We start from the raw sequence: 53,970 nt of genomic DNA, 5'->3' as shown, positions 1-53,970 counted from the left end.
TGAGAATGACTGAGCTAAGTTCCTGTGGGACTTCAAGATCCAGACTGACAGACTGTTCGATCGTTCATCGTGTTGATCGACAAACAGCAGAAGAATGATAGATGATAGATGATAGATGTGGCGATCCCAAGCAACAACAACAGCAAGAAGAAGGAATACGAGAAGCTTGAGAAATACCAAGGGCTGAAAGAGGAGCTAGAAAAGCTGTGGAAAGTAAGAGCAACAGTTATGCCAGTGGTAACCGGAGCACTGGGGGCTGTGACCCCCAAACTGGGAGAGTGGCTTCAGCAGATTCGAGGTAAAACATCAGAGGACTCTGTCCAGAAGAGTGCAGTTCTAAGAACAGCTAAGATACTGCGGGGAGGGATATATAAATAATAATTGATCTTTAGATGCATCGCCATGCGGACTTGGACAATTATGAATCGATTAACAAATGTCAATAATCGATTATCTAGAGGTTAATTGATTATCTAGAGGTAAATGACAGAATGAACGGAAGTGCAGCTCAGAACTGTCAGGTGATCACAGCGGAGACGGGTGGTTCTCCCTGTTTAGCACAGACAGGCAGCTGTTGAGTGAGTGACTGCTGCTACTAAAATTTCACATGATCAATAAAGTCAGGTGACGGTGAAAACGAGAGGAAAGGAGAGGAAAACATGAGCGCTACGTTTCAGTTTGGCTGTAAATGTACAGTGTAGGTCACAGCGTGCCCGTTTACGAAAGACTAGAAAGGCAGTTAGCACTAGCAAACATTTCCTCTCCAGACTGCAGTCTGGAAGCTGAGCAGGATGTTATTTGGCTACAGTAAAGTTGGTTTGTTGTCATCCACATATCGAGTACACAAATGAACAAAATGCTGTTTCTCAAGGCCCATGGTGCTCAATACAAGATTACAAGACAAGACACAAACAGACAAAAAAGGAACAGATACATTAAGGTGGAGTGAATGTGGTTTGGCTGGAGCATTGTAAATTGCGAAGAACACATATCTGACCCGATACTAAAAACAGCAGCCTCATAATAAAAATAGCTCATAAATAGTAGAGGTCAGTGATAACTCTGTAATAATGTAATAATGCTATGCAGTGTTCGCTACATTTATATAAAGTAACATTAAATAGCTGCATTTCATTACTACCTACTACTTTGGATTGTTGAACAGTGAGAAAATACATCTGTATCCTATTCGTTTTACAATTGCATCATAGCCATAATCGTAATGAGGTACCTAGAAATTCAAAGTGTTGACCTGATAATCGTAATCAGATCGAATCATGAGACCAGTGAAGGTGCACACCCTAATATATATCAATGTATGATTAGTATTTAAAACATTAATACCAACAATAAATTTATTCATTTTATTTAGCTATAACCTCCTGGACTTTAAGAGCTCTTTGTTTCAGCAGGTTTTCTGCTAATGTTCAAAACCTTCTGCACATTTAGAATCTCTCCCACATCTCTGTGTTCTCTGACATGTTGGGAAATAAAAGTCACAATCCGATGAAAATAAAGTCATAATATTTTAACAATTTCTACCTGCTCCTCTGCTGTGCATTAGTTATAGCTCTGCTGATTTGGAAGTCAGACCATCTGACAGACATGGATAGTTTGGTATTGTACTGGCACACGCTGATTATGTGAGTCCGGAGTTGGCCTGCACAGTGCAACTAAAACACTAGTGATGCCAATTTCAGTCGCACTACTGCACAAAACCAATGGTGGAAGCTTTTTTTTTTTTTCAATTTCCACAATGAGCAAATTACTGTATAGTGATATAGCTAATGAGCAAGCTGGTTTAATGCTAGCATGACAAAATGTTAGCATTTTCCTTATCACGTTTGTCATCAGGGTCTTTTCTCCTTTTATTGTCCCAGATGTATATTTTCTTCAGTTTACTGCTCATCTACACGCAACTACCCTACCCATCAGCTCCAACTCATTCTCATCAGGGTGCATCAATTACAGATGCTTTCAGACAGCGTGACAAAGCAGTTGGCTGCAACTTTTTTTGTGGGTGCAAGTTCGGCTCTGGATTTTAAAGTCATGAGACGCAGGTGACGTCCATGCTGGTATCTGTACCTTGTGTCTGGGGTAGCCAACCACGGACAAGAAGTTGGCGCGGGGGGCGTCATCTCCAGCAAAGCCGGCCCTGCACAGGCCGGAGCCGTTGTCGACAACAAGGGCAGGGATCTCGTCTTCCATTTCTGAAAGGAAACATGTAGATTAATGAGCAACATGGTGTTTATTTCTCTCCCATGACAAACCCTAAACAGCTACGCTCTTCTTAAACACTCCACCCATTGTTTTATCTCTTGTTCTTTGTAGTAGGCTACTACTTTGTTTAAGTTGCTAGATATTGCTATTCATGTTGTTGCTGTCATTAATGATACCATTATCAGCTATTTAATATTGTCCTGCTCTCTAAACAGTTTGTTAATAATATGTTAGAACTGATTAGAATTTAGATCAGCAAATAAGTCTGGCATCGGGCCAAATTTTTTTCAAGTCATTAGCTGCCAGGCTATTTATAATCTGTCCTGTACGGTGTGCTTTTTTAGCTCTGTCAGTCGTGCACTGGACTTCCGTTGGAGTTTGTGTGTTCAATCCCCACTTGCTGCTAGTCTTATTTTTCTCCCTTTTCAACAAATTGATTATGAAGAGATCATTCTACATGTCCACAATTAAGCATGTGCAGGAGTGTGGTCCACATCAACCAAGGGATGCTTATTTTCATTTCCCCAGTATCTCCATGTGGAGGAAATTCAATTCTATTCTATTCTGTGGTTTCTGTTGGATGTTCATTTCCCTCTGAGACAAAACTGAAACTACTCTCACTTTGTGCACATATTTTAATGTGTTTCCCTCCCTGCAGCACACACTGGAATGTGGTTTGTCGGGCATGTCACTTTAATTGTTCCACCTGATCAACTTTACTCTTTTTACTGTTTGACATTAAGCCCCATCGTGTCAGGATATTTCAAGTTCAGGCAGAACAGCAAAAACTCCTGCTTAGTAAACCCTGCAAACTCTAGGCTGTCACTCTTGTATCATGTATTTAAAAAGTTTTCATATTTGGTCTGCACCCTTTTTAATTACCATGTGAGACCGGTCCAGTTTACAGCAGCATCCAGTCTGTGAGAAACAAATTATTCAAGTTATGACAATTAGGTGAGTTGCCGAATGGAGCAGCTCCTCCCTCAGAACATTATATTGCTCAGTCAGTGCACCAGCAAACAAAACAGAAAACATTCAACAAGGTGGATGGTGGGCCAGAAACTGGACTTTCACCCGATGCAAACAATGTTACTTAATTTCCTTAATTTATGTAATATAAGTGACATAAGTAATGTTAGAACCATGATTTCTTTTTCCTAAACATAACCAAGAAGATTTGCCGCTGCAAGTTAAAAAGCGACACCACATAGACCATTTAGCATCTTTCAGGATGTTTAACCTTTGCAAAACCAAAAACTAACCATAAATACTTAAGAGGACATTATGCTGTTTTGTTCATCCAGTTGGACCCTTTCCCTAAATTTCAAAGGGCTGAAGAAATGTTTTATGCATTTCTAAAGCAAAAAAAGCTCAATCATCCTGTCGTCACCTGCCTGTAACACACATGAAGTGATAAAGTGTTAAGTCAACCCAGTAAACCTCAGTAAACCTCTGTCCTTTATCAATACTCAACTGTAACATTTTGCTTTGTGAAATATTTCAGATAAAACAACTAATAAACTGTCAGAAACTACAGCTGGCTCACCTGATGTAGGTGACAGGTGCAGGTGTTTCTCTACCTGAGATGTGCTTGGTGAATGCAGCTTCAGGAGCCAAACTGCACTGCTTTTATTTGTGTTCGTGGGAGTGCTGGTGTCCATAAAAAGGTAAAGTTCTCTGGGCTGCCACTCTCATTGGCAAGATGAAGTTGTATAAGATTGTGTCCTGATGAGCTAGAGAAGGCATCTGTCACACATGCATGCAGGTTTCAAAACCTGTTTCAAAACAGCCCCTTCAGGTGTTGTCTGAAGCTGTAATTACTATGTCAGTTAATTGGACCAGGGCCATGGAGGTGCCTTTCACAAAATCCATATTGATAGTCATATAGAAACCTATCCTTTAAATATCTCATATCTGCTCTAGTAGTATTTTGAAAAATGGAAAATATAACTTTCTCTGGACCAAACTAAAAGATATTGATTAACAAATATCATCGCTGGTAAAAGAGAGATTTAAGTTGTGCACAGTGGAGTTTTTGCATTAGACTGCTTTGTAGCAGTGGTGGAGGAAGTATCCAGAATCTTTACTTAAGTAAAAGTACTGCCACCACACTTTGCAAAGTACTCTCTTACAAGTTAAAGTAGGCTACTGCATTTAAAATGTAATGTTTTGATGCTTATTCTACATTTATTGAGACATTTAATTAGGGTTTTTTTTTATATAGCGCAAATTTACAACAACAGTTATCTCATTGTGCCATGAGCCAGACATTAAATTTTTTTTAATAAGGTAAGGTTACTGGTCATCCAGATCTACTTTACCAAAAACGGTGGGAAACTGTTTTACAAAATGTGCAGTATTGTGTTAGATGTCTAATTGAAATGTCCTTTACGGAATGATGAACATGTGGTACTAAGCATATAAAATAAAATGCACATAAGGTGCTGTTGAAAAACTATATGTTTAATGCTGTAGACATAGATGATGATGAGTTATATAACTAATTAAAAAAAGTCAAAGTTGACTCAAATGTATAAAGCTATATATATTATTAACTATTAAAGGAACCCTCTAGTTAACATATGTCTCACGGTAACTAGGCATACAGCTCATAGCCCGCGTGTCTTAAATAAGTCCTCCATTTTAGTTTAACAGAGAGCCAGTTTGCCCACTTAACCCTTCGTTGTGTTAATGTTTGCATTGTCAAGGGCAGACCAACAGAAATGCAATATTGTAAAATATGTACACATGCACTTTATCAGCTACCTGTCTGGTGAACTTTTATCTCTGAAACAATAATAATTATCAAAATACTTTTTTAAAGTGTGTTGTTTTTAATCAAATGTGTGGAGGAGGAGCTGATCTAATCTAACATTAGTATAGTGTTTTCAATGATAGTTTTAAATTGTGTTTGTGTAATAAAGAGAGACATCCTGCACACAGACATAATGTTCCACCACTTTGATGTGAATCTTCCTCGGCTCAGTCTGTCAACGTTTCATTCAGATTTTCTGATGAAAGATAGTCACGGTCATCATTTTAGGTATGAGGAAGAACTTATTAACTAGACATGCTTTCCAGGCCTCACCCACTGAAGCTATTTCACAGATTAAATATGAAGATAATAGATGTAAGAGATGAACTCCACATCAAAGAAATATCAATGTTAAAGAGGTGGTATTCTGCTTTTTGGCTTTTTCCCTTCTCCTTTATTGAGTTATATATCTTTTTTGTGCATGTAACAGGTTTGCAAAGTGAAAAAGCCCAAAGTCCAGCCCAAAGGGAGTTCCCATCTCCCACAGAAAGCTCTGCTCTGAACCGCTTGAATACAGCTCGTTTGTAGTCCAGCCCTTCACTTCCTTTACTGTGTGTGGCGTCACTATGACCAGCTACGTACTATCTCTGATTTGCGCTATGGAAGCATTTTTCGGCAAAGGCAGCAAAGATCGTCAGAACACCGGCAACAGTTCAACGTTTAGTCCTGATGGTAAGATGTGGAACAATGATGTTGTGGACTTGAGAGTTTCTTATACCATCTGCTAGGTTACGGTTGCAGTTTGAAGCTGGGGGTGTTGGCACATAGATAAGATGCTTGCCTTTGGTGTGGGAGACCTGCGTTCAATTCCCACTGTGAGACATCCGCCCTGAGCAAGACACTTAACCCCTCGTTGCTCCATAGGTGTGCGACCTCTGACATATATAGCAATTGTAAGTCGCTTTAGATGAAAGTGTCATCTAAGTATGTAAATGAAGTGGCTTTTATTTTGATCACATTACCATTTTTCTTACGACCCGCCCTTCTCTACTTCTACTTGCTAGTAGTCCATACCTGGGAACTGCACATGTGCAACTCCCAACAAAGATTTTGTACAATTAAAATGCATCACTCTGTAGCTCAAGAGCGCAGCGTACAACACACAGGTGAAAAGAGGAGCTGCAGCAATGTGCAGTATGAGAAAAATAAAAGCAAATAAAATTAAACCATGTAAACCTGTTCTGGTACGACCCCTAAATAAGATTTTTAACCTGAAAATGAGTATAATACCACCTCTTTCAAATATTTTAAGGTCTAAATTAATTTCATACTAATTATGTGAATTAACTAATTAAAATGTGGTTAGAAAAATCTTATTTTACATGTAAAAAATATTAGATATTTGGTTTATTTGTAACACCCAAGTAATGAGCTCACTGAAAAATATCATGGACCCATTTATGTCAACTTACTTTTTTTTAAATTTCAAATAGCTCAAAAACAACATTGAGACAACTAGAACATTTGAGTTACAGGTGAAACTCGAAAAAATTAGAATATTGTGCTAAATGTGAGATATTTCAAGCCTTTATTTGATATAATTTTGATGATTATTGCGTACAGCTTATGAAAACCCCAAATTCAAAATCTCAGAAAATTAGAATATTGTGAATAGGCTCAAAGTGTCCCACTCTTATCAGCTAATTAATCCAAAACACCTGCAAAGGGTTCCTGAGCCTTTAATTGGTCTCTCAGTCTGGTTTAATGGAAGAAGACTGCTGACCTGACAGTTATGCAGAAAACCATCATCGACACCCTCCACAAGGAGGGAAAGCCTCAAAAGGTAATTGCAAAAGAAGTTGGATGTTCAAAAAGTGCTGTATCAAGGTACATTAATAGAAAGTTAAGTGGAAAGGGAAAAGTGTGGAAGAAAAAGGTGCAAGCAGCAGGGATGACCGTAGCCTGGAGGGGATTGTCAGGAAAAGGCCATTCAAATGTGTGGGGGAGCTTCACAAGGACTGAGGCTGGAGTTACTGCATCAAGAGCCACCACACACAGACGGGTCCTGGACACGGGCTTCAAATGTCGTATTCCTCTTGTCAAGCTGCTCCTGAACAACAAGACAGAAGCGTCTTACCTGGGCTAAAGGAAAAAAGAACTGGTCTGTTTCTCAGTGGTCCAAAGTCCTCTTTACTGATGAGAGCAAATTTTGCATCTCATTTGGAAACCAAGGTCCCAGAGTCTGGAAGAAGAATGGAGAGGCACACAATCCAAGATGCTTGAAGTCCAGTGTGAAGTTTCCACAGTCTGTGTTGGTTTGGGGAGCCATGTCATCTGCTGGTGTTGGTCCACTGTGCTTTATTAAGTCCAGAGTCAGCGCAGCCGTCTACCAGGACATTTTAGAGCACTTTATGCTTCCTTCAGCAGACGAGCTTTATGGAGATGCTGACTTCATTTTCCAGCAGGACTTGGCACCTGCCCACACTGCCGAAAGTACCAAAACCTGGTTCAATGACCATGGGATTACTGTGCTTGATTGGCCAGTAAACTCGCCTGAACCCCCATAGAGAATCTACGGGGCATTGCCAAGAGAAAGATGAAAGACATGAGACTGAAGAATGCAGAAGAGCTGAAGGCCGCTATTGAAGCATCCTGGTCTTCCATAACACCTCAGCAGTGCCACAGGCTGAAAGCATCCATGCCACGCCGCTTTGAGGCAGTAATTCATGCAAAAGGGGCCCAAACCAAGTACTGAGTACATATGCATGATTATACTTTTCAGAGGGCTGACATTTCTGTATTTAAAATCCTTTTTTTTTGAATTGATGTAATATTCCAATTTTCTGAGATTTTGAATTTGGGGTTTTCATAAACTGTACGCAATAAACATCGAAATTATATCAAATAAAGGCTTGAAATATCTCACTTTGCATGTAATGAGTCTATATAATAGTTTCACCTTTTAAGGTGAATTACAAAAATAAATGAACTTTTGCACGATATGCTAATTTTCTGAGATGCACCTGTACATCAACTTTATGAACTTGAATTTGAGTTGAAACAAAGGCAATCTTCAAGTTGAGTAAACTTGCATTTTCAAGGCTGCAGGTGAACTTGCATTCCCAAGTTAAACTAACTTGAAATGTTATCTGAACTTAAAAATGTGAGTTGAAAGGGTGTAGAATTGTATGTTTGTTTAACAAGAGAAAGCAAGTTTCCTTGAATGGACAATGTAATATAGATAGTTGTTTTATTGAGTTCAAAATATAAATTATCATTAATTAACAAATTGTATAAAGTGACATCATGAGTTGACTCAACAAAAAGTACCAGTTTGAAATATTGCAGTGAGTAATGCAACAGTCAGCAGCAGACACAGTGAGCGGTTAGATAGAGAGCTGCAGGCTGCACACCTCCACCTTCTCAGACAGGTAACCAACTCTGTTCGCAGAGTCATTTTGTGTGCAGCATAAAGTCAGACCATGACTGCTCACTGAATTATGGAAAATAGCAATAACGACATAAATAATAATAATGACAATAGTTTGTTTAGCTGCACACAACATAACTCTGCAAACAGCGAAAGTGAAAGGAGTTGGTTACCTGGCTGAGAAGGTGGAGGTGTGCAGCCTGTCGCCTGCAGCCCTTTATCTAACAGCTAATAATAGCCTAATTCCATTGGTGGTTCATAGTTTGGTAAGATGCTTTGCTCCAAGTAGACAAAAAAGACATCGGTGCATGACAATATTGGCTGGCATTAGCAACTTGCTGGTAACTAGTTATTTGTTATACTAATACTTATGATAGCCCATTAAAATCATCACCTGTTTGAATGTAAATAGGGATATAACTTCATATACAGTCCAGTGTTTCTCGTTTTCCCAGTCCAGTGTGGCCTGCCAGAGTCTAATCTGTTCCACCACAGTTTGTTAATGAAGCGAAAACATTCTCAAACTTCTCAGTAAAACATTAAACGCCATTGTTTTTTGTCATTGATTTGGCAAAGTACCTGTCAAACAAAATAAAATTGAAAGCGCCATATGGCTTTGTTCCCTTATTAAATCACAAAAGACTGCAGTTTAATTAAATAAGTATAATATGTATAAATAAGAAAAATCAGTATAAATAAGATAATAAATCAATATAAATAAGTTATTTTAGGAGGTTAAAAAAGTAACTAAGTAACTGTTACTTTTTAAGAATCGTATTTCTGATTGTGAAGGAAGATACCATGTGTTTGATAACGATGATGAAAAAAACCGCACACAAGTCAGTGAACTGATAACCAAGATTGACACCATGGTGAAGAAAAATGGAGGCAGCTGCTACACCAATGAGCTATAAAGAAAGAAATGAAGAGGATCCTGAAGGAGAAGGAAGAAGAGTTGACGAGAGAGAGGGAGGAGCTTCAAAGAAAATAAAAGGGAGATATGCAAAAAGAGAAAAGAAAGCAGAAATTGAAAAGGAGAGAAAACTTAAGGAAAGAACAAGAACACTAACCTAAGACAGTGAACATGGACACAGATAGAAAGCTCTGTCATGGCACCAAAAAGTGAATATATAAATCTTTCCCTTTTGGTACGGATATTGTTGAGAGAACAAGTCAAGTTAATTTCATTTCTACAGGCCAATGTCAAAAACTTTACAATCTGTCCAGCATACAATGAGTGACTATAACAATTAACAGTACTGATGGTGAAGGTTATGTTAGCAGTTAACTAACTATTGAAACTGCCCTAACCATGCTTTACACTGTCTAAAAAGAGACTTTAGAACATGAAGGATTTAACTGAAGCCTTTTTGCTCCCTTAGTTTATTAAAATAACCAGTGGATATCCAGGTTTGCTTCCAGTATGTTTGTTTTGTTGATATTTTATCAGTGTCTGCAGAAGTAACTTGTTTAGTAATAATGTGGTCAGACTGGCTGTAAAAAAATTTGTTTAAAACCATAGGATGGAGAAAATAAAACAGGTACATGACCACAGATCATTATTGGGGTTTAAGGCTGATATGAAATCCAGAAAATCCAATAAACACATAATAATCATCCCTCATAGGTGGTAATTAAGAGTTATAACAAACAAGTGTTAAAAAGCAGGGCACGTTACAGTTGTTGCAGTAGTAACAATAAACTTTTCTTCTTTTAGATAGACCAATGCGGATATGTCATTGATTAGACAATATGAGAAATGTTAAACTTGAATTATTTGTATGGTTTTATTATTTCCATAACAGCAAGTGTTTTACAGGGTAAAAACAACAAACAACAGGAATCTTGAAAGTGTTATTTTAAATGAAAAATAGGAACAATAGTAAAAAAAAAAAAAGACAGTAGACTCATAGTGCGGGAAGGTATGATAGAGGATCACAGTAAGGCTGCACTACAAAAGTGAGTTTTGAGAAGAGATTTCAATAATCACTAACCTCCTCTGAGACATTGTTCCAGTCAGGAATTTAAAAGCCAAATTACTCACTGACTCTGTAGAATCATTTGTTTCAAAACTCTGGTCTATATCACTCAAATAACATTCAGGGTCTTCTTTGTTCCACTGTGTTCTTTAAAGTGTGTAATTTATAGTATATAGTAGATACAGTGTAGTTGTTTTTTTCTTGTTTCTGAAAGAAGTCGACAAACCAAGTGTTTGTTTTGTTCCATGTCAGATAAAATGGACGATTTACAACTGGTGACATCAAGATGAATCTTTAATCCCATGTTCTGTATTTGATCTTTGCTTTCTTTGTTTGTGTTTCTAAAATGTGAATAAAGTGTTTCCCTGTAGTTCAGTGTGGACTGTTGTTAATACAATGTGAATATGAAGTGATGAAACAGAACAGAGCTCACAGGTGCAGTACACAGAGAACGACCTATTGCTCAGCGCCACCAAAACCGAGGAGCTGATTATTGATTTCAGCAAGAAGGAGATAAAGACACACACTCCTGTCTACATCAGTGGAGCTGAGGTGGAGCAGGTGAACAGTTTCATGTTCCTGGGAATCAGCATTGCAGAGAAACTTATTTGGTCATCTCACATCTCCACACTGGTGAAGAAAGCTCAGAAATGACTATATTTCTTGACGAAGCTCAAGAAGGACACATTCCCATGCCAAGTTCAGTTTTTAAAGAGGAGCATTAGAAAGCATCCTGACTGAAATCCAGGGGTGTTTCCAGGCTCTTGAAACAAATCTTTCATGTTTTCAACAATTTTTCTGCACCAATTTAATAAAATAACCTACCTCTAACCCTGGCAGCCCTCCCTCCTCTGCTTCACCTCGACCCTGGTCCGGTCCCAGGTCTGTGCATGGCTCTGTAGTGCAGTCCTCATCAGAGACAACAATGCTGTCATTGTGGAAGCTTTTACATGTAAAACAACTTGATGGTAACGGAAAAATATTTATGAACCTGTTTTAGGCTTTGCCTAATGCTACCACAGCTATCTGTTCAATTCAATTCAATTCAATTAATTTTATTTATATAGCGCCAAATCACAACAACAGTTATCTCACAGCGCTTTTCATAAAATAGCAGGTCTAGACCGTACTCTGTGTTGTTATTTAGAGAAGCCCAACAATTCCCATCAAGAGCAAGCACTCGCTGCATAATGACAAGACATCAAACTACTGTAATATTCTTTAATTATGATAAAAAATATCCTGCTCAGAACTGCTGCTTCAACAATATCATCATATTATTTAGACTTAATCTCATATGTTTAGTGAAGTTTGCGGTGTTGCCAAAGTGTTTCACTGTCTTTGCACACACATCACAGAGAGTAACATTATTACCTTCACAGCTAAAATACAGCCAGACGTGACTGCTTTTACGGTCAGCCAGAGTCAGTATACAATCATAGATTGAATAATTAGACCATCCTGTTGATAGTAAGATACTTCTGAAAAAACACACACTCACTCAAAATGACTGAGTTTAAATTTGATCCTTTTATATGAGAATCAATCCTAGAGCAGGAAACATGTTCAGGTCAAAAAGAAAATGTAGATGTGGAAATTACACTCCTATGAAGGCCACAATTATTTGCTTTCATGCAAAGCATATCGTTTGTATATGCTGGTAAGAAATAAACATTTTCTGTTCTGAACATAGAATTTATTGCATGAGATTGTTTTAAAAAAAAGATTGTTAAAGAGGTACAGTGAATAGAAAAAGTCTACACACCCCTGTAAAATGCCAAGGTCTTATGATGTAAAATAATGAGACAAAGATAAATCATGTCAGAACTTTTTCCACCTTTAATGTGACCTATAATGTGAACAATTCAATAGAAAAACAAACTGAAATCTTCGAGGGGGAAAAATGAAAAATAAAAACCTTACAATAACCCAAGTGTGCACACCCTCTTATAACTGGGGATGCGGCTGTGTTCAGAATTAACCAATCACAATCAAACTCAGGTTAACTATAAATCATTACATTTATATTTATTCGCTTTTATCCAAAGCGACTTACAATTGCTATACATGTCAGAGGTCACACACCGCTGGTGGGCAGACAAAGCAACAGCACCTAAAATAGCTCAGCTGGTAATGCGTTAGCCTGAAGATCCTCCTCCCAGCTGGGCGTGCCTGGAACATGGAACTCCTTCACTTGGGTTAAGGACTCATTCCCTACCTGGAGTTGGCACCCCACCCGTTTCCTGCTGAGAACCATGGCCTCAGATTTAGAGGTGCGAATCCTCATCCCAACCGCTTCACACTCTGCTGCCAACCGATCCAGTGAGAGCTGAAGGTCAAGGACCGATGACGCCATCAGGACCACATCATCCGCAAAAAGCAGCGACGAGATACCAAACCGCAACCCCTCCCCACCACGACTACGCCTCGACATCCAGTCCATGGCTATCGCAAACAGGATTGGTGACAAAGCGCAGCCCTGGCGAAGGCCAACCCTCACCTGGAAAAAGTCCGACTTACAGCCGAGTACTCGGACACAGTTCTCGCTTTGGATGTACAGGGATTGGATAGCCCTGAGACGGGACCCCCTCACCCCGCAATACATATTCCATCTAATTTAGGAAACCGTTTTTAGACACTGGATTAAAATGCTATTTAGGTAAAAGTATATGTTTTTAATGATGAGGGAATACAATCAAAATATTTGCTTTAAAGCTCAAGAGTACCTGTGCTGCGTTATCTCAGAAACGTTATGCTATGCTAGATAGGCCTCTGGTGGGCAGATGAGGCAACAGCGGCCGAAATAGCTCAGCTGGGAGAGCGTTAGACTGAAGATCTAAAGGTCCCTGGTTCGATCCCTGGTTTCGGCAAGAGCCCGGTGGCTTTTGATGGCACAGAGGGAATACAATCAAAGTATTTGCTTTAAAGCTCCGAAGAAACAGTGGATGTGAAACCCAAAGAAGAGATTCAACCGAGAAATACACCCACTATAACCATTGTGTTTTGTAAAAGCCTTGACTTTCCCTGAACAGGCAGCATATTACACCACACTGCATCCACACACATTCCTTCCATCCATCTTCATCTGCTTATCTGGGGTCGGGGCGCGGGGGCAGCAGCTCCAGCAGGGGACCCCAAACTTCTCTTTACCGAGCCACATTAACCAGCTCTGACCGGGGGATCCGGGGCGTTCCCAGGCCAGTGTGGAGATACAATCCCTCCACCTAGTCCTGGGTCTTCCCCTAGGCCTCCTCCCAGCTGGACGTGCCTGGAACACCTCCCTAGGGAGGCGTTCAGGAGGCATCCTTACCAGATGCCCAAACCACCTCAACTGGCTCCTTTCGATGCAAAGGAGCAGCGGCTCTACTCTGAGCTCCTCGCGGATGGCTGAGCTTCTCACCTTATCTCTAAGGGAGACACCAGCCACCCGCCTGAGGAAACCCATTTCGGCCGCTTGTACCCGCGACCTCGTTCTGTCGGTCATGACCCAGCCTTCATGACCATAGGTGAGGGTAGGAACGAAAATTGACCGGCGGATCGAGAGCTTTGCCTTACGGCTCGGCTCTCTTTTTGTCACAACGGTGCGGTAAAGCGAGTGCAATACTGCCCCCGCTGCTCCGATTCTGCGGCCAATCTCCTGCTCCAGTCTCCCCTCACGCGTGAACAAGACCCTGAGGTACTTGAACTCCTTCACTTGGGGTAAGGACTCATTCCCTACCTGGAGTTGGCACCCCACCCGTTTCCTGCTGAGAACCATGGCCTCAGATTTAGAGGTGCGAATCCTCATCCCAACCGCTTCACACTCTGCTGCCAACCGATCCAGTGAGAGCTGAAGGTCAAGGACCGATGACGCCATCAGGACCACATCATCTGCAAAAAGCAGCGACGAGATACCAAACCGCAACCCCTCCCCACCACGACTACGCCTCGTCATCCTGTCCATGGCTATCGCAAACAGGATTGGTGACAAAGCGCAGCCCTGGCGAAGGCCAACCCTCACCTGGAAAAAGTCCGACTTACAGCCGAGTACTCGGACACAGTTCTCGCTTTGGATGTACAGGGATTGGATAGCCCTGAGACGGGACCCCCTCACCCCGCACTTCATATTCCATCTAATTTAGGAAACCGTTTTTAGACACTGGATTAAAATGCTATTTAGGTAAAAGTATATGTTTTTAATGATGAGGGAATACAATCAAAATATTTGCTTTAAAGCTCCGAAGAAACAGTGGATGTGAAACCCAAAGAAGAGATTCAACCGAGAAATACACCCACTATAGCCATTGTGTTTTGTAAAAGCCTTGACTTTCCCTGAACAGGCAGCATATTACACCACACTGCATCCACACACATTCCTTCCATCCATCTTCATCTGCTTATCCGGGGTCGGGGCGCGGGGGCAGCAGCTCCAGCAGGGGACCCCAAACTTCTCTTACCGAGCCACATTAACCAGCTCTGACCGGGGGATCCCGGGGCGTTCCCAGGCCAGTGTGGAGATACAATCCCTCCACCTAGTCCTGGGTCTTCCCCTAGGCCTCCTCCCAGCTGGACGTGCCAGGAACACCTCCCTAGGGAGGCGTTCAGGAGGCATCCTTACCAGATGCCCAAACCACCTCAACTGGCTCCTTTCGACGCAAAGGAGCAGCGGCTCTACTCTGAGCTCCTCGCGGATGGCTGAGCTTCTCACCTTATCTCTAAGGGAGACACCAGCCACCCGCCTGAGGAAACCCATTTCGGCCGCTTGTACCCGCGACCTCGTTCTGTCGGTCATGACCCAGCCTTCATGACCATAGGTGAGGGTAGGAACGAAAATTGACCGGCGGATCGAGAGCTTTGCCTTACGGCTCGGCTCTCTTTTTGTCACAACGGTGCGGTAAAGCGAGTGCAATACTGCCCCCGCTGCTCAGATTCTGCGGCCAATCTCCTGCTCCAGTCTCCCCTCACGCGTGAACAAGACCCTGAGGTACTTGAACTCCTTCACTTGGGGTAAGGACTCATTCCCTACCTGGAGTTGGCACCCCACCCGTTTCCTGCTGAGAACCATGGCCTCAGATTTAGAGGTGCGAATCCTCATCCCAACCGCTTCACACTCTGCTGCCAACCGATCCAGTGAGAGCTGAAGGTCAAAGACCGATGACGCCATCAGGACCACATCATCCGCAAAAAGCAGCGACGAGATACCAAACCGCAACCCCTCCCCACCACGACTACGCCTCGACATCCTGTCCATGGCTATCGCAAACAGGATTGGTGACAAAGCGCAGCCCTGGCGAAGGCCAACCCTCACCTGGAAAAAGTCCGACTTACAGCCGAGTACTCGGACACAGTTCTCGCTTTGGATGTACAGGGATTGGATAGCCCTGAGACGGGACCCCCTCACCCCGCACTACATATTCCATCTAATTTAGGAAACCGTTTTTAGACACTGGATTAAAATGCTATTTAGGTAAAAGTATATGTTTTTAATGATGAGGGAATACAATCAAAATATTTGCTTTAAAGCTCAAGAGTACCTGTGCTGCGTTATCTCAGAAACGTTATCCTATGCTAGATCGGCCAACAGCGGCCGAAATAGCTCAGCTGGGAGAGCGTTAGACTGAAGATCTAAAGGTCCCTGGTTTGATCCCGGGTTTCGGCAAGAGCCTGATGGCTTTTGATGGCACAGAGGGAATACAATCAAAATATTTGCTTTAAAGCTCCGAAGAAACAGTGGATGTGAAACCCAAAGAAGAGATTCAACCGAGAAATACACCCACTATAGCCATTGTGTTTTGTAAAAGCCTTGACTTTCCCTGAACAGGCAGCATATTACACCACACTGCATCCACACACATTCCTTCCATCCATCTTCATCTGCTTATCCGGGGTCGGGCGCGGGGGCAGCAGCTCCAGCAGGGGACCCCAAACTTCTCTTTACCGAGCCACATTAACCAGCTCTGACCGGGGGATCCCTGGGCGTTCCCAGGCCAGTGTGGAGATACAATCCCTCCACCTAGTCCTGGGTCTTCCCCTAGGCCTCCTCCCAGCTGGACCCGGGGCGTTCCCAGGCCAGTGTGGAGATACAATCCCTCCACCTAGTCCTGGGTCTTCCCCTAGGCCTCCTCCCAGCTGGACGTGCCTGGAACACCTCCCTAGGGAGGCGTTCAGGAGGCATCCTTACCAGATGCCCAAACCACCTCAACTGGCTCCTTTCGACGCAAAGGAGCAGCGGCTCTACTCTGAGCTCCTTCACACTCTGCTGCCAACCGATCCAGTGAGAGCTGAAGGTCAAGGACCGATGACGCCATCAGGACCACATCATCCGCAAAAAGCAGCGACGAGATACCAAACCGCAACCCCTCCCCACCACGACTACGCCTCGTCATCCTGTCCATGGCTATCGCAAACAGGATTGGTGACAAAGCGCAGCCCTGGCGAAGGCCATCCCTCACCTGGAAAAAGTCCGACTTACAGCCGAGTACTCGGACACAGTTCTCGCTTTGGATGTACAGGGATTGGATAGCCCTGAGACGGGACCCCCTCACCCCGCACTTCATATTCCATCTAATTTAGGAAACCGTTTTTAGACACTGGATTAAAATGCTATTTAGGTAAAAGTATATGTTTTTAATGATGAGGGAATACAATCAAAATATTTGCTTTAAAGCTCAAGAGTACCTGTGCTGCGTTATCTCAGAAACGTTATCCTATGCTAGATCGGCATCTGGTGGGCAGATGAGGCAACAGTGGCCGAAATAGCTCAGCTGGGAGAGCGTTAGACTGAAGATCTAAAGGACCCTGGTTCGGTCCCGGGTTTCGGCAAGAGCCTGGTGGCTTTTGATGGCACAGAGGGAATACAATCAAAATATTTGCTTTAAAGCTCCGAAGAAACAGTGGATGTGAAACCCAAAGAAGAGATTCAACCGAGAAATACACCCACTATAGCCATTGTGTTTTGTAAAAGCCTTGACTTTCCCTGAACAGGCAGCATATTACACCACACTGCATCCACACACATTCCTTCCATCCATCTTCATCTGCTTATCCGGGGTCGGGGCGCGGGGCAGCAGCTCCAGCAGGGGACCCCAAACTTCTCTTTACCGAGCCACATTAACCAGCTCTGACCGGGGGATCCCGGGGCGTTCCCAGGCCAGTGTGGAGATACAATCCCTCCACCTAGTCCTGGGTCTTCCCCTAGGCCTCCTCCCAGCTGGACCCGGGGCGTTCCCAGGCCAGTGTGGAGATACAATCCCTCCACCTAGTCCTGGGTCTTCCCCTAGGCCTCCTCCCAGCTGGACGTGCCTGGAACACCTCCCTAGGGAGGCGTTCAGGAGGCATCCTTACCAGATGCCCAAACCACCTCAACTGGCTCCTTTCGACGCAAAGGAGCAGCGGATCTACTCTGAGCTCCTTCACACTCTGCTGCCAACCGATCCAGTGAGAGCTGAAGGTCAAGGACCGATGACGCCATCAGGACCACATCATCCGCAAAAAGCAGCGACGAGATACCAAACCGCAACCCCTCCCCACCACGACTAATCCTCGACATCCTGTCCATGGCTATCGCAAACAGGATTGGTGACAAAGCGCAGCCCTGGCGAAGGCCAACCCTCACCTGGAAAAAGTCCGACTTACAGCCGAGTACTCGGACACAGTTCTCGCTTTGGATGTACAGGGATTGGATAGCCCTGAGACGGGACCCCCTCACCCCGCACTACATATTCCATCTAATTTAGGAAACCGTTTTGGAGATACAATCCCTCCACCTAGTCCTGGGTCTTCCCTAGGCCTCCTCCCAGCTGGACGTGCCTGGAACACCTCCCTAGGGAGGCGTTCAGGAGGCATCCTTACCAGATGCCCAAACCACCTCAACTGGCTCCTTTCGACGCAAAGGAGCAGCGGCTCTACTCTGAGCTCCTCGCGGATGGCTGAGCTTCTCACCTTATCTCTAAGGGAGACACCAGCCACCCGCCTGAGGAAACCCATTTCGGCCGCTTGTACCCGCGACCTCGTTCTGTCGGTCATGACCCAGCCTTCATGACCATAGGTGACGAAAATTGACCGGCGGATCGAGAGCTTTGCCTTACGGCTCGGCTCTCTTTTTGTCACAATGGTGCGGTAAAGCGAGTGCAATACTGCCCCCGCTGCTCCGATTCTGCGGCCAATCTCCTGCTCCAGTCTCCCCTCACGCGTGAACAAGACCCCGAGGTACTTCAACTCCTTCACTTAGGGTAAGGACTCATTCCCTACCTGGAGTTGGCACCCCACCCGTTTCCTGCTGAGAACCATGGCCTCAGATTTAGAGGTGCGAATCCTCATCCCAACCGCTTCACACTCTTCTGCCAACCGATCCAGTGAGAGCTGAAGGTCAAGGACCGATGACGCCATCAGGACCACATCATCCGCAAAAAGCAGCGACGAGATACCAAACCGCAACCCCTCCCCACCACGACTACGCCTCGTCATCCTGTCCATGGCTATCGCAAACAGGATTGGTGACAAAGCGCAGCCCTGGCGAAGGCCAACCCTCACCTGGAAAAAGTCCGACTTACAGCCGAGTACTCGAACACAGTTCTCGCTTTGGATGTACAGGGATTGGATAGCCCTGAGACGGGACCCCCTCACCCCGCACTACATATTCCATCTAATTTAGGAAACCGTTTTTAGACACTGGATTAAAATGCTATTTAGGTAAAAGTATATGTTTTTAATGATGAGGGAATACAATCAAAATATTTGCTTTAAAGCTCAAGAGTACCTGTGCTGCGTTATCTCAGAAACGTTATCCTATGCTAGATCGGCCAACAGCGGCCGAAATAGCTCAGCTGGGAGAGAGTTAGACTGAAGATCTAAAGGTCCCTGGTTCGATCCCGGGTTTCGGCAAGAGCCTGGTGGCTTTTGATGGCACAGAGGGAATACAATCAAAATATTTGCTTTAAAGCTCCGAAGAAACAGTGGATGTGAAACCCAAAGTAGAGATTCAACCGAGAAATACACCCACTATAGCCATTGTGTTTTGTAAAAGCCTTGACTTTCCCTGAACAGGCAGCATATTACACCACACTGCATCCACACACATTCCTTCCATCCATCTTCATCTGCTTATCCGGGGTCGGGGCGCGGGGGCAGCAGCTCCAGCAGGGGACCCCAAACTTCTCTTTACCGAGCCACATTAACCAGCTCTGACCGGGGGATCCCGGGGCGTTCCCAGGCCAGTGTGGAGATACAATCCCTCCACCTAGTCCTGGGTCTTCCCCTAGGCCTCCTCCCAGCTGGACCCGGGGCGTTCCCAGGCCAGTGTGGAGATACAATCCCTCCACCTAGTCCTGGGTCTTCCCCTAGGCCTCCTCCCAGCTGGACGTGCCTGGAACACCTCCCTAGGGAGGCGTTCAGGAGGCATCCTTACCAGATGCCCAAACCACCTCAACTGGCTCCTTTCGACGCAAAGGAGCAGCGGCTCTACTCTGAGCTCCTCGCGGATGGCTGAGCTTCTCACCTTATCTCTAAGGGAGACACCAGCCACCCGCCTGAGGAAACCCATTTCGGCCGCTTGTACCCGCGACCTCGTTCTGTCGGTCATGACCCAGCCTTCATGACCATAGGTGACGAAAATTGACCGGCGGATCGAGAGCTTTGCCTTACAGCTCGGCTCTCTTTTTGTCACAACGGTGCGGTAAAGCGAGTGCAATACTGCCCCCGCTGCTCCGATTCTGCGGCCAATCTCCTGCTCCAGTCTCCCCTCACGCGTGAACAAGACCCTGAGGTACTTGAACTCCTTCACTTAGGGTAAGGACTCATTCCCTACCTGGAGTTGGCACCCCACCCGTTTCCTGCTGAGAACCATGGCCTCAGATTTAGAGGTGCGAATCCTCATCCCAACCGCTTCACACTCTGCTGCCAACCGATCCAGTGAGAGCTGAAGGTCAAGGACCGATGACGCCATCAGGACCACATCATCCGCAAAAAGCAGCGACGAGATACCAAACCGCAACCCCTCCCCACCACGACTACGCCTCGTCATCCTGTCCATGGCTATCGCAAACAGGATTGGTGACAAAGCGCAGCCCTGGCGAAGGCCAACCCTCACCTGGAAAAAGTCCGACTTACAGCCGAGTACTCGGACACAGTTCTCGCTTTGGATGTACAGGGATTGGATAGCCCTGAGACGGGACCCCCTCACCCCGCACTACATATTCCATCTAATTTAGGAAACCGTTTTTAGACACTGGATTAAAATGCTATTTAGGTAAAAGTATATGTTTTTAATGATGAGGGAATACAATCAAAATATTTGCTTTAAAGCTCAAGAGTACCTGTGCTGCGTTATCTCAGAAACGTTATCCTATGCTAGATCGGCCTCTGGTGGGCAGATGAGGCAACAGCGGCCGAAATAGCTCAGCTGGGAGAGTGTTAGACTGAAGATCTAAAGGTCCCTGGTTTGATCCCGGGTTTCGGCAAGAGCCCGGTGGCTTTTGATGGCACAGAGGGAATACAATCAAAATATTTGCTTTAAAGCTCCGAAGAAACAGTGGATGTGAAACCCAAAGAAGAGATTCAACCGAGAAATACACCCACTATAGCCATTGTGTTTTGTAAAAGCCTTGACTTTCCCTGAACAGGCAGCATATTACACCACACTGCATCCACACACATTCCTTCCATCCATCTTCATCTGCTTATCCGGGGTCGGGCGCGGGGGCAGCAGCTCCAGCAGGGGACCCCAAACTTCTCTTTACCGAGCCACATTAACCAGCTCTGACCGGGGGATCCCGGGGCGTTCCCAGGCCAGTGTGGAGATACAATCCCTCCACCTAGTCCTGGGTCTTCCCCTAGGCCTCCTCCCAGCTGGACCCGGGGCGTTCCCAGGCCAGTGTGGAGATACAATCCCTCCACCTAGTCCTGGGTCTTCCCCTAGGCCTCCTCCCAGCTGGACGTGCCTGGAACACCTCCCTAGGGAGGCGTTCAGGAGGCATCCTTACCAGATGCCCAAACCACCTCAACTGGCTCCTTTCGACGCAAAGGAGCAGCGGCTCTACTCTGAGCTCCTTCACACTCTGCTGCCAACCGATCCAGTGAGAGCTGAAGGTCAAGGACCGATGACGCCATCAGGACCACATCATCCGCAAAAAGCAGCGACGAGATACCAAACCGCAACCCCTCCCCACCACGACTACGCCTCGACATCCTGTCCATGGCTATCGCAAACAGGATTGGTGACAAAGCGCAGCCCTGGCGAAGGCCAACCCTCACCTGGAAAAAGTCCGACTTACAGCCGAGTACTCGGACACAGTTCTCGCTTTGGATGTACAGGGATTGGATAGCCCTGAGACGGGACCCCCTCACCCCGCACTACATATTCCATCTAATTTAGGAAACCGTTTTGGAGATACAATCCCTCCACCTAGTCCTGGGTCTTCCCCTAGGCCTCCTCCCAGCTGGACGTGCCTGGAACACCTCCCTAGGGAGGCGTTCAGGAGGCATCCTTACCAGATGCCCAAACCACCTCAACTGGCTCCTTTCGACGCAAAGGAGCAGCGGCTCTACTCTGAGCTCCTCGCGGATGGCTGAGCTTCTCACCTTATCTCTAAGGGAGACACCAGCCACCCGCCTGAGGAAACCCATTTCGGCCGCTTGTACCCGCGACCTCGTTCTGTCGGTCATGACCCAGCCTTCATGACCATAGGTGAGGGTAGGAACGAAAATTGACCGGCGGATCGAGAGCTTTGCCTTACGGCTCGGCTCTCTTTTTGTCACAACGGTGCGGTAAAGCGAGTGCAATACTGCCCCGCTGCTCCGATTCTGCGGCCAATCTCCTGCTCCAGTCTCCTCTCACGCGTGAACAAGACCCCGAGGTACTTGAACTCCTTCACTTGGGGTAAGGACTCATTCCCTACCTGGAGTTGGCACCCCACCCGTTTCCTGCTGAGAACCATGGCCTCAGATTTAGAGGTGCGAATCCTCATCCCAACCGCTTCACACTCTGCTGCCAACCGATCCAGTGAGAGCTGAAGGTCAAGGACCGATGACGCCATCAGGACCACATCATCCGCAAAAAGCAGCGACGAGATACCAAACCGCAACCCCTCCCCACCACGACTACGCCTCGTCATCCTGTCCATGGCTATCGCAAACAGGATTGGTGACAAAGCGCAGCCCTGGCGAAGGCCAACCCTCACCTGGAAAAAGTCCGACTTACAGCCGAGTACTCGGACACAGTTCTCGCTTTGGATGTACAGGGATTGGATAGCCCTGAGACGGGACCCCCTCACCCCGCACTACATATTCCATCTAATTTAGGAAACCGTTTTTAGACACTGGATTAAAATGCTATTTAGGTAAAAGTATATGTTTTTAATGATGAGGGAATACAATCAAAATATTTGCTTTAAAGCTCAAGAGTACCTGTGCTGCGTTATCTCAGAAACGTTATCCTATGCTAGATCGGCCAACAGCGGCCGAAGTAGCTCAGCTGGGAGAGAGTTAGACTGAAGATCTAAAGGTCCCTGGTTCGATCCCGGGTTTCGGCAAGAGCCTGGTGGCTTTTGATGGCACAGAGGGAATACAATCAAAATATTTGCTTTAAAGCTCCGAAGAAACAGTGGATGTGAAACCCAAAGAAGATATTCAACCGAGAAATACACCCACTATAGCCATTGTGTTTTGTAAAAGCCTTGACTTTCCCTGAACAGGCAGCATATTACACCACACTGCATCCACACACATTCCTTCCATCCATCTTCATCTGCTTATCCGGGGTCGGGGCGCGGGGGCAGCAGCTCCAGCAGGGGACCCCAAACTTCTCTTTACCGAGCCACATTAACCAGCTCTGACCGGGGGATCCCGGGGCGTTCCCAGGCCAGTGTGGAGATACAATCCCTCCACCTAGTCCTGGGTCTTCCCCTAGGCCTCCTCCCAGCTGGACCCGGGGCGTTCCCAGGCCAGTGTGGAGATACAATCCCTCCACCTAGTCCTGGGTCTTCCCCTAGGCCTCCTCCCAGCTGGACGTGCCTGGAACACCTCCCTAGGGAGGCGTTCAGGAGGCATCCTTACCAGATGCCCAAACCACCTCAACTGGCTCCTTTCGACGCAAAGGAGCAGCGGCTCTACTCTGAGCTCCTTCACACTCTGCTGCCAACCGATCCAGTGAGAGCTGAAGGTCAAGGACCGATGACCCATCAGGACCACATCATCCGCAAAAAGCAGCGACGAGATACCAAACCGCAACCCCTCCCCACCACGACTACGCCTCGACATCCTGTCCATGGCTATCGCAAACAGGATTGGTGACAAAGCGCAGCCCTGGCGAAGGCCAACCCTCACCTGGAAAAAGTCCGACTTACAGCCGAGTACTCGGACACAGTTCTCGCTTTGGATGTACAGGGATTGGATAGCCCTGAGACGGGACCCCCTCACCCCGCACTACATATTCCATCTAATTTAGGAAACCGTTTTTAGACACTGGATTAAAATGCTATTTAGGTAAAAGTATATGTTTTTAATGATGAGGGAATACAATCAAAATATTTGCTTTAAAGCTCAAGAGTACCTGTGCTGCGTTATCTCAGAAACGTTATCCTATGCTAGATCGGCCTCTGGTGGGCAGATGAGGCAACAGCGGCCGAAATAGCTCAGCTGGGAGAGCGTTAGACTGAAGATCTAAAGGTCCCTGGTTCGATCCCGGGTTTCGGCAAGAGCCCGGTGGCTTTTGATGGCACAGAGGGAATACAATCAAAATATTTGCTTTAAAGCTCAAGAGTACCTCTGTATCTCAGAAACGTTATCCTATGCTAGATCGGCCTCTGGTGGGCAGATGAGGCAACAGCGGCCGAAATAGCTCAGCTGGGAGAGCGTTAGACTGAAGATCTAAAGGTCCCTGGTTCGATCCCGGGTTTCGGCAAGAGCCCGGTGGCTTTTGATGGCACAGAGGGAATACAATCAAAATATTTGCTTTAAAGCTCCGAAGAAACAGTGGATGTGAAACCCAAAGAAGAGATTCAACCGAGAAATACACCCACTATAGCCATTGTGTTTTGTAAAAGCCTTGACTTTCCCTGAACAGGCAGCATATTACACCACACTGCATCCACACACATTCCTTCCATCCATCTTCATCTGCTTATCCGGGGTCGGGGCGCGGGGGCAGCAGCTCCAGCAGGGGACCCCAAACTTCTCTTTACCGAGCCACATTAACCAGCTCTGACCGGGGGATCCCGGGGCGTTCCCAGGCCAGTGTGGAGATACAATCCCTCCACCTAGTCCTGGGTCTTCCCCTTGGCCTCCTCCCAGCTGGACCCGGGGCGTTCCCAGGCCAGTGTGGAGATACAATCCCTCCACCTAGTCCTGGGTCTTCCCCTAGGCCTCCTCCCAGCTGGACGTGCCTGGAACACCTCCCTAGGGAGGCGTTCAGGAGGCATCCTTACCAGATGCCCAAACCACCTCAACTGGCTCCTTTCGACGCAAAGGAGCAGCGGCTCTACTCTGAGCTCCTTCACACTCTGCTGCCAACCGATCCAGTGAGAGCTGAAGGTCAAGGACCGATGACGCCATCAGGACCACATCATCCGCAAAAAGCAGCGACGAGATACCAAACCGCAACCCCTCCCCACCACGACTACGCCTCGACATCCTGTCCATGGCTATCGCAAACAGGATTGGTGACAAAGCGCAGCCCTGGCGAAGGCCAACCCTCACCTGGAAAAAGTCCGACTTACAGCCGAGTACTCGGACACAGTTCTCGCTTTGGATGTACAGGGATTGGATAGCCCTGAGACGGGACCCCCTCACCCCGCACTACATATTCCATCTAATTTAGGAAACCGTTTTGGAGATACAATCCCTCCACCTAGTCCTGGGTCTTCCCTAGGCCTCCTCCCAGCTGGACGTGCCTGGAACACCTCCCTAGGGAGGCGTTCAGGAGGCATCCTTACCAGATGCCCAAATCACCTCAACTGGCTCCTTTCGACGCAAAGGAGCAGCGGCTCTACTCTGAGCTCCTCGCGGATGGCTGAGCTTCTCACCTTATCTCTAAGGGAGACACCAGCCACCCGCCTGAGGAAACCCATTTCGGCCGCTTGTACCCGCGACCTCGTTCTGTCGGTCATGACCCAGCCTTCATGACCATAGGTGACGAAAATTGACCGGCGGATCGAGAGCTTTGCCTTACGGCTCGGCTCTCTTTTTGTCACAACGGTGCGGTAAAGCGAGTGCAATACTGCCCCCGCTGCTCCGATTCTGCGGCCAATCTCCTGCTCCAGTCTCCCCTCACGCGTGAACAAGACCCCGAGGTACTTCAACTCCTTCACTTAGGGTAAGGACTCATTCCCTACCTGGAGTTGGCACCCCACCCGTTTCCTGCTGAGAACCATGGCCTCAGATTTAGAGGTGCGAATCCTCATCCCAACCGCTTCACACTCTTCTGCCAACCGATCCAGTGAGAGCTGAAGGTCAAGGACCGATGACGCCATCAGGACCACATCATCCGCAAAAAGCAGCGACGAGATACCAAACCGCAACCCCTCCCCACCACGACTACGCCTCGTCATCCTGTCCATGGCTATCGCAAACAGGATTGGTGACAAAGCGCAGCCCTGGCGAAGGCCAACCCTCACCTGGAAAAAGTCCGACTTACAGCCGAGTACTCGGACACAGTTCTCGCTTTGGATGTACAGGGATTGGATAGCCCTGAGACGGGACCCCCTCACCCGCACTACATATTCCATCTAATTTAGGAAACCGTTTTAGACACTGGATTAAAATGCTATTTAGGTAAAAGTATATGTTTTTAATGATGAGGGAATACAATCAAAATATTTGCTTTAAAGCTCAAGAGTACCTGTGCTGCGTTATCTCAGAAACGTTATCCTATGCTAGATCGGCCAACAGCGGCCGAAATAGCTCAGCTGGGAGAGAGTTAGACTGAAGATCTAAAGGTCCCTGGTTCGATCCCGGGTTTCGGCAAGAGCCTGGTGGCTTTTGATGGCACAGAGGGAATACAATCAAAATATTTGCTTTAAAGCTCCGAAGAAACAGTGGATGTGAAACCCAAAGAAGAGATTCAACCGAGAAATACACCCACTATAGCCATTGTGTTTTGTAAAAGCCTTGACTTTCCCTGAACAGGCAGCATATTACACCACACTGCATCCACACACATTCCTTCCATCCATCTTCATCTGCTTATCCGGGGTCGGGCGCGGGGGCAGCAGCTCCAGCAGGGGACCCCAAACTTCTCTTTACCGAGCCACATTAACCAGCTCTGACCGGGGATCCCGGGGCGTTCCCAGGCCAGTGGAGATACAATCCCTCCACCTAGTCCTGGGTCTTCCCCTAGGCCTCCTCCCAGCTGGACCCGGGGCGTTCCCAGGCCAGTGTGGAGATACAATCCCTCCACCTAGTCCTGGGTCTTCCCCTAGGCCTCCTCCCAGCTGGACGTGCCTGGAACACCTCCCTAGGGAGGCGTTCAGGAGGCATCCTTACCAGATGCCCAAACCACCTCAACTGGCTCCTTTCGACGCAAAGGAGCAGCGGCTCTACTCTGAGCTCCTTCACACTCTGCTGCCAACCGATCCAGTGAGAGCTGAAGGTCAAGGACCGATGACGCCATCAGGACCACATCATCCGCAAAAAGCAGCGACGAGATACCAAACCGCAACCCCTCCCCACCACGACTACGCCTCGACATCCTGTCCATGGCTATCGCAAACAGGATTGGTGACAAAGCGCAGCCCTGGCGAAGGCCAACCCTCACCTGGAAAAAGTCCGACTTACAGCCGAGTACTCGGACACAGTTCTCGCTTTGGATGTACAGGGATTGGATAGCCCTGAGACGGGACCCCCTCACCCCGCACTACATATTCCATCTAATTTAGGAAACCGTTTTGGAGATACAATCCCTCCACCTAGTCCTGGGTCTTCCCCTAGGCCTCCTCCCAGCTGGACGTGCCTGGAACACCTCCCTAGGGAGGCGTTCAGGAGGCATCCTTACCAGATGCCCAAATCACCTCAACTGGCTCCTTTCGACGCAAAGGAGCAGCGGCTCTACTCTGAGCTCCTCGCGGATGGCTGAGCTTCTCACCTTATCTCTAAGGGAGACACCAGCCACCCGCCTGAGGAAACCCATTTCGGCCGCTTGTACCCGCGACCTCGTTCTGTCGGTCATGACCCAGCCTTCATGACCATAGGTGAGGGTAGGAACGAAAATTGACCGGCGGATCGAGAGCTTTGCCTTACGGCTCGGCTCTCTTTTTGTCACAACGGTGCGGTAAAGCGAGTGCAATACTGCCCCCGCTGCTCCGATTCTGCGGCCAATCTCCTGCTCCAGTCTCCCCTCACGCGTGAACAAGACCCCGAGGTACTTCAACTCCTTCACTTAGGGTAAGGACTCATTCCCTACCTGGAGTTGGCACCCCACCCGTTTCCTGCTGAGAACCATGGCCTCAGATTTAGAGGTGCGAATCCTCATCCCAACCGCTTCACACTCTTCTGCCAACCGATCTAGTGAGAGCTGAAGGTCAAGGACCGATGACGCCATCAGGACCACATCATCCGCAAAAAGCAGCGACGAGATACCAAACCGCAACCCCTCCCCACCACGACTACGCCTCGTCATCCTGTCCATGGCTATCGCAAACAGGATTGGTGACAAAGCGCAGCCCTGACGAAGGCCAACCCTCACCTGGAAAAGTCCGACTTACAGCCGAGTACTCGGACACAGTTCTCGCTTTGGATGTACAGGGATTGGATAGCCCTGAGACGGGACCCCCTCACCCCGCACTACATATTCCATCTAATTTAGGAAACCGTTTTTAGACACTGGATTAAAATGCTATTTAGGTAAAAGTATATGTTTTTAATGATGAGGGAATACAATCAAAATATTTGCTTTAAAGCTCAAGAGTACCTGTGCTGCGTTATCTCAGAAACGTTATCCTATGCTAGATCGGCCTCTGGTGGGCAGATGAGGCAACAGCGGCCGAAATAGCTCAGCTGGGAGAGAGATAGACTGAAGATCTAAAGGTCCCTGGTTCGATCCCGGGTTTCGGCAAGAGCCCGGTGGCTTTTGATGGCACAGAGGGAATACAATCAAAATATTTGCTTTAAAGCTCAAGAGTACCTCTGTATCTCAGAAACGTTATCCTATGCTAGATCGGCCTCTGGTGGGCAGATGAGGCAACAGCGGCCGAAATAGCTCAGCTGGGAGAGCGTTAGACTGAAGATCTAAAGGTCCCTGGTTTGATCCCGGGTTTTGGCAAGAGCCCGGTGGCTTTTGATGGCACAGAGGGAATACAATCAAAATATTTGCTTTAAAGCTCCGAAGAAACAGTGGATGTGAAACCCAAAGAAGAGATTCAACCGAGAAATACACCCACTATAGCCATTGTGTTTTGTAAAAGCCTTGACTTTCCCTGAACAGGCAGCATATTACACCACACTGCATCCACACACATTCCTTCCATCCATCTTCATCTGCTTATCCGGGGTCGGGGCGCGGGGGCAGCAGCTCCAGCAGGGGACCCCAAACTTCTCTTTACCGAGCCACATTAACCAGCTCTGACCGGGGGATCCCGGGGCGTTCCCAGGCCAGTGTGGAGATACAATCCCTCCACCTAGTCCTGGGTCTTCCCCTAGGCCTCCTCCCAGCTGGACGTGCCTGGAACACCTCCCTAGGGAGGCGTTCAGGAGGCATCCTTACCAGATGCCCAAACCACCTCAACTGGCTCCTTTCGACGCAAAGGAGCAGCGGCTCTACTCTGAGCTCCTCGCGGATGGCTGAGCTTCTCACCTTATCTCTAAGGGAGACACCAGCCACCCGCCTGAGGAAACCCATTTCGGCCGCTTGTACCCGCGACCTCGTTCTGTCGGTCATGACCCAGCCTTCATGACCATAGGTGAGGGTAGGAACGAAAATTGACCGGCGGATCGAGAGCTTTGCCTTACGGCTCGGCTCTCTTTTGTCACAACGGTGCGGTAAAGCGAGTGCAATACTGCCCCCGCTGCTCCGATTCTGCGGCCAATCTCCTGCTCCAGTCTCCCCTCACGCGTGAACAAGACCCCGAGGTACTTGAACTCCTTCACTTGGGGTAAGGACTCATTCCCTACCTGGAGTTGGCACCCCACCCGTTTCCTGCTGAGAACCATGGCCTCAGATTTAGAGGTGCGAATCCTCATCCCAACCGCTTCACACTCTGCTGCCAACCGATCCAGTGAGAGCTGAAGGTCAAGGACCGATGACGCCATCAGGACCACATCATCCGCAAAAAGCAGCGACGAGATACCAAACCGCAACCCCTCCCCACCACGACTACGCCTCGACATCCTGTCCATGGCTATCGCAAACAGGATTGGTGACAAAGCGCAGCCCTGGCGAAGGCCAACCCTCACCTGGAAAAAGTCCGACTTACAGCCGAGTACTCGGACACAGTTCTCGCTTTGGATGTACAGGGATTGGATAGCCCTGAGACGGGACCCCCTCACCCCGCACTACATATTCCATCTAATTTAGGAAACCGTTTTTAGACACTGGATTAAAATGCTATTTAGGTAAAGTATATGTTTTAATGATGAGGAATACAATCAAAATATTTGCTTTAAAGCTCAAAAGTACCTGTGCTGCGTTATCTCAGAAACGTTATCCTATGCTAGATCGGCCTCTGGTGGGCAGATGAGGCAACAGTGGCCGAAATAGCTCAGCTGGGAGAGAGTTAGACTGAAGATCTAAAGGTCCCTGGTTCGATCCCGGGTTTCGGCAAGAGCCCGGTGGCTTTTGATGGCACAGAGGGAATACAATCAAAATATTTGCTTTAAAGCTCCGAAGAAACAGTGGATGTGAAACCCAAAGAGATTCAACCGAGAAATACACCCACTATAGCCATTGTGTTTTGTAAAAGCCTTGACTTTCCCTGAACAGGCAGCATATTACACCACACTGCATCCACACACATTCCTTCCATCCATCTTCATCTGCTTATCCGGGGTCGGGGCGCGGGGGCAGCAGCTCCAGCAGGGGACCCCAAACTTCTCTTTACCGAGCCACATTAACCAGCTCTGACCGGGGGATCCGGGGCGTTCCCAGGCCAGTGTGGAGATACAATCCCTCCACCTAGTCCTGGGTCTTCCCTAGGCCTCCTCCCAGCTGGACCCGGGGCGTTCCCAGGCCAGTGTGAGATACAATCCCTCCACCTAGTCCTGGGTCTTCCCCTAGGCCTCCTCCCAGCTGGACGTGCCTGGAACACCTCCCTAGGGAGGCGTTCAGGAGGCATCCTTACCAGATGCCCAACCACCTCAACTGGCTCCTTTCGACGCAAAGGAGCAGCGGCTCTACTCTGAGCTCCTTCACACTCTGCTGCCAACCGATCCAGTGAGAGCTGAAGGTCAAGGACCGATGACGCCATCAGGACCACATCATCCGCAAAAAGCAGCGACGAGATACCAAACCGCAACCCCTCCCCACCACGACTAATCCTCGACATCCTGTCCATGGCTATCGCAAACAGGATTGGTGACAAAGCGCAGCCCTGGCGAAGGCCAACCCTCACCTGGAAAAAGTCCGACTTACAGCCGAGTACTCGGACACAGTTCTCGCTTTGGATGTACAGGGATGGATAGCCCTGAGACGGGACCCCCTCACCCGCACTACATATTCCATCTAATTTAGGAAACCGTTTTGGAGATACAATCCCTCCACCTAGTCCTGGGTCTTCCCCTAGGCCTCCTCCCAGCTGGACGTGCCTGGAACACCTCCCTAGGGAGGCGTTCAGGAGGCATCCTTACCAGATGCCCAAACCACCTCAACTGGCTCCTTTCGACGCAAAGGAGCAGCGGCTCTACTCTGAGCTCCTCGCGGATGGCTGAGCTTCTCACCTTATCTCTAAGGGAGACACCAGCCACCCGCCTGAGGAAACCCATTTCGGCCGCTTGTACCCGCGACCTCGTTCTGTCGGTCATGACCCAGCCTTCATGACCATAGGTGACGAAAATTGACCGGCGGATCGAGAGCTTTGCCTTACGGCTCGGCTCTCTTTTTGTCACAACGGTGCGGTAAAGCGAGTGCAATACTGCCCCCGCTGCTCCGATTCTGCGGCCAATCTCCTGCTCCAGTCTCCCCTCACGCGTGAACAAGACCCCGAGGTACTTCAACTCCTTCACTTAGGGTAAGAACTCATTCCCTACCTGGAGTTGGCACCCCACCCGTTTCCTGCTGAGAACCATGGCCTCAGATTTAGAGGTGCGAATCCTCATCCCAACCGCTTCACACTCTTCTGCCAACCGATCCAGTGAGAGCTGAAGGTCAAGGACCGATGACGCCATCAGGACCACATCATCCGCAAAAAGCAGCGACGAGATACCAAACCGCAACCCCTCCCCACCACGACTACGCCTCGTCATCCTGTCCATGGCTATCGCAAACAGGATTGGTGACAAAGCGCAGCCCTGGCGAAGGCCAACCCTCACCTGGAAAAAGTCCGACTTACAGCCGAGTACTCGGACACAGTTCTCGCTTTGGATGTACAGGGATTGGATAGCCCTGAGACGGGACCCCCTCACCCCGCACTACATATTCCATCTAATTTAGGAAACCGTTTTTAGACACTGGATTAAAATGCTATTTAGGTAAAAGTATATGTTTTTAATGATGAGGGAATACAATCAAAATATTTGCTTTAAAGCTCAAGAGTACCTGTGCTGCGTTATCTCAGAAACGTTATCCTATGCTAGATCGGCCTCTGGTGGGCAGATGAGGCAACAGCGGCCGAAATAGCTCAGCTGGGAGAGAGATAGACTGAAGATCTAAAGGTCCCTGGTTCGATCCCGGGTTTCGGCAAGAGCCCGGTGGCTTTTGATGGCACAGAGGGAATACAATCAAAATATTTGCTTTAAAGCTCCGAAGAAACAGTGGATGTGAAACCCAAAGAAGAGATTCAACCGAGAAATACACCCACTATAGCCATTGTGTTTTGTAAAAGCCTTGACTTTCCCTGAACAGGCAGCATATTACACCACACTGCATCCACACACATTCCTTCCATCCATCTTCATCTGCTTATCCGGGGTCGGGGCGCGGGGGCAGCAGCTCCAGCAGGGGACCCCAAACTTCTCTTTACCGAGCCACATTAACCAGCTCTGACCGGGGGATCCCGGGGCGTTCCCAGGCCAGTGTGGAGATACAATCCCTCCACCTAGTCCTGGTCTTCCCCTAGGCCTCCTCCCAGCTGGACCCGGGGCGTTCCCAGGCCAGTGTGGAGATACAATCCCTCCACCTAGTCCTGGGTCTTCCCTAGGCCTCCTCCCAGCTGGACGTGCCTGGAACACCTCCCTAGGAGGCGTTCAGGAGGCATCCTTACCAGATGCCCAAACCCTCAACTGGCTCCTTTCGACGCAAAGGAGCAGCGGCTCTACTCTGAGCTCCTTCCACTCTGCTGCCAACCGATCCAGTGAGAGCTGAAGGTCAAGGACCGATGACGCCATCAGGACCACATCATCCGCAAAAAGCAGCGACGAGATACCAAACCGCAACCCCTCCCCACCACGACTACACCTCGACATCCTGTCCATGGCTATCGCAAACAGGATTGGTGACAAAGCGCAGCCCTGGCGAAGGCCAACCCTCACCTGGAAAAAGTCCGACTTACAGCCGAGTACTCGGACACAGTTCTCGCTTTGGATGTACAGGGATTGGATAGCCCTGAGACGGGACCCCCTCACCCCGCACTACATATTCCATCTAATTTAGGAAACCGTTTTTAGACACTGGATTAAAATGCTATTTAGGTAAAAGTATATGTTTTTAATGATGAGGGAATACAATCAAAATATTTGCTTTAAAGCTCAAGAGTACCTGTGCTGCGTTAGCTCAGAAACGTTATCCTATGCTAGATCGGCCTCTGGTGGGCAGATGAGGCAACAGCGGCCGAAATAGCTCAGCTGGGAGAGCGATAGACTGAAGATCTAAAGGTCCCTGGTTCGATCCCGGGTTTCGGCAAGAGCCCGGTGGCTTTTGATGGCACAGAGGGAATACAATCAAAATATTTGCTTTAAAGCTCAAGAGTACCTCTGTATCTCAGAAACGTTATCCTATGCTAGATCGGCCTCTGGTGGGCAGATGAGGCAACAGCGGCCGAAATAGCTCAGCTGGGAGAGCGTTAGACTGAAGATCTAAAGGTCCCTGGTTCGATCCCGGGTTTCGGCAAGAGCCCGGTGGCTTTTGATGGCACAGAGGGAATACAATCAAAATATTTGCTTTAAAGCTCCGAAGAAACAGTGGATGTGAAACCCAAAGAAGAGATTCAACCGAGAAATACACCACTATAGCCATTGTGTTTTGTAAAAGCCTTGACTTTCCCTGAACAGGCAGCATATTACACCACACTGCATCCACACACATTCCTTCCATCCATCTTCATCTGCTTATCCGGGGTCGGGGCGCGGGGGCAGCAGCTCCAGCAGGGGACCCCAAACTTCTCTTTACGAGCCACATTAACCAGCTCTGACCGGGGGATCCCGGGGCGTTCCCAGGCCAGTGTGGAGATACAATCCCTCCACCTAGTCCTGGGTCTTCCCCTAGGCCTCCTCCCAGCTGGACGTGCCTGGAACACCTCCCTAGGGAGGCGTTCAGGAGGCATCCTTACCAGATGCCCAAACCACCTCAACTGGCTCCTTTCGACGCAAAGGAGCAGCGGCTCTACTCTGAGCTCCTCGCGGATGGCTGAGCTTCTCACCTTATCTCTAAGGGAGACACCAGCCACCCGCCTGAGGAAACCCATTTCGGCCGCTTGTACCCGCGACCTCGTTCTGTCGGTCATGACCCAGCCTTCATGACCATAGGTGAGGGTAGGAACGAAAATTGACCGGCGGATCGAGAGCTTTGCCTTACGGCTCGGCTCTCTTTTTGTCACAACGGTGCGGTAAAGCGAGTGCAATACTGCCCCCGCTGCTCCGATTCTGCGGCCAATCTCCTGCTCCAGTCTCCCCTCACGCGTGAACAAGACCCCGAGGTACTTGAACTCCTTCACTTGGGGTAAGGACTCATTCCCTACCTGGAGTTGGCACCCCACCCGTTTCCTGCTGAGAACCATGGCCTCAGATTTAGAGGTGCGAATCCTCATCCCAACCGCTTCACACTCTGCTGCCAACCGATCCAGTGAGAGCTGAAGGTCAAGGACCGATGACGCCATCAGGACCACATCATCCGCAAAAAGCAGCGACGAGATACCAAACCGCAACCCCTCCCCACCACGACTACGCCTCGACATCCTGTCCATGGCTATCGCAAACAGGATTGGTGACAAAGCGCAGCCCTGGCGAAGGCCAACCCTCACCTGGAAAAAGTCCGACTTACAGCCGAGTACTCGGACACAGTTCTCGCTTTGGATGTACAGGGATTGGATAGCCCTGAGACGGGACCCCCTCACCCCGCACTACATATTCCATCTAATTTAGGAAACCGTTTTTAGACACTGGATTAAAATGCTATTTAGGTAAAAGTATATGTTTTTAATGATGAGGGAATACAATCAAAATATTTGCTTTAAAGCTCAAGAGTACCTGTGCTGCGTTATCTCAGAAACGTTATCCTATGCTAGATCGGCGTCTGGTGGGCAGATGAGGCAACAGCGGCCGAAATAGCTCAGCTGGGAGAGCGTTAGACTGAAGATCTAAAGGTCCCTGGTTCGATCCCGGGTTTCGGCAAGAGCCCGGTGGCTTTTGATGGCACAGAGGGAATACAATCAAAATATTTGCTTTAAAGCTCAAGAGTACCTCTGTATCTCAGAAACGTTATCCTATGCTAGATCGGCCTCTGGTGGGCAGATGAGGCAACAGCGGCCGAAATAGCTCAGCTGGGAGAGCGTTAGACTGAAGATCTAAAGGTCCCTGGTTCGATCCCGGGTTTCGGCAAGAGCCCGGTGGCTTTTGATGGCACAGAGGGAATACAATCAAAATATTTGCTTTAAAGCTCCGAAGAAACAGTGGATGTGAAACCCAAAGAAGAGATTCAACCGAGAAATACACCCACTATAGCCATTGTGTTTTGTAAAAGCCTTGACTTTCCCTGAACAGGCAGCATATTACACCACACTGCATCCACACACATTCCTTCCATCCATCTTCATCTGCTTATCCGGGGTCGGGGCGCGGGGGCAGCAGCTCCAGCAGGGGACCCCAAACTTCTCTTTACCGAGCCACATTAACCAGCTCTGACCGGGGGATCCCGGGGCGTTCCCAGGCCAGTGTGGAGATACAATCCCTCCACCTAGTCCTGGGTCTTCCCCTAGGCCTCCTCCCAGCTGGACGTGCCTGGAACACCTCCCTAGGGAGGCGTTCAGGAGGCATCCTTACCAGATGCCCAAACCACCTCAACTGGCTCCTTTCGACGCAAAGGAGCAGCGGCTCTACTCTGAGATCCTCGCGGATGGCTGAGCTTCTCACCTTATCTCTAAGGGAGACACCAGCCACCCGCCTGAGGAAACCCATTTCGGCCGCTTGTACCCGCGACCTCGTTCTGTCGGTCATGACCCAGCCTTCATGACCATAGGTGAGGGTAGGAACGAAAATTGACCGGCGGATCGAGAGCTTTGCCTTACGGCTCGGCTCTCTTTTTGTCACAACGGTGCGGTAAAGCGAGTGCAATACTGCCCCCGCTGCTCCGATTCTGCGGCCAATCTCCTGCTCCAGTCTCCCCTCACGCGTGAACAAGACCCCGAGGTACTTGAACTCCTTCACTTGGGGTAAGGACTCATTCCCTACCTGGAGTTGGCACCCCACCCGTTTCCTGCTGAGAACCATGGCCTCAGATTTAGAGGTGCGAATCCTCATCCCAACCGCTTCACACTCTGCTGCCAACCGATCCAGTGAGAGCTGAAGGTCAAGGACCGATGACGCCATCAGGACCACATCATCCGCAAAAAGCAGCGACGAGATACCAAACCGCAACCCCTCCCCACCACGACTACGCCTCGACATCCTGTCCATGGCTATCGCAAACAGGATTGGTGACAAAGCGCAGCCCTGGCGAAGGCCAACCCTCACCTGGAAAAAGTCCGACTTACAGCCGAGTACTCGGACACAGTTCTCGCTTTGGATGTACAGGGATTGGATAGCCCTGAGACGGGACCCCCTCACCCCGCACTACATATTCCATCTAATTTAGGAAACAGTTTTTAGGTGTTATTTAGGTAAAAGTATATGTTTTTAATGATGAGGGAATACAATCAAAATATTTGCTTTAAAGCTCAAGAGTACCTCTGTATCTCAGAAACGTTATCCTATGCTAGATCGGCCTCTGGTGGGCAGATGAGGCAACAGCGGCCGAAATAGCTCAGCTGGGAGAGCGTTAGACTGAAGATCTAAAGGTCCCTGGTTCGATCCCGGGTTTCGGCAAGAGCCCGGTGGCTTTTGATGGCACAGAGGGAATACAATCAAAATATTTGCTTTAAAGCTCCGAAGAAACAGTGGATGTGAAACCCAAAGAAGAGATTCAACCGAGAAATACACCCACTATAGCCATTGTGTTTTGTAAAAGCCTTGACTTTCCCTGAACAGGCAGCATATTACACCACACTGCATCCACACACATTCCTTCCATCCATCTTCATCTGCTTATCCGGGGTCGGGGCGCGGGGGCAGCAGCTCCAGCAGGGGACCCCAAACTTCTCTTTACCGAGCCACATTAACCAGCTCTGACCGGGGGATCCCGGGGCGTTCCCAGGCCAGTGTGGAGATACAATCCCTCCACCTAGTCCTGGGTCTTCCCCTAGGCCTCCTCCCAGCTGGACGTGCCTGGAACACCTCCCTAGGGAGGCGTTCAGGAGGCATCCTTACCAGATGCCCAAACCACCTCAACTGGCTCCTTTCGACGCAAAGGAGCAGCGGCTCTACTCTGAGCTCCTCGCGGATGGCTGAGCTTCTCACCTTATCTCTAAGGGAGACACCAGCCACCCGCCTGAGGAAACCCATTTCGGCCGCTTGTACCCGCGACCTCGTTCTGTCGGTCATGACCCAGCCTTCATGACCATAGGTGAGGGTAGGAACGAAAATTGACCGGCGGATCGAGAGCTTTGCCTTACGGCTCGGCTCTCTTTTGTCACAACGGTGCGGTAAAGCGAGTGCAATACTGCCCCCGCTGCTCCGATTCTGCGGCCAATCTCCTGCTCCAGTCTCCCCTCACGCGTGAACAAGACCCCGAGGTACTTGAACTCCTTCACTTGGGGTAAGGACTCATTCCCTACCTGGAGTTGGCACCCCACCCGTTTCCTGCTGAGAACCATGGCCTCAGATTTAGAGGTGCGAATCCTCATCCCAACCGCTTCACACTCTGCTGCCAACCGATCCAGTGAGAGCTGAAGGTCAAGGACCGATGACGCCATCAGGACCACATCATCCGCAAAAAGCAGCGACGAGATACCAAACCGCAACCCCTCCCCACCACGACTACGCCTCGACATCCTGTCCATGGCTATCGCAAACAGGATTGGTGACAAAGCGCAGCCCTGGCGAAGGCCAACCCTCACCTGGAAAAAGTCCGACTTACAGCCGAGTACTCGGACACAGTTCTCGCTTTGGATGTACAGGGATTGGATAGCCCTGAGACGGGACCCCCTCACCCCGCACTACATATTCCATCTAATTTAGGAAACCGTTTTTAGACACTGGCTATTTAGGTAAAAGTATATGTTTTTAATGATGAGGGAATACAATCAAAATATTTGCTTTAAAGCTCAAGAGTACCTGCTGTATCTCAGAAACGTTATCCTATGCTAGATCGGCCTCTGGTGGGCAGATGAGGCAACAGCGGCCGAAATAGCTCAGCTGGGAGAGCGTTAGACTGAAGATCTAAAGGTCCCTGGTTCGATCCCGGGTTTCGGCAAGAGCCCGGTGGCTTTTGATGGCACAGAGGGAATACAATCAAAATATTTGCTTTAAAGCTCCGAAGAAACAGTGGATGTGAAACCCAAAGAAGAGATTCAACCGAGAAATACACCCACTATAGCCATTGTGTTTTGTAAAAGCCTTGACTTTCCCTGAACAGGCAGCATATTACACCACACTGCATCCACACACATTCCTTCCATCCATCTTCATCTGCTTATCCGGGGTCGGGGCGCGGGGGCAGCAGCTCCAGCAGGGGACCCCAAACTTCTCTTTACCGAGCCACATTAACCAGCTCTGACCGGGGGATCCCGGGGCGTTCCCAGGCCAGTGTGGAGATACAATCCCTCCACCTAGTCCTGGGTCTTCCCCTAGGCCTCCTCCCAGCTGGACGTGCCTGGAACACCTCCCTAGGGAGGCGTTCAGGAGGCATCCTTACCAGATGCCCAAACCACCTCAACTGGCTCCTTTCGACGCAAAGGAGCAGCGGCTCTACTCTGAGCTCCTCGCGGATGGCTGAGCTTCTCACCTTATCTCTAAGGGAGACACCAGCCACCCGCCTGAGGAAACCCATTTCGGCCGCTTGTACCCGCGACCTCGTTCTGTCGGTCATGACCCAGCCTTCATGACCATAGGTGAGGGTAGGAACGAAAATTGACCGGCGGATCGAGAGCTTTGCCTTACGGCTCGGCTCTCTTTTTGTCACAACGGTGCGGTAAAGCGAGTGCAATACTGCCCCCGCTGCTCCGATTCTGCGGCCAATCTCCTGCTCCAGTCTCCCCTCACGCGTGAACAAGACCCCGAGGTACTTGAACTCCTTCACTTGGGGTAAGGACTCATTCCCTACCTGGAGTTGGCACCCCACCCGTTTCCTGCTGAGAACCATGGCCTCAGATTTAGAGGTGCGAATCCTCATCCCAACCGCTTCACACTCTGCTGCCAACCGATCCAGTGAGAGCTGAAGGTCAAGGACCGATGACGCCATCAGGACCACATCATCCGCAAAAAGCAGCGACGAGATACCAAACCGCAACCCCTCCCCACCACGACTACGCCTCGACATCCTGTCCATGGCTATCGCAAACAGGATTGGTGACAAAGCGCAGCCCTGGCGAAGGCCAACCCTCACCTGGAAAAAGTCCGACTTACAGCCGAGTACTCGGACACAGTTCTCGCTTTGGATGTACAGGGATTGGATAGCCCTGAGACGGGACCCCCTCACCCCGCACTACATATTCCATCTAATTTAGGAAACCGTTTTTAGACACTGGATTAAAATGCTATTTAGGTAAAAGTATATGTTTTTAATGATGAGGGAATACAATCAAAATATTTGCTTTAAAGCTCAAGAGTACCTGTGCTGCGTTATCTCAGAAACGTTATCCTATGCTAGATCGGCCTCTGGTGGGCAGATGAGGCAACAGCGGCCGAAATAGCTCAGCTGGGAGAGCGTTAGACTGAAGATCTAAAGGTCCCTGGTTCGATCCCGGGTTTCGGCAAGAGCCCGGTGGCTTTTGATGGCACAGAGGGAATACAATCAAAATATTTGCTTTAAAGCTCCGAAGAAACAGTGGATGTGAAACCCAAAGAAGAGATTCAACCGAGAAATACACCCACTATAGCCATTGTGTTTTGTAAAAGCCTTGACTTTCCCTGAACAGGCAGCATATTACACCACACTGCATCCACACACATTCCTTCCATCCATCTTCATCTGCTTATCCGGGGTCGGGGCGCGGGGGCAGCAGCTCCAGCAGGGGACCCCAAACTTCTCTTTACCGAGCCACATTAACCAGCTCTGACCGGGGGATCCCGGGGCGTTCCCAGGCCAGTGTGGAGATACAATCCCTCCACCTAGTCCTGGGTCTTCCCCTAGGCCTCCTCCCAGCTGGACGTGCCTGGAACACCTCCCTAGGGAGGCGTTCAGGAGGCATCCTTACCAGATGCCCAAACCACCTCAACTGGCTCCTTTCGACGCAAAGGAGCAGCGGCTCTACTCTGAGCTCCTCGCGGATGGCTGAGCTTCTCACCTTATCTCTAAGGGAGACACCAGCCACCCGCCTGAGGAAACCCATTTCGGCCGCTTGTACCCGCGACCTCGTTCTGTCGGTCATGACCCAGCCTTCATGACCATAGGTGAGGGTAGGAACGAAAATTGACCGGCGGATCGAGAGCTTTGCCTTACGGCTCGGCTCTCTTTTTGTCACAACGGTGCGGTAAAGCGAGTGCAATACTGCCCCCGCTGCTCCGATTCTGCGGCCAATCTCCTGCTCCAGTCTCCCCTCACGCGTGAACAAGACCCCGAGGTACTTGAACTCCTTCACTTGGGGTAAGGACTCATTCCCTACCTGGAGTTGGCACCCCACCCGTTTCCTGCTGAGAACCATGGCCTCAGATTTAGAGGTGCGAATCCTCATCCCAACCGCTTCACACTCTGCTGCCAACCGATCCAGTGAGAGCTGAAGGTCAAGGACCGATGACGCCATCAGGACCACATCATCCGCAAAAAGCAGCGACGAGATACCAAACCGCAACCCCTCCCCACCACGACTACGCCTCGACATCCTGTCCATGGCTATCGCAAACAGGATTGGTGACAAAGCGCAGCCCTGGCGAAGGCCAACCCTCACCTGGAAAAAGTCCGACTTACAGCCGAGTACTCGGACACAGTTCTCGCTTTGGATGTACAGGGATTGGATAGCCCTGAGACGGGACCCCCTCACCCCGCACTACATATTCCATCTAATTTAGGAAACCGTTTTTAGACACTGGATTAAAATGCTATTTAGGTAAAAGTATATGTTTTTAATGATGAGGGAATACAATCAAAATATTTGCTTTAAAGCTCAAGAGTACCTGTGCTGCGTTATCTCAGAAACGTTATCCTATGCTAGATCGGCCTCTGGTGGGCAGATGAGGCAACAGCGGCCGAAATAGCTCAGCTGGGAGAGCGTTAGACTGAAGATCTAAAGGTCCCTGGTTCGATCCCGGGTTTCGGCAAGAGCCCGGTGGCTTTTGATGGCACAGAGGGAATACAATCAAAATATTTGCTTTAAAGCTCAAGAGTACCTCTGTATCTCAGAAACGTTATCCTATGCTAGATCGGCCTCTGGTGGGCAGATGAGGCAACAGCGGCCGAAATAGCTCAGCTGGGAGAGCGTTAGACTGAAGATCTAAAGGTCCCTGGTTCGATCCCGGGTTTCGGCAAGAGCCCGGTGGCTTTTGATGGCACAGAGGGAATACAATCAAAATATTTGCTTTAAAGCTCCGAAGAAACAGTGGATGTGAAACCCAAAGAAGAGATTCAACCGAGAAATACACCCACTATAGCCATTGTGTTTTGTAAAAGCCTTGACTTTCCCTGAACAGGCAGCATATTACACCACACTGCATCCACACACATTCCTTCCATCCATCTTCATCTGCTTATCCGGGGTCGGGGCGCGGGGGCAGCAGCTCCAGCAGGGGACCCCAAACTTCTCTTTACCGAGCCACATTAACCAGCTCTGACCGGGGGATCCCGGGGCGTTCCCAGGCCAGTGTGGAGATACAATCCCTCCACCTAGTCCTGGGTCTTCCCCTAGGCCTCCTCCCAGCTGGACGTGCCTGGAACACCTCCCTAGGGAGGCGTTCAGGAGGCATCCTTACCAGATGCCCAAACCACCTCAACTGGCTCCTTTCGACGCAAAGGAGCAGCGGCTCTACTCTGAGCTCCTCGCGGATGGCTGAGCTTCTCACCTTATCTCTAAGGGAGACACCAGCCACCCGCCTGAGGAAACCCATTTCGGCCGCTTGTACCCGCGACCTCGTTCTGTCGGTCATGACCCAGCCTTCATGACCATAGGTGAGGGTAGGAACGAAAATTGACCGGCGGATCGAGAGCTTTGCCTTACGGCTCGGCTCTCTTTTTGTCACAACGGTGCGGTAAAGCGAGTGCAATACTGCCCCCGCTGCTCCGATTCTGCGGCCAATCTCCTGCTCCAGTCTCCCCTCACGCGTGAACAAGACCCCGAGGTACTTGAACTCCTTCACTTGGGGTAAGGACTCATTCCCTACCTGGAGTTGGCACCCCACCCGTTTCCTGCTGAGAACCATGGCCTCAGATTTAGAGGTGCGAATCCTCATCCCAACCGCTTCACACTCTGCTGCCAACCGATCCAGTGAGAGCTGAAGGTCAAGGACCGATGACGCCATCAGGACCACATCATCCGCAAAAAGCAGCGACGAGATACCAAACCGCAACCCCTCCCCACCACGACTACGCCTCGACATCCTGTCCATGGCTATCGCAAACAGGATTGGTGACAAAGCGCAGCCCTGGCGAAGGCCAACCCTCACCTGGAAAAAGTCCGACTTACAGCCGAGTACTCGGACACAGTTCTCGCTTTGGATGTACAGGGATTGGATAGCCCTGAGACGGGACCCCCTCACCCCGCACTACATATTCCATCTAATTTAGGAAACCGTTTTTAGACACTGGATTAAAATGCTATTTAGGTAAAAGTATATGTTTTTAATGATGAGGGAATACAATCAAAATATTTGCTTTAAAGCTCAAGAGTACCTGTGCTGCGTTATCTCAGAAACGTTATCCTATGCTAGATCGGCCTCTGGTGGGCAGATGAGGCAACAGCGGCCGAAATAGCTCAGCTGGGAGAGCGTTAGACTGAAGATCTAAAGGTCCCTGGTTCGATCCCGGGTTTCGGCAAGAGCCCGGTGGCTTTTGATGGCACAGAGGGAATACAATCAAAATATTTGCTTTAAAGCTCAAGAGTACCTCTGTATCTCAGAAACGTTATCCTATGCTAGATCGGCCTCTGGTGGGCAGATGAGGCAACAGCGGCCGAAATAGCTCAGCTGGGAGAGCGTTAGACTGAAGATCTAAAGGTCCCTGGTTCGATCCCGGGTTTCGGCAAGAGCCCGGTGGCTTTTGATGGCACAGAGGGAATACAATCAAAATATTTGCTTTAAAGCTCCGAAGAAACAGTGGATGTGAAACCCAAAGAAGAGATTCAACCGAGAAATACACCCACTATAGCCATTGTGTTTTGTAAAAGCCTTGACTTTCCCTGAACAGGCAGCATATTACACCACACTGCATCCACACACATTCCTTCCATCCATCTTCATCTGCTTATCCGGGGTCGGGGCGCGGGGGCAGCAGCTCCAGCAGGGGACCCCAAACTTCTCTTTACCGAGCCACATTAACCAGCTCTGACCGGGGGATCCCGGGGCGTTCCCAGGCCAGTGTGGAGATACAATCCCTCCACCTAGTCCTGGGTCTTCCCCTAGGCCTCCTCCCAGCTGGACGTGCCTGGAACACCTCCCTAGGGAGGCGTTCAGGAGGCATCCTTACCAGATGCCCAAACCACCTCAACTGGCTCCTTTCGACGCAAAGGAGCAGCGGCTCTACTCTGAGCTCCTCGCGGATGGCTGAGCTTCTCACCTTATCTCTAAGGGAGACACCAGCCACCCGCCTGAGGAAACCCATTTCGGCCGCTTGTACCCGCGACCTCGTTCTGTCGGTCATGACCCAGCCTTCATGACCATAGGTGAGGGTAGGAACGAAAATTGACCGGCGGATCGAGAGCTTTGCCTTACGGCTCGGCTCTCTTTTTGTCACAACGGTGCGGTAAAGCGAGTGCAATACTGCCCCCGCTGCTCCGATTCTGCGGCCAATCTCCTGCTCCAGTCTCCCCTCACGCGTGAACAAGACCCCGAGGTACTTGAACTCCTTCACTTGGGGTAAGGACTCATTCCCTACCTGGAGTTGGCACCCCACCCGTTTCCTGCTGAGAACCATGGCCTCAGATTTAGAGGTGCGAATCCTCATCCCAACCGCTTCACACTCTGCTGCCAACCGATCCAGTGAGAGCTGAAGGTCAAGGACCGATGACGCCATCAGGACCACATCATCCGCAAAAAGCAGCGACGAGATACCAAACCGCAACCCCTCCCCACCACGACTACGCCTCGACATCCTGTCCATGGCTATCGCAAACAGGATTGGTGACAAAGCGCAGCCCTGGCGAAGGCCAACCCTCACCTGGAAAAAGTCCGACTTACAGCCGAGTACTCGGACACAGTTCTCGCTTTGGATGTACAGGGATTGGATAGCCCTGAGACGGGACCCCCTCACCCCGCACTACATATTCCATCTAATTTAGGAAACCGTTTTTAGACACTGGATTAAAATGCTATTTAGGTAAAAGTATATGTTTTTAATGATGAGGGAATACAATCAAAATATTTGCTTTAAAGCTCAAGAGTACCTCTGTATCTCAGAAACGTTATCCTATGCTAGATCGGCCTCTGGTGGGCAGATGAGGCAACAGCGGCCGAAATAGCTCAGCTGGGAGAGCGTTAGACTGAAGATCTAAAGGTCCCTGGTTCGATCCCGGGTTTCGGCAAGAGCCCGGTGGCTTTTGATGGCACAGAGGGAATACAATCAAAATATTTGCTTTAAAGCTCCGAAGAAACAGTGGATGTGAAACCCAAAGTAGAGATTCAACCGAGAAATACACCCACTATAGCCATTGTGTTTTGTAAAAGCCTTGACTTTCCCTGAACAGGCAGCATATTACACCACACTGCATCCACACACATTCCTTCCATCCATCTTCATCTGCTTATCCGGGGTCGGGGCGCGGGGGCAGCAGCTCCAGCAGGGGACCCCAAACTTCTCTTTACCGAGCCACATTAACCAGCTCTGACCGGGGGATCCCGGGGCGTTCCCAGGCCAGTGTGGAGATACAATCCCTCCACCTAGTCCTGGGTCTTCCCCTAGGCCTCCTCCCAGCTGGACGTGCCTGGAACACCTCCCTAGGGAGGCGTTCAGGAGGCATCCTTACCAGATGCCCAAACCACCTCAACTGGCTCCTTTCGACGCAAAGGAGCAGCGGCTCTACTCTGAGCTCCTCGCGGATGGCTGAGCTTCTCACCTTATCTCTAAGGGAGACACCAGCCACCCGCCTGAGGAAACCCATTTCGGCCGCTTGTACCCGCGACCTCGTTCTGTCGGTCATGACCCAGCCTTCATGACCATAGGTGAGGGTAGGAACGAAAATTGACCGGCGGATCGAGAGCTTTGCCTTACGGCTCGGCTCTCTTTTTGTCACAACGGTGCGGTAAAGCGAGTGCAATACTGCCCCCGCTGCTCCGATTCTGCGGCCAATCTCCTGCTCCAGTCTCCCCTCACGCGTGAACAAGACCCCGAGGTACTTGAACTCCTTCACTTGGGGTAAGGACTCATTCCCTACCTGGAGTTGGCACCCCACCCGTTTCCTGCTGAGAACCATGGCCTCAGATTTAGAGGTGCGAATCCTCATCCCAACCGCTTCACACTCTGCTGCCAACCGATCCAGTGAGAGCTGAAGGTCAAGGACCGATGACGCCATCAGGACCACATCATCCGCAAAAAGCAGCGACGAGATACCAAACCGCAACCCCTCCCCACCACGACTACGCCTCGACATCCTGTCCATGGCTATCGCAAACAGGATTGGTGACAAAGCGCAGCCCTGGCGAAGGCCAACCCTCACCTGGAAAAAGTCCGACTTACAGCCGAGTACTCGGACACAGTTCTCGCTTTGGATGTACAGGGATTGGATAGCCCTGAGACGGGACCCCCTCACCCCGCACTACATATTCCATCTAATTTAGGAAACCGTTTTTAGACACTGGATTAAAATGCTATTTAGGTAAAAGTATATGTTTTTAATGATGAGGGAATACAATCAAATATTTGCTTTAAAGCTCAAGAGTACCTGCTGCGTTATCTCAGAAACGTTATCCTATGCTAGATCGGCCTCTGGTGGGCAGATGAGGCAACAGCGGCCGAAATAGCTCAGCTGGGAGAGCGTTAGACTGAAGATCTAAAGGTCCCTGGTTCGATCCCGGGTTTCGGCAAGAGCCCGGTGGCTTTTGATGGCACAGAGGGAATACAATCAAAATATTTGCTTTAAAGCTCCGAAGAAACAGTGGATGTGAAACCCAAAGAAGAGATTCAACCGAGAAATACACCCACTATAGCCATTGTGTTTTGTAAAAGCCTTGACTTTCCCTGAACAGGCAGCATATTACACCACACTGCATCCACACACATTCCTTCCATCCATCTTCATCTGCTTATCCGGGGTCGGGGCGCGGGGGCAGCAGCTCCAGCAGGGGACCCCAAACTTCTCTTTACCGAGCCACATTAACCAGCTCTGACCGGGGGATCCCGGGGCGTTCCCAGGCCAGTGTGGAGATACAATCCCTCCACCTAGTCCTGGGTCTTCCCCTAGGCCTCCTCCCAGCTGGACGTGCCTGGAACACCTCCCTAGGGAGGCGTTCAGGAGGCATCCTTACCAGATGCCCAAACCACCTCAACTGGCTCCTTTCGACGCAAAGGAGCAGCGGCTCTACTCTGAGCTCCTCGCGGATGGCTGAGCTTCTCACCTTATCTCTAAGGGAGACACCAGCCACCCGCCTGAGGAAACCCATTTCGGCCGCTTGTACCCGCGACCTCGTTCTGTCGGTCATGACCCAGCCTTCATGACCATAGGTGAGGGTAGGAACGAAAATTGACCGGCGGATCGAGAGCTTTGCCTTACGGCTCGGCTCTCTTTTTGTCACAACGGTGCGGTAAAGCGAGTGCAATACTGCCCCCGCTGCTCCGATTCTGCGGCCAATCTCCTGCTCCAGTCTCCCCTCACGCGTGAACAAGACCCCGAGGTACTTGAACTCCTTCACTTGGGGTAAGGACTCATTCCCTACCTGGAGTTGGCACCCCACCCGTTTCCTGCTGAGAACCATGGCCTCAGATTTAGAGGTGCGAATCCTCATCCCAACCGCTTCACACTCTGCTGCCAACCGATCCAGTGAGAGCTGAAGGTCAAGGACCGATGACGCCATCAGGACCACATCATCCGCAAAAAGCAGCGACGAGATACCAAACCGCAACCCCTCCCCACCACGACTACGCCTCGACATCCTGTCCATGGCTATCGCAAACAGGATTGGTGACAAAGCGCAGCCCTGGCGAAGGCCAACCCTCACCTGGAAAAAGTCCGACTTACAGCCGAGTACTCGGACACAGTTCTCGCTTTGGATGTACAGGGATTGGATAGCCCTGAGACGGGACCCCCTCACCCCGCACTACATATTCCATCTAATTTAGGAAACCGTTTTTAGACACTGGATTAAAATGCTATTTAGGTAAAAGTATATGTTTTTAATGATGAGGGAATACAATCAAAATATTTGCTTTAAAGCTCAAGAGTACCTCTGTATCTCAGAAACGTTATCCTATGCTAGATCGGCCTCTGGTGGGCAGATGAGGCAACAGCGGCCGAAATAGCTCAGCTGGGAGAGCGTTAGACTGAAGATCTAAAGGTCCCTGGTTCGATCCCGGGTTTCGGCAAGAGCCCGGTGGCTTTTGATGGCACAGAGGGAATACAATCAAAATATTTGCTTTAAAGCTCCGAAGAAACAGTGGATGTGAAACCCAAAGTAGAGATTCAACCGAGAAATACACCCACTATAGCCATTGTGTTTTGTAAAAGCCTTGACTTTCCCTGAACAGGCAGCATATTACACCACACTGCATCCACACACATTCCTTCCATCCATCTTCATCTGCTTATCCGGGGTCGGGGCGCGGGGGCAGCAGCTCCAGCAGGGGACCCCAAACTTCTCTTTACCGAGCCACATTAACCAGCTCTGACCGGGGGATCCCGGGGCGTTCCCAGGCCAGTGTGGAGATACAATCCCTCCACCTAGTCCTGGGTCTTCCCCTAGGCCTCCTCCCAGCTGGACGTGCCTGGAACACCTCCCTAGGGAGGCGTTCAGGAGGCATCCTTACCAGATGCCCAAACCACCTCAACTGGCTCCTTTCGACGCAAAGGAGCAGCGGCTCTACTCTGAGCTCCTCGCGGATGGCTGAGCTTCTCACCTTATCTCTAAGGGAGACACCAGCCACCCGCCTGAGGAAACCCATTTCGGCCGCTTGTACCCGCGACCTCGTTCTGTCGGTCATGACCCAGCCTTCATGACCATAGGTGAGGGTAGGAACGAAAATTGACCGGCGGATCGAGAGCTTTGCCTTACGGCTCGGCTCTCTTTTTGTCACAACGGTGCGGTAAAGCGAGTGCAATACTGCCCCCGCTGCTCCGATTCTGCGGCCAATCTCCTGCTCCAGTCTCCCCTCACGCGTGAACAAGACCCCGAGGTACTTGAACTCCTTCACTTGGGGTAAGGACTCATTCCCTACCTGGAGTTGGCACCCCACCCGTTTCCTGCTGAGAACCATGGCCTCAGATTTAGAGGTGCGAATCCTCATCCCAACCGCTTCACACTCTGCTGCCAACCGATCCAGTGAGAGCTGAAGGTCAAGGACCGATGACGCCATCAGGACCACATCATCCGCAAAAAGCAGCGACGAGATACCAAACCGCAACCCCTCCCCACCACGACTACGCCTCGACATCCTGTCCATGGCTATCGCAAACAGGATTGGTGACAAAGCGCAGCCCTGGCGAAGGCCAACCCTCACCTGGAAAAAGTCCGACTTACAGCCGAGTACTCGGACACAGTTCTCGCTTTGGATGTACAGGGATTGGATAGCCCTGAGACGGGACCCCCTCACCCCGCACTACATATTCCATCTAATTTAGGAAACCGTTTTTAGACACTGGATTAAAATGCTATTTAGGTAAAAGTATATGTTTTAATGATGAGGGAATACAATCAAAATATTTGCTTTAAAGCTCAAGAGTACCTCTGTATCTCAGAAACGTTATCCTATGCTAGATCGGCTCTGGTGGGCAGATGAGGCAACAGCGGCCGAAATAGCTCAGCTGGGAGAGCGTTAGACTGAAGATCTAAAGGTCCCTGGTTCGATCCCGGGTTTCGGCAAGAGCCCGGTGGCTTTTGATGGCACAGAGGGAATACAATCAAAATATTTGCTTTAAAGCTCCGAAGAAACAGTGGATGTGAAACCCAAAGTAGAGATTCAACCGAGAAATAACCCATATAGCCATTGTGTTTTGTAAAAGCCTTGACTTTCCCTGAACAGGCAGCATATTACACCACACTGCATCCACACACATTCCTTCATCCATCTTCATCTGTTATCCGGGGTCGGGGCGCGGGGGCAGCAGCTCCAGCGGGGACCCCAAACTTCTCTTTACCGAGCCACATTAACCAGCTCTGACCGGGGGATCCCGGGGCGTTCCCAGGCCAGTGTGGAGATACAATCCCTCCACCTAGTCTGGGTCTTCCCCTAGGCCTCCTCCCAGCTGGACGTGGCTGGAACACCTCCCTAGGGAGGCGTTCAGGAGGCATCCTTACCAGATGCCCAAACCACCTCAACTGGTCCTTTCGACGCAAAGGAGCAGCGGCTCTACTGAGCTCTCGCGGATGGCTGAGCTTCTCACCTTATCTCTAAGGGAGACACCAGCCACCGCCTGAGGAAACCCATTTCGGCCGCTTGTACCCGCGACCTCGTTCTGTCGGTCATGACCCAGCCTTCATGACCATAGGTGAGGGTAGGAACGAAAATTGACCGGCGGATCGAGAGCTTTGCCTTACGGCTCGGCTCTTTTGTCACAACGGTGCGGTAAAGCGAGTGCAATACTGCCCCCGCTGCTCCGATTCTGCGGCCAATCTCCTGCTCCAGTCTCCCCTCACGCGTGAACAGACCCGAGGTACTTGAACTCCTTCACTTGGGTAAGGACTCATTCCCTACCTGGAGTTGGCACCCCACCCGTTTCCTGCTGAGAACCATGGCCTCAGATTTAGAGGTGCGAATCCTCATCCCAACCGCTTCACACTCTGCTGCCAACGATCCAGTGAGAGCTGAAGGTCAAGGACCGATGACGCCATCAGGACCACATCATCCGCAAAAAGCAGCGACGAGATACCAAACCGCAACCCCTCCCCACCACGACTACGCCTCGACATCCTGTCCATGGCTATCGCAAACAGATTGGTGACAAAGCGCAGCCCTGGCGAAGGCCAACCCTCACCTGGAAAAAGTCCGACTTACAGCCGAGTACTCGGACACAGTTCTCGCTTTGGATGTACAGGGATTGGATAGCCCTGAGACGGGACCCCCTCACCCCGCACTACATATTCCATAATTTAGGAAACCGTTTTTAGACACTGGATTAAAATGCTATTTAGGTAAAGTATATGTTTTTAATGATGAGGGAATACAATCAAAATATTTGCTTAAAGCTCAAGAGTACCCTGTATCTCAGAAACGTTATCCTATGCTAGATCGGCCTCTGGTGGGCAGATGAGGCAACAGCGGCCGAAATAGCTCAGCTGGGAGAGCGTTAGACTGAAGATCTAAAGGTCCCTGGTTCGATCCCGGGTTTCGGCAAGAGCCCGTGGCTTTTGATGGCACAGAGGGAATACAATCAAATATTTGCTTTAAAGCTCCGAAAACAGTGGATGTGAAACCCAAAGAAGAGATTCAACCGAGAATACACCCACTATAGCCATTGTGTTTTGTAAAAGCCTTGACTTTCCCTGAACAGGCAGCATATTACACCACACTGCATCCACACACATTCCTTCCATCCATCTTCATCTGCTTATCCGGGGTCGGGGCGCGGGGGCAGCAGCTCCAGCAGGGGACCCCAAACTTCTCTTTACCGAGCCACATTAACCAGCTCTGACCGGGGATCCCGGGGCGTTCCCAGGCCAGGTGGAGATACAATCCCTCCACCTAGTCCTGGGTCTTCCCCTAGGCCTCCTCCCAGGGACGTGGCCTGGAACACCTCCCTAGGGAGGCGTTCAGGGCATCCTTACCAGATGCCCAAACCACCTCAACTGGCTCCTTTCGACGCAAAGGAGCAGGCTCTACTCTGAGCCTCGCGGATGGCTGAGCTTCTCACCTTATCTCTAAGGGAGACACCAGCCACCCGCCTGAGGAAACCCATTCGGCCGCTTGTACCCGCGACCTCGTTCTGTCGGTCATGACCCAGCCTTCATGACCATAGGTGAGGGTAGGAACGAAAATTGACCGGCGGATCGAGAGCTTTGCCTTACGGCTCGGCTCTCTTTTTGTCACAACGGTGCGTAAAGCGAGTGCAATACTGCCCCCGCTGCTCCGATTCTGCGGCCAATCTCCTGCTCCAGTCTCCCTCACGCGTGAACAAGACCCCGAGTACTTGAACTCCTTCACTTGGGTAAGGACTCATTCCCTACCTGGAGTTGGCACCCACCCGTTTCCTGCTGAGAACCATGGCCTCAGATTTAGAGGTGCGAATCTCATCCCAACCGCTTCACACTCTGCTGCCAACCGATCCAGTGAGAGCTGAAGGTCAGGACCGATGACGCCATCAGGACCACATCATCCGCAAAAAGCAGCGACGAGATACCAAACCGCAACCCCTCCCCACCACGACTACGCCTCGACATCCTGTCCATGGCTATCGCAAACAGGATTGGTGACAAAGCGCAGCCCTGGCGAAGGCCAACCTCACCTGGAAAAAGTCCGACTTACAGCCGAGTACTCGGACACAGTTCTCGCTTTGGATGTACAGGGATTGGATAGCCCTGAGACGGGACCCCTCACCCCGCACTACATATCCATCTAATTTAGGAAACCGTTTTTAGACACTGGATTAAAATGCTATTTAGGTAAAAGTATATGTTTTTAATGATGAGGGAATACAATCCAAATATTGCTTTAAAGCTCAAAGTACCTGTGCTGCGTTATCTCAGAAACGTTATCCTATGCTAGATCGGCCTCTGGTGGGCAGATGAGGCAACAGCGGCCGAAATAGCTCAGCTGGGAGCGTTAGACTGAAGATCTAAAGGTCCTGGTTCGATCCCGGGTTTCGGCAAGAGCCCGGTGGCTTTTGATGGCACGAGGGAATACAATCAAAATATTTGCTTTAAAGCTCCGAAGAAACAGTGGATGTGAACCCAAAGAAGAGATTCAACCGAGAAATACACCCACTATAGCCATTGTGTTTTGTAAAAGCCTTGACTTTCCCTGAACAGGCAGCATATTACACCACACTGCATCCACACACATTCCTTCCATCCATCTTCATCTGCTTATCCGGGGTCGGGGGCGGGGGCAGCTCCAGCAGGGGACCCAAACTTCTCTTTACCGAGCCACATTAACCAGCTCTGACCGGGGGATCCCGGGGCGTTCCCAGGCCAGTGTGGAGATACAATCCCTCCACCTAGTCCTGGGTCTTCCCCTAGGCCTCCTCCCAGCTGGACGTGGGAACACCTCCCTAGGGAGGCGTTCAGGAGGCATCCTTACCAGATGCCCAAACCACCTCAACTGGCTCCTTTCGACGCAAAGGGCAGCGGCTCTACTCTGAGCTCCTGCGGATGGCTGAGCTTCTACCATCTCTAAGGGAGACACAGCCACCCGCCTGAGGAAACCCATTTCGCCGCTTGTACCCGCGACCTCGTTCTGTCGGTCATGACCCAGCCTTCATGACCATAGGTGAGGGTAGGAACGAAAATTGACCGGCGGATCGAGAGCTTTGCCTTACGGCTCGGCTCTCTTTTTGTCAACGGTGCGGTAAAGCGAGTGCAATACTGCCCCGCTGCTCCGATTCTGCGGCCAATCTCCTGCTCCAGTCTCCCCCGCGTGAACAAGACCCGAGGTACTTGAACTCCTTCACTTGGGTAAGGACTCATTCCCTACCTGGAGTTGGCACCCCACCCGTTCCTGCTGAGAACCATGGCCTCAGATTTAGAGGTGCGAATCCTCATCCCAACCGCTTCACACTCTGCTGCCAACCGATCCAGTGAGAGCTGAAGGTCAAGGACCGATGACGCCATCAGGACCACATCATCCGCAAAAAGCAGCGACGAGATACCAAACCGCAACCCCTCCCCACCACGACTACGCTCGACATCCTGTCCATGGCTATCGCAAACAGGATTGGTGACAAAGCGCACTGGCGAAGGCCAACCCTCACTGGAAAAAGTCCGACTTACAGCCGAGTACTCGGACACAGTCTCGCTTTGGATGTACAGAGATTGGATAGCCCTGAGACGGGACCCCCTCACCCGCACTACATATTCCATCTAATTTAGGAAACCGTTTTTAGACACTGGATTAAAATGCTATTTAGGTAAAAGTATATTTTTAATGATGAGGAATACAATCAAAATATTTGCTTTAAAGCTCAAGAGTACCTGTGCTGCGTTATCTCCAGAAACGTTATCCTATGCTAGATCGACCTCTGGTGGGCAGATGAGGCAACAGCGGCCGAAATAGCTCAGCTGGGAGAGCGTTAGACTGAGAGATCTAAAGGTCCCTGGTTCGATCCCGGGTTTCGGCAAGAGCCCGGTGGCTTTTGATGCCACAGGGGAATACAATCAAAATATTTGCTTTAAGCTCAAGAGTACCTCTGTATCTCAGAAACGTTATCCTATGCTATATGGCCTCTGGTGGGCAGATGAGGCAACAGCGGGCCGAAATAGCTCAGCTGGGAGAGTTAGACTGAAGATCTAAAGGTCCCTGGTTCGATCCCGGGTTCGGCAAGAGCCCGGTGGCTTTTGATGGCACAGAGGGAATACAATCAAAATATTTGCTTTAAAGCTCCGAAGAAACAGTGGATGTGAAACCCAAGAAGAGATTCAACCGAGAAATACACCCACTATAGCCATTGTGTTTTGTAAAAGCCTTGACTTTCCCTGAACAGGCAGCATATTACACCACACTGCATCCACACACTTCCTTCCATCCATCTTCATCTGCTTATCCGGGTCGGGGCGTGGGG

The 53,970-nt window shown here is 49.7% G+C and overlaps 31 non-coding genes across 31 annotated transcripts; all 31 read left to right on the top strand.

The window, feature by feature from the left end:
- The first annotated feature begins 13,181 nt into the window (after positions 1-13,181).
- trnaf-gaa lies at positions 13,182-13,254 on the top strand. The gene has a single exon. It is a non-coding gene; the product is annotated as a tRNA-Phe (tRNA).
- Positions 13,255-15,949: 2,695 nt separating this feature from the next.
- trnaf-gaa lies at positions 15,950-16,022 on the top strand. Its single transcript has one exon. It is a non-coding gene; the product is annotated as a tRNA-Phe (tRNA).
- A 1,090-nt stretch (positions 16,023-17,112) lies between these two features.
- On the top strand, positions 17,113-17,185 carry trnaf-gaa. The gene has a single exon. It is a non-coding gene; the product is annotated as a tRNA-Phe (tRNA).
- Positions 17,186-19,173: 1,988 nt separating this feature from the next.
- trnaf-gaa lies at positions 19,174-19,246 on the top strand. The gene has a single exon. It is a non-coding gene; the product is annotated as a tRNA-Phe (tRNA).
- A 1,501-nt stretch (positions 19,247-20,747) lies between these two features.
- trnaf-gaa lies at positions 20,748-20,820 on the top strand. The gene has a single exon. It is a non-coding gene; the product is annotated as a tRNA-Phe (tRNA).
- A 1,997-nt stretch (positions 20,821-22,817) lies between these two features.
- trnaf-gaa lies at positions 22,818-22,890 on the top strand. The gene has a single exon. It is a non-coding gene; the product is annotated as a tRNA-Phe (tRNA).
- Positions 22,891-23,980: 1,090 nt separating this feature from the next.
- On the top strand, positions 23,981-24,053 carry trnaf-gaa. Its single transcript has one exon. It is a non-coding gene; the product is annotated as a tRNA-Phe (tRNA).
- A 134-nt stretch (positions 24,054-24,187) lies between these two features.
- On the top strand, positions 24,188-24,260 carry trnaf-gaa. Its single transcript has one exon. It is a non-coding gene; the product is annotated as a tRNA-Phe (tRNA).
- Positions 24,261-26,247: 1,987 nt separating this feature from the next.
- On the top strand, positions 26,248-26,320 carry trnaf-gaa. The gene has a single exon. It is a non-coding gene; the product is annotated as a tRNA-Phe (tRNA).
- A 2,013-nt stretch (positions 26,321-28,333) lies between these two features.
- On the top strand, positions 28,334-28,406 carry trnaf-gaa. The gene has a single exon. It is a non-coding gene; the product is annotated as a tRNA-Phe (tRNA).
- Positions 28,407-28,540: 134 nt separating this feature from the next.
- trnaf-gaa lies at positions 28,541-28,613 on the top strand. Its single transcript has one exon. It is a non-coding gene; the product is annotated as a tRNA-Phe (tRNA).
- A 1,424-nt stretch (positions 28,614-30,037) lies between these two features.
- Positions 30,038-30,110, top strand: trnaf-gaa. The gene has a single exon. It is a non-coding gene; the product is annotated as a tRNA-Phe (tRNA).
- A 2,000-nt stretch (positions 30,111-32,110) lies between these two features.
- On the top strand, positions 32,111-32,183 carry trnaf-gaa. The gene has a single exon. It is a non-coding gene; the product is annotated as a tRNA-Phe (tRNA).
- A 1,085-nt stretch (positions 32,184-33,268) lies between these two features.
- trnaf-gaa lies at positions 33,269-33,341 on the top strand. Its single transcript has one exon. It is a non-coding gene; the product is annotated as a tRNA-Phe (tRNA).
- A 134-nt stretch (positions 33,342-33,475) lies between these two features.
- trnaf-gaa lies at positions 33,476-33,548 on the top strand. Its single transcript has one exon. It is a non-coding gene; the product is annotated as a tRNA-Phe (tRNA).
- A 1,426-nt stretch (positions 33,549-34,974) lies between these two features.
- Positions 34,975-35,047, top strand: trnaf-gaa. Its single transcript has one exon. It is a non-coding gene; the product is annotated as a tRNA-Phe (tRNA).
- A 134-nt stretch (positions 35,048-35,181) lies between these two features.
- trnaf-gaa lies at positions 35,182-35,254 on the top strand. The gene has a single exon. It is a non-coding gene; the product is annotated as a tRNA-Phe (tRNA).
- Positions 35,255-36,663: 1,409 nt separating this feature from the next.
- On the top strand, positions 36,664-36,736 carry trnaf-gaa. Its single transcript has one exon. It is a non-coding gene; the product is annotated as a tRNA-Phe (tRNA).
- A 1,413-nt stretch (positions 36,737-38,149) lies between these two features.
- On the top strand, positions 38,150-38,222 carry trnaf-gaa. Its single transcript has one exon. It is a non-coding gene; the product is annotated as a tRNA-Phe (tRNA).
- Positions 38,223-39,650: 1,428 nt separating this feature from the next.
- trnaf-gaa lies at positions 39,651-39,723 on the top strand. The gene has a single exon. It is a non-coding gene; the product is annotated as a tRNA-Phe (tRNA).
- A 1,428-nt stretch (positions 39,724-41,151) lies between these two features.
- Positions 41,152-41,224, top strand: trnaf-gaa. Its single transcript has one exon. It is a non-coding gene; the product is annotated as a tRNA-Phe (tRNA).
- A 134-nt stretch (positions 41,225-41,358) lies between these two features.
- trnaf-gaa lies at positions 41,359-41,431 on the top strand. The gene has a single exon. It is a non-coding gene; the product is annotated as a tRNA-Phe (tRNA).
- Positions 41,432-42,859: 1,428 nt separating this feature from the next.
- trnaf-gaa lies at positions 42,860-42,932 on the top strand. The gene has a single exon. It is a non-coding gene; the product is annotated as a tRNA-Phe (tRNA).
- A 134-nt stretch (positions 42,933-43,066) lies between these two features.
- trnaf-gaa lies at positions 43,067-43,139 on the top strand. The gene has a single exon. It is a non-coding gene; the product is annotated as a tRNA-Phe (tRNA).
- Positions 43,140-44,561: 1,422 nt separating this feature from the next.
- On the top strand, positions 44,562-44,634 carry trnaf-gaa. Its single transcript has one exon. It is a non-coding gene; the product is annotated as a tRNA-Phe (tRNA).
- Positions 44,635-46,059: 1,425 nt separating this feature from the next.
- trnaf-gaa lies at positions 46,060-46,132 on the top strand. Its single transcript has one exon. It is a non-coding gene; the product is annotated as a tRNA-Phe (tRNA).
- Positions 46,133-47,554: 1,422 nt separating this feature from the next.
- On the top strand, positions 47,555-47,627 carry trnaf-gaa. The gene has a single exon. It is a non-coding gene; the product is annotated as a tRNA-Phe (tRNA).
- A 1,420-nt stretch (positions 47,628-49,047) lies between these two features.
- Positions 49,048-49,120, top strand: trnaf-gaa. Its single transcript has one exon. It is a non-coding gene; the product is annotated as a tRNA-Phe (tRNA).
- Positions 49,121-50,518: 1,398 nt separating this feature from the next.
- Positions 50,519-50,591, top strand: trnaf-gaa. The gene has a single exon. It is a non-coding gene; the product is annotated as a tRNA-Phe (tRNA).
- A 1,401-nt stretch (positions 50,592-51,992) lies between these two features.
- Positions 51,993-52,062, top strand: trnaf-gaa. Its single transcript has one exon. It is a non-coding gene; the product is annotated as a tRNA-Phe (tRNA).
- A 1,393-nt stretch (positions 52,063-53,455) lies between these two features.
- trnal-gag lies at positions 53,456-53,529 on the top strand. The gene has a single exon. It is a non-coding gene; the product is annotated as a tRNA-Leu (tRNA).
- The last annotated feature ends 441 nt before the right edge of the window (positions 53,530-53,970 follow it).

This window comes from Micropterus salmoides, unplaced genomic scaffold, assembly GCF_014851395.1.
Source record: "Micropterus salmoides isolate LMB-PRFRI ecotype aquatic unplaced genomic scaffold, ASM1485139v1 Ms_hic_scaffold_2812, whole genome shotgun sequence".
Lineage (NCBI taxonomy): Eukaryota > Metazoa > Chordata > Actinopteri > Centrarchiformes > Centrarchidae > Micropterus > Micropterus salmoides.
This window is presented reverse-complemented; position numbering and strand designations above follow the sequence as displayed.